Source organism: Indicator indicator, chromosome 8 (assembly GCF_027791375.1).
Source record: "Indicator indicator isolate 239-I01 chromosome 8, UM_Iind_1.1, whole genome shotgun sequence".
Classification (NCBI taxonomy): Eukaryota; Metazoa; Chordata; class Aves; order Piciformes; family Indicatoridae; genus Indicator; species Indicator indicator.
The window spans coordinates 6,476,039-6,547,816 of record NC_072017.1 but is presented as its reverse complement, the minus strand read 5'-3'; the positions used below and the strand labels follow the sequence as shown (position 1 = coordinate 6,547,816).

The 71,778-nt window shown below is 41.5% G+C and overlaps 1 protein-coding gene across 1 annotated transcript; it reads left to right on the top strand.

Annotated features, from left to right (window-relative positions):
* The first annotated feature begins 21,686 nt into the window (after positions 1–21,686).
* Positions 21,687–49,828, top strand: N4BP2 (NEDD4 binding protein 2). Its single transcript, XM_054383039.1, has 16 exons — positions 21,687–21,903; positions 23,750–24,980; positions 25,825–25,949; positions 27,768–27,856; positions 29,816–29,892; positions 33,949–34,104; positions 35,260–37,550; positions 40,526–40,611; positions 41,660–41,702; positions 42,718–42,962; positions 44,380–44,498; positions 45,807–45,945; positions 46,049–46,234; positions 46,996–47,164; positions 48,908–49,031; positions 49,783–49,828. The coding sequence occupies exons 1-16, from the start codon at positions 21,687–21,689 to the stop codon at positions 49,826–49,828; spliced, it is 5,343 nt and encodes a 1,780-aa protein (XP_054239014.1).
* The last annotated feature ends 21,950 nt before the right edge of the window (positions 49,829–71,778 follow it).

Sequence of the window (71,778 nt, the reverse complement as noted above, 5' to 3'; positions counted from 1 at the left end):
CTAACTTTGTTTAATACACTGGATGTTTGCATCCATGCAGGTCACCAGCCAACAGGACAGCACACTGACAACATGGTGATCCAGCAGCAGAGAATACTGAGTATCAGTGGAAGAAGATTTTCCTAAATTCAGGATATGTAGCAGCAGGGAAAGTAACTAAGATTGTTTGAGCTGGTTCTTAAACGGGTATTTAACAAAGCAGACACACAATGACTTGGTGTCTAAAGAAAGGACAGAATATCAGGTCTTGAGTAGACAAAGCCAGAAGCAGGCTAGACAAGGCAAGAGCAAATACAGAAATGACAAAAATGTAGTCTTAACAGACATGAGTGCTTGGTAATATGCAAGCTGTGTTCACAGTAGCCAGGTTTGTAAACAAATATTCTCTATAATGGAATATAAATAAGTCCTTAATGGTAGGGTGCTGAAGGTGAGGATATTAAATGCCAGCAGAGGGATTACTGTTTGCAAAGCAGACTCATACCTATCCACTTAAAATTTCACCAACATCTAATACCACTATTTATATCCTAACTGAATTTGGCAAGGCAGCCCATGTGTACTCTATGTCATATACTATAACCACACTGTATTGAGCACATTAAACACTTGCTTTCTTAAGTATGTTTCTCTTTTTATCTTCCAGACACTGCATACTTAACACCTTATCATTTATATTTTCAAGGAAGTGGATGCTGAAGTCGTAAACTTCCTTTATCAGAGACCATTAAAAAGGCACACAAAGACCTTTAGCCAGCATGTGAACATTTTTAAGTCACTAGATGTACTCAGTTTTTGCTTATGCAATGCCACTGATCAATATTTAATCAATATTTGAAAAATTTTCTTCAAGATCTTCTCAGCAGCCACCTCTAATCCTGAACATGGGGAAGAAAACAAATGAACCATTTTTTTGCATCCATTTTCAGTATCATTTAGCTTGAGACTGCCTGAATGCACTCTGTTAGGCTGGTATCCTTGCTTCGTAACAGTTATGTTCTCTCACACAGCTTTGTAGTAAAAACAATTTATAAGAAAAAATACATTGACAAGTCTGTCAGATTCTGAATATAGGAGGAGAGAACAGAACAATGATACCGGGGGGAAAAAAACTTTTATCTAGCAATAAATCTTTAAATCCCCTAAGGAAACAGCTTCATATAGGAAGAAATAACACTAAAGAAAGTACAGAAATGCTGGCATAATCCGTTAATAAATAAATAATAATAATTTTTAAAACCCCAAACAAACCAGAAGAGCTGAATTTCAGCTAATTTGCTGTAATATTTAGTCTGTCTTACCAAATCTTTATTTTGCTGCTTGTCTCTGTGGTCTTCCCTAAAAGGTTTGTCCCTTGTCCTGTTGCCAGGTATGAGAAACAGAAACAGAAGAGGTATGAATGAACAGGAGAAATGGGAGGAGCAAAGATGAACACACGTGGTGGACGGTTTGCAGCTGGCTGAGCTTTAGGGAGTTTCATGTGAGCAAACTAAAAATGCAGAGATAGAAGGTGAAATAAATAGCACTGAGTGAATTGCAAGGATATTTAAAATATCATTATCAGTAAGTACAATTTTGCCAAATTCAGGCTGAAGCCAAATTCTGAGAACAGTATGGTTAAATGTTCTGTTATATATCTTAAAATTAGTGACACCTACAGTTCATATTTAATATAAAAGCTCCTTTTGAGTGAGGTTTTGGCTTTGCATATTTGGAAGCTACAAAAATAATCTTTTATGAAAGTAGCTGAGCGAACCTGCAAGAAGATTTTTTTTTAAATAGAATATACTATTAAAAATCATAGTTCAAAAGGAGATTATTGTGGATTTCCTTTGCACCTTGTTTATATATGAAGGGGAGTTCCAGGTCAACTAGAGAGCTACATTAAAATATATTGGCAACTTCTGTTTGTGTGCTGTCCTGTTGGCTGTTTTGATGCTGCCATGGTTAGTAAAGACTTCTTGCTGAACATGGGGAAGAACATAGATGTTCTGGATGGTTGGACTTGATTATATTAAAGGTCTTTTCCAACCAAAACTATGATTTTATGATTCTGTGTGACAGTGGCTGCAGTCACATTTGGGAGAGATACAACCTGCTGTCCAGAGAGGGGTGAACCAAAGTGAAAGTGTTGACTTTGGTAAATGAAACAATCTTAAATTATGGAACTATTTAAACAACACAGAAAGGGATTTACTTGTATGTGCCTTTGATCACTGCTGAATTTCAAAAGTAGATGTATAACCAGCAACAGTTAGGAGAGTCTCAAAACATTTGCCTTTAAGAGTCATCAGAGTCACAAAATGCATAGTGCTGCTGAGGAAAATAATTACCAACTTGTATGGATGAGGGGGAAATTGGCAATTTGCTCTTCTGCTGAGTAGTTAACCTTTTCACTTTCCTCACTGCAGTACTGTGTAGTGTATCTAGTTTATTTTTTGTACGTGAAAAATAGGCAAGCTTGTCACAAACACTGATGGAAAGATAAAACTCTTCCTTGGTTTTGAGGCACATATTGTTCTAATCATCACCACTGCGCAGAAGAAATCATCTCAGAAATTGAAGAATTACATGGAAAATACAAACTCATATTCCAATGTTCTTTTAAATGAGCATGTTATTTCTTCCAGATTTTGGGGTATGTAAACAGAAGAATAATTGAAAGAGTTCAGTGTTTGATCACCTACTTACAGAAAGCTTAAACCTGTTTTTATGCTGGTTGTATCTGCTGTTTTATTTTGGTTTATTTTTAATAAGTTGTCTAATGCAGCTGGGCCCACATCCAAGTGACACTATTTCTCCTCCATCCTGAATTGTGTATGTGAGCTATATCTGGTTACAGATACCAATCTGAGTATCATCAGCTAGAGCAGGGGGGAGTGGAGCTTGTCTTAAGACCTGACTCCCTCATTGTCTGGACTTGGAATTGGCTTGAATTTGGCAGGTCTAAGACCTAATCCCTCACATAAATTGGAAGCTGTAGACCATCCTGTCACAAGGAGTGACTGTTATTTTATGTCTATGAAACTGTAAGGTGGACGTTAGCTGCCAGCAGCTTTCTAAATTTGAGTTTCTTTTGTTGCTGTGGTTATTCACTGGGAAAGAATGTGGCCCCATTTCCACTGACAGGGGGTGTGAAATGTTAAAAAGTAGAAGTTATAGGTGGATTTTAAAGGGACCAAAAAAAGGAAAAAAAGAAAAACAACCAAACCAACCAATCAACCAAAAAAAATCCCCCCAAGATCCCCCCCCAACAACAAAAAAAGAATTTACAGGAAAGCAAAAGACAGCCTTGCTCCATATTCAGCAATGACCAAATAGCCATGGAGTTTGTTTCCTATCTAAATAATTTGGTTTCATCATGTGACAGTTACAAATAAGGACATACTGAACAAAGGATTTCCTTAAAACACAAAAAGTAGTCTATATATCTGTTTTTAAATGCACATCACTCCCTGCTCTCTTTCCCCATCTCTTCAGCTTCTTGTTTCAGCATAAGACATGCAACATGCAAGTTATTCAAGTTTAGAAACTAGTCAATGAATTTGAATTCATAAATGAGTGCTACTGGGTTTAGAGCATAACAAGTCTCCCAATTTATTTTTATAGCAGTTGGAGTAATTTAAAGATGTTCAGGACAGGTGAAGCACGAGGGTAGCTGGAGCTTGCCAGCTTCTGTATAGCAAATGGTGAGCAAGGAAAATCAACACTACAGAGGATATCTGCAAGATACGTGTAGAATTTTGAAGCCTTTGAGTTGTGGTATCAGAAAATTTTGTACAATACAGAGGTCTGAGTAGGAAACAAGGCCTCTGTGAAACTTGGAGGAAAAATAAAATGGATCTTTGTGTATTTTTTAAGTCTTATATTAACTGAAAGTTAGTCACTGTGACGTAAACTTGTGATTGGCAAGCTCTTAACTTCTGGTAAATTAATTGTATAGACAGTGGACTAGAGTCTGTCTTGACAGGTAAAAGCATTTGTTTATTCAAGTGACATTCATCTGAAACTTGCCTAAAATTCAGGCATGTACTTAACCCGAGATTTACCAAGAAATTCCATTCTGCAGCAAGGCCCAATATTTTTAACTGCTAAACATTTCTCAATTGGAGCAAACAATAGACATCCAAAAAAATCCAGTAAAATGAAAATCCTGGGGTTTATTTAGAAACACTGAAAGGTTTTAATGATTTTTTTTTCCCAGTGTTGTAGTGAGGTGAATTGGACTGATAACCTTTAACATCACAAACCCCATAAAATATTAAAATCTATAAACTGAAAGAAGCCAACATTTTAGATTATGACAGGCTGAGAGAGTTAGGATTGTCCAGCCTGGAGAAGGCTTTGTAGGGACCTTCTAGCAGCCTTCCAGTATGTGAAGGAGGGCTTCCAGGAGAACTAGAGAGGGACTTTTGACAAAGGCATGGAGTGACAGGGTCAGGGGTAATAGCTTCCAATTAGAAGAAGCTTGATTTAGATTAGACACTAGGAAGAAATTTTTCCCCTGTGAGGATGGTGAGGCACTGCAACAGGCTGCCCAGAAAAGTTGTGGAAGCTCCAAGACTGGAAAGGTTGAAAGCCAGGTTGTCTGGTGCCTTGAGCAACCTGGTCTAGTAGGAGGTAGAACTAGATGATCTTGAAGGTTCATTTCAATCCAAACCAGTCCATGAGTATACATAGTTAAAGAAAACAGTAACTGATAGCTTTAAAATCTTTTCTCTGTGATGTTAAATTGATTTTTTTCAATAAATGATTTAGTTTAATTTGTTTAATTTTGGATCTCAGCATGACTTTGTCCCATTAAATAAACCTGGAAATTAATATATTTGAGGAAATGCATCTGTTTTACTCTAAGGAAAAGAGTTACTTTAGATGATACAGGATACCTTTATGTGATTAAAGTAAGGTTTGTAGGTTTTACATGCTGTTGTAATGAAGGTAAACAGGTGGGGACATAAGATGATTTAGACCCTCTAATACATTTACTATGACTCTTTTCCAAGTAAAATAAACCAACTTCTTTCCTTTTCTGTCTCTGCCCCATTTTTGCCTTAGTGAAGACAAAGTCCAGCACAGAATGATTCATATTTCGTATCTATCCCTTAGGAGTCTGGTTAAGTCTTAAAACACTTGTCTTTCTGGTCAAGATATCCCACAAGCTCAGGTGCCCAAGAAAATAAAAGTGCTGAAGTCCTACTGGAAATTCTCAAATTATATTAGTTCTGTCTTAAACCTAGAAAATTGTAGCCAGTTCAAAATCAGTTAAATTTCTTCTGCAGCTGTGGCTGTCCTCTCAACAACTGCCTGAAGAAAGTTACCTTACAGATTGGAAACCTGGAGATTTTTCTCTCCTGAGGCAGTTTTGTTCTTACAGCTATGGCTTTCCCAGTGAATGGAGGTCATTAATGACAGCGTTTCTTGGAAACCTTCTCTATACAATTGTTTTGTAAAAACCATTAAGTAAACTTCCACATCCTGGTCAAACTCCAGTTCAGATAAGAGCACCCTGCCTGCAGAGTTCCTACAATTCCAGCTGAGCAGTACATTGATACCTGGTAAGCTGTGGAATAGTTAAACAGTGGTTGCCTTTTGTTGGAGAAGTGTTCTCAGCTAAGGGATGTATGAAGTAGATCCCCATACTTCGTTTGGCTCCCCCCCCCCCAACAGATTTTGGGGATGGTTAAAACAGTTACAGAAGTGGCACTCTTGTGTGTTTGTTTTGGTTTGGTTTTTTTCTTGGTAAGCTTGGTCTAACTACTGCAGTGCCATAAATGAAATCTGACTTTTAAAATAATACAAACACACAGTTTACCACTAACCTTGTTCTTAAACCAACTCTTAAATCATTAAACCATCTTGCTTAAACCATGTCTCTTAAACCACCACTGATCTCTAAGCAGCCTGATATTAAATCTCCTGTGGGATAGGATCAAAGCAGTTTTTAAAAATAAAGGCAGTGATACTCAACAGATGAAAACAGGACAGTTACAATGAAAGTCAGCATATTACATTTTCTCACGTGCCAAGGAGGGATATTAAGCATTGTTTGTTTTTCCTTCCTGCAGCTTAAAAGGATCAGGATGGATTTGTGATATCCATGAAATTTGACACATCAGACTGACAACAACAGTATGGCAGAGAACAGCCACAACAGGAATTGGATTCACCACAAATCAAAGAGTGAGCTTATTCCAAATTCAGAAGGTCCTTGTAGCAGTGAGGCTTCTGTCAGCTATATGAGCATGACCTTGTTCTTTGCCTGCAGAGAAGATACGTTTCAGTATAATTCTTTACTTCTTGGACTGCAGCATTTATTGTTACCATCTCTCTGCATGTGCTCTCCACAACCCCAAGCATCTTTGTAGTACATATATTCTGGCACTGTTTAGTATATCTGTTCTGCAGTATATCAGGAGTGTATCATTAAGTGCAGGTACTTTAAATGAAGAAAATAATATTGTGCTGCTTTAGAATGCCTTTAAATCAGAATGACAAAATTTACAACTATTAATGTTCAGCAGTAACCTTATAAACTGGTATTTTACTGATGGATAGGTCAATCAAAGTATTTATTTGTTAAGTAACTTCTCAGTTCATTAGTGCTAATCCTGGAGTTAATTAGTTGGATGTGCTCACCTAGAAACATGATCCTATTGAAACCAGCAGAATTTTTGCTATTGTCTTAGTGGGGCAAAAATTGCCCCATGATCTAGATTTTTTTCGGCTTCTCAATAATATTTTTCCCCATTTATAATAATGCTGAAGTAGAACACTGTAGAAAGAGAATGAAGACATTGCTTTAATACCATAGTACAGTTTTGATGTGTTAATTTTAATAGATGTACTAAAAAATTACTCTTTTGAATGAAAAAACTTACATGTGAATTAACTAACATTACTGCAGAGATACTGACCTCTTTCTACAGTTAATCATGGAATCAATAGATATATGGAAAAGAAAATCAATGTACTCCCAAGTATAGAAACCAGATGTGGAATTCCTTTATGGAGATAAAACACCACAATTCCCTATGCATTTGATTTAAATCTGGAGAGGGTGGGAGGAAAAGAGACAGTTATGTGATTTATTCTGCAAATATTTATTTTCATAAGGCTTCTTTCCCTCCTTTCTTTTTATTTATTTTTTTACTTAAGGAATTAAATTTCTATTTTGGAAATCAAATTCTGGCTGAGGAAGGAGTTATCTTTTGTAGGAATACAAACTCCAAGATCATGGACAAAGTAATTTTAACTGGAGACACAGACTTTCCAAGAAGCCAAGTTAAACATCTTAAATCAGCATTAAGGTAAATCCACTAAAAAAAGAAAAAGACAGGGTGGGGGTGGGTGGGAAGCTAACACTTTTTATTTCCCCCAATGGTAAATGAAACCTAAGGCTGGGAACAGAATGTAGAAGGCTCCTTAGGAAAAGTTACACCATGGAGAGACTGAATCAACCTCTATGAAAATGTTTTCTGCAGGAACTAGTTGGGGGCTCTTTTAATCTCTCCTCTCAGAAGTATGGAAAAACCCATGATAACTTGAGGCTTTGACTCTATGTATTAATGGTCTGAACTAAAACGCAGAATAGTGATAAAAGCTATACCTTACGTTCCTGGAAAGAGAAGTTATTTCAGATTTACTGGAGGCAAGCATGAAGGTTTAAAGCACCTTAACTTCTCAGGTGCTTTCCCACAGTATTTATTATTGCATATTCAACACATTACTGTAAATACAAATAAAACATTTAATCTGGCAAAGTTAAAAACTTCTTTCTTGCCTCACCTGAATGGTCATCAAACAAAAAATTTAGTGCAGATGGTTCTTGCCAATCCAAGTGTAATCTAATCTTTTTTAACTATGGACCCTGAAAGATAAAGGGATAGAGTGTACCCTCAGCTAGTCTGCTGATGATACCAAGCTGGAAGGATTAGCTGGCATACCAGAAGGTTGTGCTGCCATTCAGAGAGATCTGGACAGACTGGAGAGTTGTGCAGAGAAGAACCCAATGAAATTCAACAAGGACACCTACACCTGGGCAAGAATAACCCCATACACCAGTACAATTTAGGGGTTGACCTGCTGGACAGGAGCTCCATGGAGAAGAGCCTTGGAGCCATGGTGGACAGTAAGAGCAATGAGAGAGCAATGTGTCCTTGTAGCCAAGGTGCATTAAGAAGAATGTGACCATCAGGTGAAGTTGTCCTGCCCCTCTACTCTGCCCTAGTGAGGCCTCATAGGAAGTATTGTATCCATTCTGGGCTCCTCAGTTCAAGACAGACAGGAAACTACTGAAGAGAGTCCAATGGAGGGCTACGAGGATGATGAGGGGACTGGACCATCTCTCTTATGAGAAAAGGCTGAGAGACCTGGGGCTGTTTAGTCTGGAAAAGAGAAGGCTGAGAGGGAATCTGATCAATGTTTACAAATACCTTAAGGGTGCACATCAAGGAGATGGGGCCCAGTGACAGGGTGAGGGGCAACAGCTACAAACTGGAACACAGGAAGTTCCACCTCGAAATGAGGAAATACTTCTTTCCTGTGAGGGTGACAGAGCACTGGAACAGGCTGCCCTGAGAGGTTGTAGAGTCTGCATCTCTGGAGACTTTCAAAACCCATCTGGATGCATTCCTGTGTGACCTGCCCTAGGTGATCCTGCTTTGGCAGGGAAGTTGGACTAGATGAGCTCCAGAGGTCCCTTCCAACCCCTATCATTCTATGGTTCTGTGAAAGACAATTTGAGCATAGAAGAAAGGAAGGCACAATTTGCTGAGAAGACTTAAGCTGTGTATAATCAGAAATATTGAAAGGAATGGACATTTCCTTGGTTTTATGGCCCAGCTCTGTTAATAATACAAATTTAATGTGAGTTATAACATAAGCAAGAACACAGTAAAGTATTTTTACTTTGAGAATGCAGCATTGTAGAAACTGAAACGGAAAATCTGTTGTTAAAGCTTTCAGTGAAGGGCAGACTAAACACTTGAGCCAACAGCACAGATTATATGCTGTATGTTCAACACACTCCAAGTAAAAACAAGCCAGCTGTAGTCATAAGAAGAGACAAAGCAATGAAAATAAACCCCAACACAATAGCAGATATTAGGTGATCATTGTATTTTGGTTGAGAAAGTTTTGAGAAAAATGGGGGGAAGAAAAAAGAAGACACACACTTGAAAGCACTATTATTACAGTGATTCTAATTATCTAGATACCCAAATCCCTCCTGTTTAAAGTGTTAGCTCTGGTAGTGACAGATCTGCCAGTACCCAAATTAGTCTGGCATTTTCATGGTGTCAAATACTGGAATATGTAGAACTGGCAAAGAATAACAGTTTCATGCATTGAGAGCCAGCAGCAACACCCCACTAGCAATTCAGCTTAATGGAGTCTATCAGACTTAGTGTACTGGAAACCTCTCTCTCTTCCTCTTTTTTGGCAACCTTAAAAGTATAAAGACAGAGTCATTAGACTGGAATTTGCATGACCTATTTTTCCAAACGTATGATTAAGACACTACCAGCATCACACCCTTAAAGGAAAACGATTTTCTCTGACACTTGTCCAGACATTGAACACATGAAGTAAGACAACAGTTCCTGGCACATGCCATGGAACCCTTGCTTGACACCACATGCATGCACAAATTCTGATCAAGGCTTTTCCCCCAGATTTTTGAACACGTACAGTAAGACCCATCTGGATGCATTCCTGTGCGACTTGTGCTAGATTCTATGGTCCTGCTCTGGCAGGGGGCTTGGACTTGATGACCTCTGGAGGTCCCTTCCAACCCCTAACATCCTGTCATTCTGGGAATAATTATTTATTTTCCTTTTGTGAGCCCTGACAAAAAACATTTTATTTTGTTTTGTTTTTTCCACTTACCCTCATATCCTGTGGATGAGTATTTATATACAGTATGTATATGCTTTACCTATTGCATTAGAAATGTAAATGTTTGTCTGTGTTTATTTAAAGACTGCACACCATATAAGGACAAGGTAAGCACTGGGATAGCAAAAGTGACAGGCCAACTAGCAAATGCCTAAATCAGTTTAATTCCTGAAACATTAAAGGCTTTGAATACTGATTTTGAAACGTCTAACATATTTTTTTTTCATTGTGAAATACATACAATCCTTTATATAAAACCTATTTGCCTTTCCGTTGCTGTGCTACCAAATAGGCCACACTCTGGGGCTGAGATCCTGCAAGCTCTTGAAAATTGCTCTGAGCACCCTTTTGCTTCAGTTTTCCCAAGACAACTACTGTGACCTAGGCATGCACAATTAGTTCACCTTCAAACCAGCTATTACTTTGGCACTTCCTTAGTCTTTATTGGCACTAAACCCAAAGTTACATCTCACATGCAAACAGGCTAGTGCTGGTGGCAGAAGGTGAGCCTCCCTGCCTCAGAAAGCAGCGGCAGCGGGAGTAACTGAGAGCGACTGAGACACTAAAGTGGCAGTGACTTCTTGGTCTTTCTTGCAAAACGCCTAAGATCAGGGGCTAAATAAGCAGGCCACTTCTCGTTTGCCTCTTTGAAAAACGAAAGAGAAATGAGGCTTAGGGGTGCCACCTCGGCCTTGAACGGAGTGAATCACAATGTGAGAAATTTGGGGCTGGGAGATCTTATTCCCCTCACAGGAGGAGATTGTTCTCGCCGCCTTTCACCAGCTTCTTTTTCCTAGAAAGATCACAGTGGGACACCTCCAGCCAAAGTCCTCCTAAGGCATTGTGCCTTGATGGGATGCAGTCGAATACAGATGGCAGGGAGTAGCTCAAGACAATAGAGCACGGGAAAGCACCCATCTCCCTCTGGCAATCAGATAAACATGCCGGAAGGGGAGACTCTGCCTGTTATCTTCCTTGGGCAGGCAAGAGTTCACAAGGATACCTACTGCTACGTAATAAAGTCCTGTTCTTAGAAATAAGCTTCAGCAGGAACTTTCCAGTTATAGCTTAACACTCATTTTTGACTGTGAAATTTCTCATAAAACTTCTATAATATCATAGAAAAGTTTCTCAGTATAACCTGACATTGAGTGTTGGTTTCGGTGCTTTTCGTGGTTTCTTTTTTTGCTTATTTGTTGAGGTTTTCGTTGTTTGAGTGGGTTTTGTTTGTTTTGAGAGGGAAATTATTTAAGAGTTTTGTCCTTTGTGTTGCTAAAATTCAAAACTCTTGTTCAGGTTCCCTTCACGGTGGCTTCACAGGTCTAATCTGAGCTGCTTATCATCATCTCGGTCTCTCAAGGAGCCTCTCTCTCCATCTTTCCAGAATCCTCCATTGTCCATCTCCATCAAACGGCTCCTCTATTCTCCTGTTGCTGTTTATAACCTCCACTGCAATCACTGATGCCAGGTCCCACTAGACTCTCCTAAGCGTCCGTAGGAAAACTTCAACACTTCATCTCCTACCTGCTGCTTACATGCCATTTCTCCTCCAGCAGGAGCCCGCAGATCGTCTGCGTCATTCTGCAGCTTTCTCTTCTGCTGCGACCTTAGAAATTACTCAGTAAAATAGGGCAGCGGCACCACGAAGAACGCGTTTATCGTTTTTGTTACAAATGTCAGACCTGTCACTACACGGCTAACAGATTTAGAGTCCTCTCGACATGCAGCCAGCAACAAGCCCTCTGCAGGCAAGGTCTGTCTTTTCACATTGGCTTTCCCACGCCGCTAGAGCAGTCACCCTTACCGAAGGTGAACACGTGAAGCTGCATCGACGGCCAAATGTAATCGGTAACCACTGGAGTGGGTGGCGAGGGCCGCCACCCCTCGGGGAAGAGAGCTACACTCAGCTGCCCCATAGCCCCAGCTGGCAGGAGACAGCACCCCACGAACATCCCAGTTTAGTTTCCTTTTCCTTCTGTAATAGCCACGTCCCGCCTGCCCCAGTCTCCCGGAGCACTTGAGGCCGGGAGTGGCCGCTGCCCCCGCCCACCGCAGGCCCGGCCTCCGAGGAGGCCCCTCAGGAGGCGGCGGCAACTGTGGCCGGAGGTCGGGGCGGTATTGGAGTGCCTGGGCGGACAGCGGTAGGAGGGGGGCGCAACAGAGCCTCCTCCCGGGCTGTTCTTCCCCGGCCGAACGGAGAGCGGCAGTGTGTCCCCGCGGCGCGTGCTCCACCGGAGCCGCCCCCTCTCCCCGTCCGCCGCTGAGCAGCTTCCCCAGTCCCTGCGTCCGCCGCCGGCGGTAAGCGAGCGAGCCGGGCGACGGGAGGTAAAGGCCGGCGGGGTCTAGCGCGAAGCGGCGGGACAAGGGAGGAGCCTTGCCCTCCCCCTGCTCCCGATAGGGTGTGGAATTCGTCTTGTTCGCCATTTCAGGGGCGGGGAGGCGGACGGCTCCCGTCGGCGGGCATGCGAGGGCTCCCCCCTCGCCGCATCCCTCCGGGCCCGGTGGCACTGGAGAGGAGTTGCCTGCGGGTGGGAGGGGAGGCAAGTGGGGCGGGCGCTGTGCGGCAGGCCCGCCCGTCACCCAGCCAGCCAGCCAGTCAGTCGGGGGCTCGGCTATGGGCCACAAGCCCCGCTGCAGCTGCCGTGTGCAGGGAAGGGGTTGTGGAGACGTTGTCGCTAGCAGCGGGCAGGCCCCTTAGCCGCCCGGCTGAGGCCGCTGCTCGGGCCTGCCCTGCGCCGCCCTAGCTGCCTTCTTGTGCGCCTCCTGCCTGGAGCTGCGGCGGGGTCGCCACTCCCCGTCGTTGTGGCGAACAGTACGGTCACTCCTCAGCGGGAGATGCCGGCTGCCTGTTCTCCGGTGGCTCTTCTTTGCCAGTCACCGTATAAACACGCTCTGCGGCCGGCGAGGTGGCCGGACTTCCTCTCAAAAACACCGACTCCTGCTCCCGCAGCCTCGGGAAGGGCCTGGGCTCCGGCCTGCCTTGTTCTGCCGGCTGCTATGGCCTGTGTGGCGGCTGCGGCCGCTGGGACGGTCCAGGGCTGGCGAGCGGGGAAACGCTTCACGCGTTCGTCCCGAGCAAACCATATTCAGTACCCCGGAACTTCATCTCCCAAAAGAACATAGCCCCGCAAGATACATTCAGCCCGTGCGAAAGAAAATAAAGAGATTTTTAGTACTTCTATGGGTTGGTTGTTACGAACAGTCAAGAAGTGCTGAAGCGTGTTTAATGTGTTTGTGTTCTTCCTGGTGTAGTATTCCCATGTGCTTTGGAGGTGGTCTGCAGTTTGAAGCTTTGGAGGAGCATGACTTGTTTATTTTTCGTAAATGGCTAAGAGCAGCTTAAATCAGGTTAAAGGCTTTTATGTAGCGTCTTGACAAAATTTAGTATGCATCTCAAGTCTTTCAGTAAGACTTTGAAGGGAAAATATGAGAATAATTCATAGAAAACTTAAGGAGAAAAGCCTCCAAAAGTTTTTTTTGCATTTCAGGTAAAGCAGATGAACAGAGAAGATAATCAGGTTACTCTTCCATTTCGCCTTCACTGGAATAAAGGCTTTAGTTTGCCTGTCATTGGATGAGATTGGAGAGCCAAAGGTTGAGGTGAAAATCTGAAGCAAATTACAGAAAGGCAGAAAAGTGTAGTATACTTCTGTAATTATGAGAGTTTTAGCCCTGATTCATTCAGCTACAGTTGCCATGACTAGGGCAGGGCTTGCTTGTGTCATGTGTTTGGAGCACTTTGAAGTTACAGTAGTTTGTGTTTTTGTAGATTATGTGAAGTGCTTCGGAAGGAAATGTAACAGTGTCAAAAAGCATATCTTAAAAAGTCCTTTCATTTCTTCTTTATAGGCTTTTTCCTGTTGTGTTTTGGTTTTGCTTTTAACTGTGGAGTTGCCCTGTACGTTTTGTAGTCTTGTGTATTTCTTTTCTTTTTGAAGAACTCTCCCTCTGTTGTATTGAAAGCATTTCAAATGGTAGCAAGGTTTTTTAGTATTACCAGTGTGAATGTACAGTTGCACCTGACACAAATGTTAGTTAGAAGTCATCTGTGATACACTTGGAGCTGTTTCACTCCATGGTGTATGCCATGACCTTGCCTATTTTTCAAAAGTGAGTTATGTTGCCTTAAATGAATGTATAAATATGTTATAATAAGGGCTTTGGGAGATTGTAGCTCTGAGGTGTTGTGTGGTCTCTTTGCTTGTACTCCTACCTGTTTACTGATCTGTAGTCTATGCTAAATGGACTATTCTAATAGTCTATGATAAATAGGCTGAAATAGTCTAATTATTATTTTGCATAGTTCTGCATGTGAATTTACTTCCTGAACTTAGTTCCTGAAGTAGTAATCTTTGAGTTTTAGGAAGTGGCTGCCTTTGGTTTTCTTACAGAGGCTCTACCATTTCAAAATTGTTGGTTCCACTGTCTCTCAGAATTAGCTAACACTGTGTATTGATACTTTCTTCTTAGTCCAACTGTGGTTATAGAAGAGGTTAAGGTTTCCAGCTGTTTCTTCTCAAGGCTGCACAGGGGATTTTTGATCTGCTGGTGGGTTGACTTATGTAACTGATGTGTGTTCCATCTCAAAAACTGTTAGCTCAAACCACTATTTAAAACTATTTAAATGGACCTGGCTGACGTTTTTTAGAGTCAAACAGGATAACCTCCTGTGAACTGCTTTCTGAAGATAAACGACAAGTATAAGTCTCTTTCAAGTAAGTAATGACAGCCATTGGTGTTGACCATACTGAGATCAGGGATGATGTCATCTATCTGTAGTTTATATTAACCTCAAAATATTTTGAATCTTATTAATAGCTGTGTAATGTGTGTGTGTGCTTTGTCCAGTTGGCTTAGGAACTTCAGCAGTGAAAGTGTATTTGAATATATGGAATAGATATAATTGCTGTGATAGGTCTGTGTGATGGTTTGAAACTGTCTTTTTTATTTTTCCTTGCAAAGTTCAGAACAGAGAAAGTGAAAGAGTGTAAATAAGTCACTATTGGGTGTAAGAAAGCAAAATAACGATTGTTCTAAACACTTCCATTGGATAGATAGAAATGTTTAAGAACTATTACCCAAAACAAAGTAGGCACTCTGCACATTCTGTGTTCTGCAGTGGGGGCAGTTGCTGGGCTGTCTGGCTGCTGTTTTCTTCTTCTCTTCTGGCTGAAGATAACACACACTGACGTTGGCAGCTAAGTTAACAACTTTCTGCTTTAACTAACTCTGCTTTCTGTCCAAGAGGGGTCTGGGGGGGGAAGCTCCTGGGAGAGGGAGGCCCCTTTGGGAAGGGTCCCCTTTGGGAGGAAGCAAAAGGAGATCGGTTGTGCTTTTCTGTTGATTGTATATATTTGTAAATGTTGTGAATTTTGTATATTTGTACCTATTCATTGCATTTCATCATAGATTTTAGACTCTGCTTGTAAATACAGCTTTTCATTTGCTTCCAGACTGGGCTAGCCTCGTTATTGTCGGTGGGGGGGGAATTTCAGCTCACACCGACACAGTCTGTGTAATGTATTTTCCAGCCTAAAGCCTTATATATGTTTTTTTTTTTTATTTTTACCAAGAAAATACTCAGAACATTTACATGAATAAGCTCTTGTCATTCCTCTCATCCTTTCTTTCCGTGATTTTGTTTCTTGTTTTCTTTTCTATGTTGTAATAGTATGATGCAGTGTGAATCAGTGTGAGTTGCTCAAGTCTATTAATGTGTCGCTATACTGTGAATGATCCTGCTTGTGAAGTTCTGGAGTAGCTCTCGTGTTGCTGTTGTATGTGGACCACCACCAAAGTTCACAAACTGCTTTTTGTCTTTTTCCAACTTGCTTCCTGATGTGGCTGCTACTGTTCTGAGGTCACTATTTAAGTTGAAAAGTCTGGCTTATGTTCCAGCACACCTTGCACTCTGATGTTCCAGCAGTCTTAATCTTCTCATCATTCTGTTCTGCAAGTGCTTTCTGGAAACCTGAATCTTCATTTTGTTTTTGTATTTGAGCCCATGCTGAAGTTTCAGAATTTCATGTGCTTCAACTTTTGCATTCTTCTTGGTCTCTTTTCCCTACTAAACAAGTGATGGGACAAGAGGAAATGGCCTCAAGTTGCCCCAGGGAAGGTTCAGTTTGGATTTTAGAAGAAGCTTCTTCACTGAAAGGGTTCTCAAACACTACTGGCTGCCCAGGGAGGTGGTTGAATCCCCATCCCTGGAAGTGTTTCAAAGCTGCAGTGATGTAGTGCTGAGGGGCATGGTTCAGCACCAGACTGGGGAGAGTTAGGTAATGGTTGGACTCAATGATACTAAAGATCTTTTCAACCAGAAATATTCTATGAAACTATGTGATGGTGAGTTTGACAGCTTTTGTCACCTGCCAAACACCCGTTTGCCGCCACCTGCCACTGCGTGTTGATTTCTTCTCTTGACATGGCATGTGGAGAAGTCTTTTGCATCCTTCTTAGCAGGACTCTGCTCTTCCTGAGAGTTTTTACTTTTTGAACATCTATTTGGGATGAGTTTGTGCTGTTTTGTGCTTTCAAACAGGGTGTGTAGCTGATGGGCAAAGTATTTGTTTCATACTCAAAACAAGATGTATTTTTTGCAGCTGCCTCAAAGAATCTCTCTCTGGTCCAGGCCATGCACAAGGCTTAAAAATGACAGAAGTGGAATCCCCCCCCTGCTCCCCTGCTCTAGCAGAGCAGATTTCATAAAGCAAGTGTATTGAGGCACTGTATGTTTTGCACTTTGACAGAATTTGACATGAAAAAGAGGATCTTTGTTAAAACTGTTGAAATAGCCAAAGCCCTTGGAGCAACCAGTGGGAATAACACTGAGTGGGAGAAGGAAAAGTGCAGGAAAGATGCTTGAAGTGTTTTTTTAAAACCACTTTTCTCTAGCTGGGCATAGATTTTCACATTAAATAACAAACTGCTTAGCTAGCCTCTTCTGTTGCTGAATGCTGGCAGAACTGGAAGAATGCAAAAGGCTCCTAAGCTGCCTCCTTTGCTACTCCTGTTGAGTATTATTGAGAAAAATCTGCTGGAAGCCATTTCTTTTTTTTTCTTCCCTTTTTTGAGAGAGGGGACCTGAACATTGTCCAAAAAGAAAAGCTTCCTGTGTTAGAAATTCAACTAGAGAGTACAACAATTGAACCTTAATTTTATCCAAATGGAAGCTTTTTTTCTTATGTGTTTATATTTAAATACTTGTTTTGCTTCATTTATGAGACTTCAAAATGCAAGTGAACAGACGTGGGAATAGCCTTTCTATTTTACTGCATGTGTTAATAGAGCCTGATTCAAAAACCAGAAATCTAAGTAGTGGAAATAATGTAGCATTACAGTGTTATCAGGTACCCTTCAGCCTTTTCCTTCTGTTGTAGGCTGACTTTATATTCAAAGATGAAATGTTCTGTAAAATTACTAAATGGTTTTTCAGCCTTTCCTGGTGTGGTTTTTATGAAGTGGGATGAACAGGCAGGCTCTGCCTGCAACCTGTCCTTGACTTTCTAAATTTGGATTCTCATCATCAAGTTCATCATTAACTTATGTGAAGTGCTCTCTAAGTTTTTTTTAATGCTCTGGAATGGATTTAGATGCAAAATGGGAGACAAGTTTCTGCACCTCTTGTGAAGACTCCTATAAAGTAATTGAGCCATCAACCTGCCATGCTAGGAGTGTTACGGAATAGTTGGTCCAATTTTTTTACCTGATTTAGGTGTGTATGCTCATAGTTGTGGAAGGTTTTGTTTGGTTAGTTGAGGGATTGTTGTTGTTGTTGTTTCTTTAATTATTTTGGCTTGACTGAAAAGACACTGGTATCAGACAAGCCAGCTCTAGGCTAATGTATACATTAGGATTAAGTCAGGCTTTGAGCAGACCTAACATCTTTGTTGTGTACACAGTGGATTAGGAGTTTGCAGCCTCTTTGATAAACAGAGATGCAGTTCTTTAGCATCAGCAGGGCATTGCAGATCAGTGGTGTAAGTAACATATTTTGATTTTGATGGACCAGGTTTTCTTTGCCCAATTCCTCACATGATGGAACAAATCTTCTCTTGACCAGTATGGATACATAGACCTCTTCAAGATGGTTAAGAACTACAGTGAAGAACCAAGTGGAATGACAAGTGAGGAAACTTATTTTTATTCCTAAGTATTTCTACTGCCATTGTTGTTATTTCTTCACCTGATGCAAGTCATTTTTTTCAGGTGAAAAATCAGGAGCTGAAATCAAATAGGCATTATCCTTAGGAAAACTTAACGTGTGAGCTCAACGCGGCATGTTGGGTACTTTGTTGATAAAACATTAGTTATGCTTAACCTACTAAAAGTAGTGATGTGTTTCGCTCAGTGTTAGAAGCTTGCTTAGAGGTGTGCGATTTGAGAGCAAAATGTCAATTCTAATTTGTGTTCTCATCATTCCTTTGTCAGGGGGGAGCATCTGCTACTGCTGACATCTGATCTATGTGGTTGAAAATATGGTTTCCTGACAGAGGAGTGCATGGTATTTTTTAACAGCAGATCTTTATTAAATGTGCCATCAGTGGTGGTTTTGGAAAGATGAGAAGGGACCCACTGCAGGGCAACTCAGTGAAGCTCAAAAATGTAAGTTCTGTGCCATGGCTGTTTTATTTGAATTACAAATGCAGATACTTTTTGTGTGTGTTCATGGTATTTGGATTACACTGGAGAGAGATGCTTATTGTCAGATGTGTATATCTGAAGAACTGAGTGAGGAGGTGCTTGTGGATTTTGTTTTGCTTTGTTTTTAAAGATGAAGTTACGACTGCCACAGGAGTATTGTTTCTGATCAGTGCGGAAATGAAACAGCTGTTTGCTCTAATTGGATGCATGTTGAACAGTGGTACCCAGAACTGGGGAGCGAACCTCTGAGTGTATCGCAGCCTCTGGCTAATTGTTTAGAATTGCACAGAATCACAGCCCTGCTCTTCTAAATCATTATGTTATTACAACTCCATTTTCGTCTTGGGTAGGGGTAAAAAAGCCCCCATCTACAGCAGCCTACAGACTGATGCATATTACCATATCCAGAACCAATGGCTGTAAGTGACCTGCAAGTCTGGCTATTGGGTTATGAAAAATTATTTCCTCTTTCATAGTAAAGTCATTTTCAAGAAGTGTAATTGACTGTCTGAAAAGACAAGTCCCTAGAAAAAAATCCTCTGTAAAGTTCAGGGCATGCTCTTAAAAGTAAGTGAAAATTATTCCTTTCAGTTGGTTGTCTTAGTGTTCTCTTATGTCCTACAGAGCAGTGTGCTTTGTGTGCAGGCATCTGTTTTTATATGCTTTCATTGTGCTTGGTACTAGCAACAGAAGATACTGCCCAGGAGTATGTCCAGAAATGCAACAAATGCGCTCTTGCAGCCAGGAAAGCTAATTGCATCCTGGGCTGCCTCAAAAGAAGCGTGGTCAGCAGGTCAAGAGAGGTGATTCTGCCCCTCTACTCTGCTCTGGTGAGACCTCTGGAGTACTACGTCCAGCTCTCACTCCTCCAACACAAGGGATGTGGACGTGCTTGAGCAGGTCCAAAGGATGGCCATTAAGATGGTCAGAGGACTGGGGCACTTCTGTGAAGACAGGCTGAAAGAATTGGGGCTGTTCAGCCTGGAGAAGAAAAGGCTCTGGGGAGACCTTAAAGCTGCATTTCAGTATCTGAAGGGGACCTACAGGAAGGTTGGAGAAGGACTGTTTAGAAGGGCTTGTAGTGATAGGATAAGGGGCAATGGTTTGAAACTAGAGCAGGGGAGATTTAGGTTGGACATAAAGAGGAAGTTCTTTACAATGAGAGAGGTAAAATACTGGAACAGGTTGCCCAGGAATGTGCTTGAGGCCCTGTCGCTGGATGGGGATTGGTCTCTTCTGCCTAGTAACAGGTGAACAAGAACAAGAGGAAATGACCTCAAGTTGTGCCAGGGAGGTTTAGGTTGGATAATAGAAGAAATGTCTTGACTGAAAAGGTTCTCATAACACTGGAATAGGCTCCCCAGGGAGGTGTTCAAATCCCCAGCCCTGGAGGTGTTTGAAAGATGCCTAGATGTGGTGCAGAGGGACATGGTTTAGCACCAGCCTTGGCAGAGTTGGATCATGGTTGGACTCAATGATCTTAAAGGACTTTTCCAACCAAAGCAATTTTATTCTGAGTCATTCATCACCAGCAAAATAATCTTTCAATAGAAACAAGTATTTTATGGCCTGCTCAGTAACTGGTATCACTAAATAGTGACTCATTGCTGCAATTAACTTCAGATTCTGAGACTTACCAAGGCTTGCTTGTCTTCCGAATAATTGTTTGTAAAAACTATAAATTAATTTATTATGAGCATCACTTGAGCAGAACACAACCTTGATGTTCTTTGAAAGAAAAAAAAGAGACCACACCATGCTCTGTGCTTCTACTTCAATTAGCAACCACTTTCTCTTTCTACAGAGGATGAATGCAGGAATTAACAGTTAGTGCTGATGCCATAAAGTTCGAAGGCTTTATGACAGAAATGGGGGAGTGAACAAAAGTATCTTCTTGCTTTATGGCTTATAAATCTGTAAAAATATTTTTGACAATTAAAAAAGCCCACATGGACTGAGGTTAGAAAGCACTTCTGGTTGTCGTCTGGTTCAGCCCACCTGCTCAAGCAGGGTTACCTAAAGCAGTTTGCTCAGGGCTGGTTTTAGTCAGATTTTGAGAATTTGCATTGTTGGAGATTCTACAACCTCTGTGGGTGACTGTGCCACTGCTTGAGCACTGAAGAACCCAAACTTCTTACTTTTGAAAGAGAGGGGGAAAGTAATGAAGGACTTTTGGAGGGTTTGAAGATGTTTGTTCTATTATCTATGTGCTTTCAAAAGAGGAGCAACATTTCTGAATTTTAACAGAATACAAGTGTTCCATGATGTTAACTGGTCATCACTAGGTGTTACCAGAGGAATACTGGCTAAATAATACAGAATATGGGTAAAAAAATTGGTGGGATGGCCAGGCCTGAAGATGGTGGTGAACAGAGTTAAATCCAGTTGGTGGCTGGTCGAGAGCCAGTTGTCTTCTCACGCTCTACAGCTCCCTGAAAGGAGGTTGGAGTCCGGTGGGTGTTGGTCTTTTCTCTCTAGTAACAAGTGATAGGACAAGAGGAAACAGCCTCAAGTTGCATCAGGGGAGGCTTACATTGGAGATTAGAAGACACTTCTTGACTGAAAGAATTCTCAAACTCTGGAATAGGTTCCCCAAGGAGGTGGTTGAATCCCCATCCCTGGAGGTGTTTCAAAGATGCAAAGATGTGGTGCTGAGGGACATGATTTAGCATCAGTCTTGGTAGAGTTAGGTAGTGCTTGGAGTCATTCATCTTAAGTCTTCCAAGGCAAAGTGATTCTGTGATTCTATGATCTGTGAACTGTCTGCGTTACTTTCCCTCCTTGTCTGGATTTTTCTTTTGAACACCATTTTATTTCTTCTGTCAGACGCAGATTCAGTGTCTGGTTAGCTGGAAAACAAGACTACTATTTGTCTTTCAGCCATTTGAAATGAAAAAAGGCAGCCTTCTAGAAGTGTCTTTCCTGGATGCTTATGTGTTTTTTTGATCTTTCCAGCTATCTGCAGAGGAGACATGGAAATGTGACTGTGTGCTTTATTAAAATGTCTCTGTTCTCTTTTTTTTTTTCCCAGGTCTGCAGTTTCTGGTTTGTGTATCCCATTTCTGAGAGGGCTTTTGTGAGTCCTGAGATTGGTGCTTTCAGCCTCATGTGAACAAACTAATACAAAAAGCTGATTTTTAGGAAATAAAATGCCACGAAAAAGGAAAACTGGTGGGAGTCCTTCTCGGAGGAATGACAATCCTGACGGAACTGCTGTTGCTGCATCCCAAGGGGACCCACACCGCTCAGCGTTACAAGCAGCCTACAGTGTCAATAAGGAGGAGCTCTTCAACAGCATGTCAGAGATGTTTTCTGACCTAGATCCCAGTGTGGTGTACATGGTTCTGTCTGAATGTGATTTTAAAGGTAAATAATGTAGGGTTGACCTTACAGTTTCTTTCCATACTCAGCTCTTAACTACGGTGACTCCAGAAAAGTTGGTGTGGGTGTTGCAAGCATATTTGTGAGTTTAGCTTTTAATGAGTAGGTGAGTCATAATATTTTGAAATTTTATAGCTCTTTCCATGCAAGATTCTCCAAGTTTGACAAAGTTCTCTGAGGATGGTAATTTGCAGTAGCAGTGTGCTCCATAAATGGAGGTGCAGCTTAAGTGGCTTGTTCTGTGATACAGAGCAGGTGGTGGTAGAGTTGTGAGGAGAATCTGTTTTTCCCAATTGCTTTCTGTGCCATATCTCCTAGATATATCAGGTGAGGGATTTTATGTTCTAGATCATCATTTTTTAAGACAGTGGTGCACTGTGTGTGGTCCTGCCAGTGTTTGGTGTACCTTCAGTACTTGAATTGAGCTTCTGGCTTCTGTTTTACTTTGTTTTGCACTGTCATCTTGTCATCTCCACTGAGGATTACTTTATGAGGGATAAATTCAGTTTGTCATGTTGAATTCTCTGAAGCCTCACTTGGACTGGCTTTCTTCCCCTATATTCTACCAAGCTACATACCTACCTTCTCCTGGCAGACTGTTTTCATGTCTGTGCCCAGTCCTTACTATGCTTTTGACGTTCTGTATACAAATTCTACTGCTTATAATAGAAGTAATGGATCAGGCGCTGGATAGCGACATCTGAGGAGTTAACTTGGCAGGGAAGTAAGTCATACACAGAGTATTTTAATCAATTAATGTGATCAGATATGATTAGTGGAGATTTTTCTAAGAATATTTGCCAAGAAGGCAGAATTTGGCACTTTTTTGTATGTATGGAAGCTAGGTAGCCATCAAAAGGACTGCTTTTATTGGCATTTTTACATTGCTTAAATTATATAGAGTTTATAAATTAGTATCTCTCACACACTTGCTGTTATGATTGTTCTTTTTAAAATGGAAATGGATGGAATTAGTGATTCATGCTTGGAACTCTTACAAAGATTTAGCTTTATCCAAATGACAGTGATCAAGAAGCTCATTGGTGAGTTCAGTAAACAGGCCAAGTTCATGGTTGTGTTTTACTGTTAGCAGTAGTTTAAAAGTGTAAAGATGAATCTTTTCTTACAAGTAATAATAAGTTGCTCTCCTATAGCAGAGAAGTTAGAAGATTAAGGAAGATTTTATATAGTGTGCACAGATTCAGGCTTTTTTTTGTTACACTGTCTTTCAGGAAAACAGAAGCTTGGCTTTAGGGCTCAGTGATAACTTGTGTGAGGTTTTCATTTTGCTCATGTTGATCACAGGCAACCTATACTCTGTTTAGTAGCTTTACAAAGAGCTAGGGCAGATACTGGATTTTTCAGGCAGTATTAGGTATGAAATTTCAGTTGAGCCTGGCCATAATGAACATATTTTACTTACTTACCTCTTCAGTGTCCAGTAGTGCTTTTCAGTTCATTTTATAAGATTTTGCCTCTGTGAGATAAGGTTGTATCATATATAACTAATAAGAGATATAGGTTAGAAATAAATAGCCCTTTAGAAATAAATACCTATTTAAACACTCGCTTCTTATATTTTTCCAGTTAAACTTTATATTTTTTAGGCATTTTGCCACATATCTGTGTTGAGTTCTGCTGCTACCTATAATGAGAAAAACAGATCAAGGGAGTTGCAGTAGAAGTGTTAAAAGATGAACTGGTGAACTGTCTTTTGGTTGATTCTTCAGTTTTGATAAATACTCCTTCAAGATAAAATAAAAAAAGGCATTCACATCAGCTTGTATTCATTTAGCTGACCATGCTTTGTTCTCTTTATCTTACTCAACAGTAGAAAATTCTATGGATTATCTGCTAGAGCTGTCCACCCATGCCAAAGGAGCAGCATCTTCCAAAACTTTGAGTTTTGATTCAGTAGCATCATCAATAGCTTTCGTTAATCAGCAAAGATTTGTTGCAAATGAAAGAATGGGGGAAAGTGCTGCAAACCAAAGCAATTCTGAAGAAGGAAAAGAAAAGGTCCTGTCACCTGATGAGCAGCTGACTGAGGAACTGGATTCCTTAATAGAAGATGCCTTTCAGAGATGCAGCTTGAGTGATGAATTGCTTAATTCTGCAAATGACCAAATAGTACACGAGCAGTCTGTGGAACACCATGGCTTTAATGAATTTCCTGAGTGGGAAATAGCTGATTCAGGTTGCAATGTCCTATGTTTCCCACAGCAAACACAGACAAATAATGAAGTTTTGGAAAACAACTGTTCTCAGCTGCCAGTGAGTCAGCTGAACATCCAGAAAAGCTCACCATCTGCATCAGGTTCTTCTGCACAGGTACTGGTGGAAGATACTGATGTCTCAGAAACACATGCTCAGCATGATGTAGCTTCAGAAGTCTATGAACAATTGAATGGAGAAGTAGCATGTGGAAATTCTGATCAGACACAAGATACTGTTTTGGATCAAAAAAATGTGATTGCTGCTCCTAGTGAGTCCTCCCAAAGACCTCTGGAGCATGGAGTAGCTGTCACTGGAAATCCTAATTCAAGGTGCCTGCAACAGCATCAAGAAGTAGTGACTGCCTTCAGCAACCAGAGCACTTCTCTTCCAGAGGCATATGTTTCTCTCAAAACATCCAGTTTCATAACACCAAAACCTGCAGATTTTCAACAAACTCAGCAGAGTTATAACTTAAATTCTTCTGTGCCATCATGTCAACCTCAACAACACTGGAATCTCATGGCTCCCGTGTTTTATCCTTCTACTGAAAGTCCCACCTTTGTAACTCCTGTGGCTGTCGGTCCAGGGCAGTGGAGGAGACCTGTTTCAGGCTGTAGGACTTTGGAAAAAGGACTTTATTTTTCCTCTCCAGTGGTTTCAAATGCCTGGGATAGCAACCCTTCTCAGAAGGTATGGGGAAATCAAGATAGAAACTCAAAACTGAACCTCTCGCAAGCACAGCAGCCACCTGTTTGTCACATGATGAGAAAAAAGATGCACCTTATAGGTCAAGTACTTGTTCTTCTCAGAGGTGTTCCAGGATCAGGAAAATCATATTTGGCAAGGTAGAACATCTATATTGTGAGCTTCTAAAAGAAATTGCTTAATTGTGTACAGGATTCAGTGCAGGCACTGGCAATGTTCTGACATTTGTAAATAGATATGCTTATATCCTAATGAACAGCTAGATGATACATGCAGCATGATGAATAATAATTGCATAGAGCTGAGCTGCTTATAGCTCTGTGACCTCTTGTGGAAATTGAAATAGGAGGAGTTAGCTTGTAACTTCTGTTGCTGGCTAAAGGAGTTTATATCATCAGAGGATCACTGCAGTGGTACTAGCTCTGCTGTGTTCTTACAGTCCCTGTTCAATTCATGTGTTTCCTTCCAGTAACATGGATGGAAATATGCCAGCTCTCTATAGGCAAAAATTCCCTTCCACTGTTTGAATTCTTCTGTGTAAGTAGCACATGTGGAACTTCTAGGGTTGAATTCTTGGTTTCTTTTCTAACTCTCCAAAATCCTAGATTGAGCTCAGATTCCTGGCAGCTGAAGTATTTGATGCAGTTACAGACTCTATGTGTATTTGTCGAAGTACATCACTAGATGTAGATGGAAAAATACCTCCCTTGTTACTTTGAAATGAGACTTGTAGGGAGCCTCTGTCAGCTCTTTTCCTTAGATATCCTCAGCTTTTGGAAAAGGAAAGAAATTATTGTAGGTCATCTTTGCCTGGAGGTTGGTTTTTTAATTTGTATTTTTTCTTAATCCTTACCTAAATTTGCTGCTTCCATTTCATATAATCTTGGTTTTGTGCAAGAGGCAGAATACTTTTATGTATGGTAGCAGATACCAGGGCTGGGCAGGAGAAGGGGGAAAAGCTATTTACTTCTTGATCTTTCACAGGACTTTGCTTGAGGATAACCCAGATGGAATCATTCTTAGTACTGATGATTACTTTTGTAAAAATGGGCAATACCATTATGATCCGGATTGCTTAGGGGAAGCACATGACTGGAACAGGAAACGAGGTGAGAAATAAATAAGGGATTAGGTTGCATGTTTACAGTTCAAGGCTTGGGTGGTGCTTAAAAAGCTGCCTGTCTTGTAATGCCAGTGTCACAGGGCAAGCATCCCATCAGAGAAGCATTTTTCAATCTGTGTGTGGAAAAATAACATGAGCACAAACTTAGAAGTCACCTGTCTATTGTGTGCTTTGCAGATAAAAATGCCAGTGTCATTGTCAAAAGGTTGTTTTGTGCTCAGCTCTCATTGTGGTGTGTATTTTGGGTTGTGTCCCATTTCTGGAGTTGTGATCTCTACCATCTCCCAGAAATATTTACTCTGAGATAAGCCTTTATGTATGCATTACTTATATATGTAAGTAATGAGGATGTTGATACAATCAACGCACAGATATTTTCCTCCTCTTGATTACTTTTTTCTCTTGAGCACTAAGTTGTTGGAAAATGTAAAATGAAATTCTATGAGCAAGCCAGAATAAATGATTGTTTTTCCTTTCCGTAATCACTATTTTTTGATGGTGTCTTTCACTAAATTCACCATGGAACAATTTTTTTTTAAGCTTTTATTTCACAGAATCGCAGAATGGTAGGAGTTGGAAGGGACCTTGAAAGACCATCCAGTCTAACCCCCCTGCCAGAGCAGGATCACCTAGAGCAGGTCACACAGGAACGTGTACAGTCAGGTTTTGAATGTCCTCAGAGAAGGAGACTCCACACCCTCTCTGTGCAGCCTGTTCCAGTATTTTTGTCACCCTCACAGTGAAAAAATTTGCCTTATGTTCATATGGAACATGCAGTGCTCCAGCTTGCACCCATTGTCCCTTGTACTGTCATTGGACATCACTGAGAAGAGCCTGGCTCTGTCTTCCTGACACTTGCCCTTCACATATTTATAAACATTAAATTAATGAGGTCACTTCTCAGCCTCCTTCTCCAATCTAAAGAGCCCCATCTCCCTCAGCCTTTCCTCATGAGGGAGATGTTCCACTCCCTTCATCATCTGCAGTTCCCAGAGGTCCTTCTTGAATTGAGGGGCCCAGAACTGGACATACTCTACCAGATGTGGCCTCACCAGGCAGAGTAGAGAGGGAGGAGAACCTCCCTTGACCTACTCACCACACCCCTTTTCATACACCAAGCTTGCCACTGGCCCTCTTGGCCACAAGGGCACACTGCTGGCTCATGGTCATTTGCTAAATTTGAACCATCTCTACTGTCAGATTTCTAACCAGTGGAGAAATGAGTTAATAAGAAATGTGTGGTTCAGCAATAACTTCGATTATTCAAACAGGTTGTAACACAGCTAAAGAAACATGATGGTGTGACTCTAAAGGTAGTGACTCTAAACATGCCATTATTGTGTATTTAAATTACAATAATTCTTGTGATTTTTCATATTTTATGCAGTTCACAGAGTGGACTAATCTTAAGACTGTTATAAAGGCAAGAATTTTGTATGCAACAGAGAAGTCCACTTTAAGGTGATCATGTAGGTTTTTTATTTTAGTTTAATTTACTGATTCATTGGTCATCTTGGTGCATTTTCCATCTGCATTTCCATTTCTTGATTATCACACATATGTTAATTCAAAATAATAACACCATATCTCAGTAGCTTTACATGCAAGGGGGGGGGAATTTCTAAAATAGAGAGCCTTGAAACAGATCAAGCTGTGGCAAGGGTTCTTTGCACTGTGGTGTTAATCATTAAGGATTATCTACTTTTATAAAATACCACCAATTCAGAGAATTAGAATAAATGTTGCGTGCCCACCTTAATGAAATTAACTCCATCACGTTCTTTTGTACGTGTGTTTCTTTCAGCCAAAGAAGCGTTTGAAATGAGAATCTCTCCTATAATAATAGACAACACAAACATACAAGCATGGGAGATGAAGCCTTATGTTACTTTGGTCAGTATTACGTTGATGATCAATGTGAAAAGGGATTATTGACCAGCATGGCAACAGCAGATGTTTTAAAAGGAGATTGTCTTTCTCAGGCTAGTTGTTACTGCGTGAAAGTCTGGAGTCAAGAAAAAATTGTTATGTGGAATCATATTACTCAGTGTCATCTCTGTGTGCATCTGAGTATTGACCTGGCCTGGCTTCTGAGTGACAAAGCCAAGTGCCTTGCACTGGAGAGCAAAAATAAACATTGTTGAGGAAACGGAGGTGTCACCAAGGTCAGAAAGGACTACCTTCCATTTCACTACCGTCTTCACAAGGAAGAAAAGAAGGGTTATAGTTGTAGGTGCCTCTCTTCTTAGGGGAGCAGAGGGTCTTCCTTCTCTTGGGAAAGTCTGCTACCTTCCTGGGGCTTGGGTTAAGGACATCACCAGGAAACTTCTTAGCTTGCTATGTCCTTTATATTTTTAGTGCTCTTCTATGTGGGTGGAGATGAAGCCACAACTTATAGATCAAGAGCAATCAAAAGACTTCAGAGCCATGGGATGGTTGGTGAGGGAGACTAGAGCACAGGTTATTTTTTCCTCTCTCCTTCCAGTAGCAGACAGTGACATTGGAAGAAATAGACAGACTTGGTCTATTAATACATAGCTCTGTCTAGTGTCACCACCACAGTTTTGGGTTTTTTTCGACAATGGGATGGCTTGCACAGCAGTGAACTTGCTGGCATTAGGTGCGATTCACCTTCTTCCGAGGAGGAAGAGGGTCTACCCAGGATCTTGCAGTGCTCAGTGACAGAGCTTTAAACTAGCCTTGAAGACAGATGAGAGGCCATGGTTAGAAGGACAGGGTGCTAATATTAGAGCAATCAGCTTGTTTCTCTGAGGTGTGCTGGGGACAGGTCTGAAGGACAGGATCTAGGGGCTCCTGAGGTAATAGCCAAGAGTGAAACAATGGTGAAATAGCTATCAGAAGAATTAAGGATGGTCCTTTTAAGAAGGTGATAGGGCTAACAACCCAGCTAAGAAGGTGACATGGGCAACAACCCAGCTGATTCTGATTAACAGAAATATATTGGAAGAAATATTCTAAAGTGGATCTGGGATTTCTCCTACCAAAGCACATCAGAGTGTGTAGTGTGTAGAACTGACAGCTTTTGAGCAGATACTCGACATATGCTGCATGTAGTGATGGATTAGTCAACAGTCGGACTTAGCACAGATGATTTTTGTTAATATTTTTTAAATTATTATCATCCTTGCATTTAATGACAATTGTCAGCTTAATGGTTCTTTCATAAATGTAGTTCTTGATTTTGTTGTGTGCTGAAATAAACATACAACACAAATTCTTCCAAGCAGTACAGGGTTTGGCAAGATGCTAAGAATGTTTTTTTTTTTTTCTGCAAACAAGGAGAGGGAGAAATAGCACAGTACTCACAGTGTTTCTTCTGATTAGATTTTGGGCTCCTTTTCTGGCATGATGAAACTTGACCATATAAGGACCATTTACTTGCAGCCCACTCAAGCTTCTGTATGGCAGAAGGCTGTCCACAATAGCTGTGGTACTGTAACTAATTGCTGCCTCACATCTGCTCAGCTCTGAATGTAAGCAGTGAGCTTTTCTCTGTCTTGGAGAGGCTGTGTAGACATGTGCATGCTTCACATGGAAGGAGGTGATCTTCTGTAGTCTTGATTCAGAGTTAAAACATTTAAAGGCATGATATAAAAGTGATTTTACTTTTTTTTCTGTGATCATGGCACACATTTAATTTTGCAGCAAGAGATGTGTATGTGTGTGTATATATATGTCTTTAAACATCATAATTTGTGAAGTGGATGACTGAACAAAAGTATGTTATTCCAAATGTGTAACTGATTTTGAAAAGTACAAAAACCAATTTTAAAGAAGCTACTTGTGTGCTGCTTCACAGAAATAAGTGATGTGTTTTCTTCTTTTATTCAGGCTCAGCAGTTCAAATACGAAGTCATGTTCCGAGAACCAGACACTTGGTGGAAGTTTAAACCAAAAGAACTTGAAAGGTAAGAATGGAGAAGAAGAGAAGGCTCTGAGAAGACCTTATTGTGAGCCTTCCAGTATCTGAAGGGGGCCTACAAGAAAGCTGGGGAGTAACTTTTTAGGGTGTCAGGTAGTGATAGACTAGGGGAAATGGAACAAAAATAGAAATGGGTAGATTCAAATTGGATGTTAGGAGGAAATTCTTCCCCATGAGGGTGGTGAGACACTGGAACAGGTTTCCCAGGGAGGTGGTGGAAGCCTCATCCCTGGAGGTTTTTAAGGCCAGGCTGGATGTGGCTCTGAGCAACCTGATGTAGTGTGAGGTATCCCTCCCATGGCAGGGGAGTTGGAACTAGATGATCCTTGAGGTCCCTTCCAACCCTAACAAGTCTATGAAAAGTAAATTTCATACTAGATTGCAGCTTTTTCACAGTCTATAAACTATGATTCTTAAAAAGGTGGTGCTTAACAGAGTGGCTGGTGAAGTAGCAAGATACCAGTAAAGATTTTTGCAGTAAGTAGCTTTTCAACATTTTTATCTACAGTATTAACTTTTGGGAGACTTCATTGTGAGATTGTTTTTTTTCTATCACTTTATTCTAATTAGATACAAAATATATTATCAGTGATAGATACTGTCTTATGTTTTTATGATTGCAATTCTTTTGCCTTTGAGGTACAGCAACACCTCTCCTTTGGGTTGCAAAAAGGGTGTCAGGTTGTGGTTGGATTTACATCCAGCAGATCTATTGCTTTCCTTGAAAAAATTTCTGCTGTTGCTGTTCAAGGTGATCAGCACCTTATGGCCTATAGAGATTAACCAATGTGCCTCACCACTGTTGTTTACTTTAGAATCAGAGAGTCACAGAATGTTAGGGTTTGGAAGGGACTTCAGAGATAAATTGAGTCCAACCCCCTTCCAAAGCAGGATCACCTAAAGCAGATCACACCAGAACGCATCTAGTTGGGTTTTGAAAGTCTCCAGAGGAGACTCCACAACCTCTCTGGGCAGCCTGTTCCAGTACTCTGTCACCATGACGTTAAAGAAGTGTGTCCTCATGTTGAGATGGAACCTCCTGTGTTCAAGGAACCTGTTGTTCCTTGACCTATCACTGTGCACCACCAAAAAGAGACTGGCACCATCATCTAATTTATCAGATCATCTCAGATATTTATAGATGTTAAGATCCCCTCTCAGCCTTTTGTTCTCCAGACTAAACAGTCCCAGGTCTCTCAGCCTTTCTTCATAGGAAAGATGTTCAAGTCTCCCAGTCATCTTCATAGCTCTCTCTGACTCTCTTCAGCAGGTCCCTCTCTCTTTTGAATTGGGAAGCCCAAAACAGGATATAGTATTCCAGATGTGGTCTCACCAGAGGAGAGTAGTGGGGGAGGAGAACCTCCCTAGACCTGCTGGACACAATATTCTTAATGCACCACAGGATACTTACTGGCCCTCTTGGTGACAAGGGCATACTTCTGTCCCGTGGATAACTTGCTGTCCTTCTACAGAGTCATAGAACCATTATTCACAGCCAAAATAGGCAAGATGTAAGCAGGATGTAAGTGAACAGGTGGTGGATGAAAAGCTGGACGTAAGCCAGCACTGTGCACTTGCAGCTCAGAAGGCCAACTGAATCCTGGGCTGCATCAAAAGCAGTGTGGCCAGCAGGTCAAGTGAGGGGATTCTGCCACTCTGTTTTAGTGAGACCCCACCTGGAGTCCCATGTCCAGCTCTGCAGTCCTCAGAATAAGAAAGACGTGGACCTGTTGAAGCAGGTCCAGAAGGTAGCCACAAAAATCATTCCTTCCAACCCAAAGCATTCTGATTCTGTGAATAATAAGGTAGGTAGAAAATCAGCTTAATACCAGGTTCAAAGGCTAGGATAAATGATTCAAAGGTCATGAGTAGCCTGATGCCCCTCCAAGATGAATATGAGGGCCACTACTATTTAATGCCCTTTCTATGACTTGGATGTTGACACAGAATGCACTCTCAGCAGATTTGCAGATGATACTGAACTGAGCAAGAGTAGTTTGTTCAGCCTTAAGAAATGTTTAGGAAGGATCATACTGTCTTCAGCTACCTTTTGAGACGTTACAGAGAAGATTAAAAAGATCTCTTCTGACAACTGTGCCAGGGAGAGGACAAAACAAACATAAACAAGTTGGAACTTGTTTTGATTACATAAAAGAAAAAAACCCAAAACTTACTTTGAGGGTGGTCAGGTGCTCAGGAAGTTTTCCCAAAGAGTTTGTAGGCTTTCAAAATTGGACAAGACAAATCTCTGGGCAACTTGATCTAATTCTACGTCCTCTGAGTAGGAAGTTGGACTGTGTGATCTGTTTCAACATAAGTTATCTTGTGATGTTGTAATATATGTTGTCATCTCCATTTGCATGCTTAGCTTAAGGTTGGGCACTTTTCAAGTGAGGTAAAGAAGGTTATTTTCTTTCCTAAAGTAGAACTTAAACATTTTCTCCTCCACCTTCAATTTGCATTTTGCCATCCCTGACGGAATTCGCTTGTTCTAGGAACTGCTGCAGAGCACATTCCTTGGTGGTGTTTAACAGAGGCAGTGAGAATTCCTAGCCAAATGTTGTCCCAAGATAGTGGGTGAAAAGGTTTTCCTCAAGGAATTCTTAGAAGAAAGACTGATTTTAGAAATCTTTGATACCCAGTTTGATATCCTGCATCACTGCCAGGATCTGATGTGGTGTGTTTCTGATACTTGCTTGAAGAAGATGCATTATCAGTCCCTGGGGTACTATGTCCAGTTCTGGAGCCCCTATTACAAGAAGGATCTGGATGTGCTGGAACGTGTCCAGAGAAAGGCTATGAGGATGATCAGAGGGCTGGAGCACCTCTCCTGTGAGAACAGATTGAGAAAGTTGGGGCTGTTAAGTCTGGAGAAGAGAAGGCTCTGAGGTGACCTTCTTGTGGCCTTCCAGTATGTGATGGTTTGAAACTGTATTTTTAATTTTTTCCTTGCAAAGTTCAGAATAGAGAAAGTGAAAGAGTGTAAATAAGTCACTATGGGGTGTAAGAAAGCAAAATACTGATTGTTCTAAACACTTCCATTGGATAGATAGAAATGTTTAAGAACTATTACCCAAAACAAAGTGGGCACTCTGCACATTCTGCGTTCGGCAGTGGGGGCAGTTGCTGGGCTGTCTGGCTGCTGTTTTCTTCTCTCTTCTGGCTGAAGATAACACACACTGACACTGGCAGCTAAGTTAACAACTTTCTGCTTAACTAACTCTGCTTCTCTGTCCAGGAGGGGTCTGGGGGGAAGCTCCTGGGAGAGGGAGGCCCCTTTAGGAGGGTCCCCTTGGGGGGAAGCAAAGGGAGCTTGGTTGTGCTTTTCTGTTGATTGTATATATTTGTAAATGTTGTGAATTTTGTATATTTGTACACATTCATTGCATTTCTCTGCCTGTAAATACAGCCTTCACTTGCTTCCAGACTGGGCTAGCCTGGTTATTGTCGGTGGGGGGGAATTTCAGCTCACACCGACACACAGTATCTGAAGGGGGCTACAAGAAAGCTGGGGAGGGACTTCTTAGGGTGTCAGATAATGATAGGACTAGGGGGAATGGAACAAAACCAGAAATGGGTAGATTCAGATTGAATGTTAGGAAGAAATTCTTCCCCATGAGGGTGGTGAGACACTGGTGGTGGAAGCCTCATCCCTGGAGGTTTTTAAGGCCAGGCTGGATGTGGCTTTCAGTAACCTGATGTAGTGTGAGGTGTCCCTGCCCATGGCAGGGGAGTTGAAATTTGATGTTCCTTGAGGTCCCTTACCACCCTAACAATTGTATGATTCTAAAACATCCTATTGCAGAACAGGGCCACCAGGTGGGGTGGAGAAGTCAAGTAGAGCAGTGATTTGTCTGAGCTATACCCTGTTTGGAGTGCCTTAGTGCACTTACACAGTGCTGCTTTGTACCTTTCACATCACCACCCTGAACTCTGATTAGTTTTGCTTTTTAATTAAGTTATCTCTTGTTGTAATACACAAATCTGAAATGTTGCTTTTTCAGGGTTTGTTTGTTTGTTTGTTTCCTTTTTTATTTGCTAGGCGAAACATCCATGGTGTATCTAAAGAAAAGATCAAACGAATGTTGGAGCGCTATGAACGCTGCCTTTCTGTTAGTTCAATACTGAATTCTTCAGTTCCAGACAAATCAGAAGCTGCTGGCTGCAATGAAGATCCTGCTCAGGAGGAAAGCCATAGGTTAGATGCTTTTACTTGCTTTGTAGTCTCAAATTAAAAAGGCTGAAAATTCAGAGTTCATAGCAAGAGAACCCAGATATTGCTGCTGAACAGTGAATGCCTTAAAAACGTTAGGTAAATACTGAAAAGAAATACATCATATAAGTTTCTTAAATTTGAAGAATTTCAGGACTTTTAGAAATGAGCAATCAAGGGATCTAGTCAACTTATTTGATGCTTTTGGGATCCTCCCAGTATTGCTGTGTGTTTCTTTTCAATAAACCAATCTTGATTTGCTTTCTCTTACCTTAGAAATGTGCTGTTGGATGTATGTTGTAGGTACAAAACAATCTATAAAATGCTTTTCAGAAGACTAGTGTCCAAAATATGAGCAAATTACTATTTCTGAGTCTGTGTGTTGGTGTTAGATGATGTCTTTGTAGAAGATGAATGCTTTGTGCAGTTGCAATGAGATATCTGCTTGCATTTGGGTGTATTTAATTTAGGCTTGTCTGTATTGGCTGTATACATGACTGTTTTGTACTGACTAATCTGAATAATGCTCTATATGCATTATAATAATGCATAGGAAATAATTTTATTGTAGTTCTTAATAATTTGTGGGGTTTTCATGCTTGATATATTTGAAATGAAGTGAGCACTGGTAATGAAATGAATGTGTATGGTTGATTGTGAGCAATGGTACAAGAAGAAATGGCACATCCTCTCCTAGTTAACTTCTGGACTGTCTTTAGCATTGAGCCATCAGGAGAGAGCAACAATCAATAAACAAAAGCACATTTACCAGGTTTGCTGAGCTGAAAGAGGAAATATCTGGCAGCAGAGTGCTCCCATGCAGAATGCTGGGAACAAGGGAAAACAAACTCCTGAGGAAGTATTCTTAGCCCCATGCTGAAGTGAAAAAGGGATACTTACAAAGGAAAGTTCTTCTTTGCTTAGCTCCTTTCTTTAAAAGGAGTGTTGAGGTTAGGGCTAAATCATCTTAAATTTGCTTTCCTCTCACTGGAGTTCTCCCAGATGGGTGATTAGTATCCTAAAAGGTGATTTCTGGTCTGTAATTTGAAAATATTAAATAGCCAAGCTAAAATTAAAAATGTGGACAAGTACTTAAAGTTTGAAATTGGTTTTTATCTTTCATTCCAATTTATATTCCAGAAAGAGAGAGGCACATTCTGATGTAAAAGAAGAAAATCCTTCTGCTTCTGATGTGGAGCCTCTTGAATTAGCTGATGATAAAACTTTTCCCAGTACTTCTCTAACATTAGAAAGTAACTGTGATCCTGAACATTTTCAGAAAGAGGAAAAAGAACTGGAAAATAACTCTGTGGAACATAGTTCTGAGAACAGCACTGTTCAAGGTAGCTTGGATTCTTACAGTGTAGAAAAAGAGCTGCCCTTGAAGGAGAAAGAAGAAAAGGGAGAAATAACAGAAAAAACCACTGAAACAGAAATGGATGAGGTTGATGTGACTACCACTGAAGAGGCTGTGTCCCTGCATAGAGGAGGAATTGAGGAACAGAGTGATAATATTCTCAGAGTTCAAACTGAAATTGAACTGTCTGGTGAACTTTGTATGGAATCAAGCAGTTCAGCTTCAGACACATCAGGAAAACCAGAACTACTGAACTTCCTGGGTGACTGGCCAGTAGAGCAAACAATGGGACAAAGAGTCAAAAGAGCTAGAAGGCTAGAAAAATCTCGGAACAGCGATAAGGAAGGTAAAACTCCCACTCAGCAGCATCCTGAGTTAGGTGAAGTGCAAGTGGGCCTGACTGAGACCTGTATTGTTGGAAAAGGACATGAGGAAGAAAATCTACCCTCTAGCTGTTCCTCTGCAAATGCAAATAAAGCTATGTCAGAACTGCAAATGATAGAACATTGGCCTGTGTCAGACTCATTAGAACAGAGACAGCAAAAGTCAAGGAGAATGAGAAAGACAAGTGCAAGTCAGTCTGATGAAGGAAAAAATGGTGAAGGTGACATTGGTAGAAATACTCTTGAGACTGTAGATGTGCTTCATGGGACACCTGAGATGACTGCAGAGCCAGCCAATACAGAAAGTTTGCATATCATAACACATATGCCCCAACCTGAAACAGTAGCCAGTGAAACAGTAGGAGAGAAGAAAACCCAGCAAAATAAGAGAATGAGGAAACATCACAAGTTAGCCCTCACTTTTGCAAACAATTTGTCCTATCCCAAAGAAGAGGAACACTTGTCTGTGCTTAACTCAGCAGAAGACAAACAGGACATGAGTTCATGCAGACAAAAAAATAGCTGTTCACAGACTGAATCACAGGACTTTGCTCTCCTCTGGAGACTGGAAAAGAAAATGCTTTTTCCTGAGACTACCAAAGTATTGCATGGCAGACTAGATGGCTTCAAACCCAAAGATGTAGGTAATGCCTCAGATTCTCAGGAAAAAATACCCTATCGAGTTACGTATGATAAAAGCACATTTGTGGAAGAAAATGAGCTTATCAATATTGATGAGTCTGAAAAGCTCAATATGCTCTGTAAGCTCTTCGAGTCCGTTTCATTTGAAGCTCTGAAAGATCTGTATGAAAGGTGTAACAAAGACATAGACTGGGCCACAGGTCTGCTGTTAGACTCTGATGAGAAGTTATGCAAAGATGTTGATATTGAATACTTTCAATTAAAAGAAGCTGAGCCAGTAGGTGCAAACCTTGATTTCAAGACAAGCACAAACTGTGTTGAGAATCTCAAAGACCACAAGCAAGCACTGCAAATAATTGGGGCTGGTGATGTCTCTGAGCCTTCTGAAGACAAGGACTCATCAATCAGCCTTGCAGAAAGTAGGGCTACCAAGGCAACTGTGATGGATGCTCATGTGTCTGAGTGGTTGACTGCTGCCTCCTTGAATGAATCAGCAGAACCACTGATTTCTGGAGATACAGGCCCTATTGCTGATGCAGGCAGCTCAGCAGCTGGTATCAACGAGCTATCTGTTCCAGGGAACCAGAGGATAGAGTCTGAGAGCCCTGTTGAAGAAACTGTAAATCAGCCATCAGTCTCACAACTTGATGCAGGTTTCTGTATACCCATGACTTTCCCTCACAGTCCAAACACAACTTCTGCTGATTTGAAACATGAATTAAACAATGAAAGTGATCATAACCCTTCAGAAAGCAGTGCAGGGGATCCCACAGTGACTGCTTCCTTGCTAGGAATGGATCATACATCTTTGGTTGGTCCTGGGAGTGATAAAGAACTGGAGATGCCTAAAGACATGCAAGGGAATTCTGGGGAGATACGTGGAAAAGAAGAAATTGGAGCTCAAAGCTGGGGTGAAGCTAAAGCCAAAATACAAACCCCTAAACCAGCATCACATGCAGCCTTCAGTATAGATTGCCTAGAACTAACATTGCCTCCTGAACTGGCACTGCAGCTGAAAGAAATATTTGGGCCTGTTGGTGTTGATGCAGGTATGGGCATAATTATCTCCACATTTTTATTAAAAACCTCAATTTGGGTAAGAAAACATTTCTTCCTTTGTCTGTGCTTTCTGCCCTTCATGCTTGATTTTTAGGGAACAGATTCACACAGTTCCTCATGATGCTTTTGTTTCCTTCTGCCTTTGTCTTTTTGTACATGCACATACTTTAAAATCATAAGAAAATATATTGGCTTATTTGCATTTTGAGCAACAGGCCTTTGAGCTTATATTTAAACTCTGAAGGGATATTGAAATGATGAGGAAGATGCAAATTGTGACTGGTTAGGAAGAAAGAAAGCTTTAGGCATTAGTTAAATTGGGGAAGGAAGAGATGAATGGTTTAGGGAGATGATAAAGTGCAGCTATGCTTAAAAGATGAAAACAGACTAGTCTGCTGAGAGACTGCGATAAAGGAAGCTTTTAGCATCTTGAACATGCATCATGAAAGTTAAAGACTGGTAGAAAAATGGAAAAGCACAAGGAATATATAGCTTGCTTGGGTTCTATGAGGGTTTTTTCTTGGGGTTTTTTTTTCCCCTTTTCCTTTTTAATTCCTTTTTCTCCTTTTCTATTCCTTTTATTTTCCTTTTCTATTCCTTTTTTTTCTTTTCTATTCCTTTTTTTCCCTTTTCTATTCCTTTTTTTTCCCTTTTCTATTCCTTTTTTTCCCTTTTCTATTCCTTTTTTTCCCTTTTCTATTCCTTTTTTTTCCCTTTTCTATTCCTTTTTTTTCCCTTTTCTATTCCTTTTTTTTCCCTTTTCTATTCCTTTTTTTCCCTTTTCTATTCCTTTTTTTTCCCCTTTTCTATTCCTTTCTTTTCCCTTTTCTATTCCTTTTTTTTCCCCTTTTCTATTCCTTTTTTTCCCCCTTTTCTATTCCTTTTTTTCCCCTTTTCTATTCCTTTTTTTCCCTTTTCTATTCCTTTTTTTCCCTTTTCTATTCCTTTTTTTCCCCTTTTCTATTCCTTTTTTCCCCTTTTCTATTCCTTTTTTTTCCCCTTTTCTATTCCTTTTTTTTCCCCTTTTCTATTCCTTTTTTCCCCCCTTTTCTATTCCTTTTTTCCCCCCTTTTCTATTCCTTTTTCCCCCCCCTTTTCTATTCCTTTTTTCCCCCCCTTTTCTATTCCTTTTTTCCCCCCCTTTTCTATTCCTTTTTCTCCCCCCTTTTCTATTCCTTTTTCCCCCCCCCTTTTCTATTCCTTTTTCCCCCCCCCCTTTTCTATTCCTTTTTCCCCCCCCCTTTTCTATTCCTTTTTCCCCCCCCCCTTTTCTATTCCTTTTTCCCCCCCCCCTTTTCTATTCCTGTTCTCCCCCCTTTTCTATTCCTTTTTTCCCCCCTTTTCTATTCCTTTTGTCCCCCCTTTTCTATTCCTTTTTTTTTATCTTTTTTTCTCCTAAAGATCACAGAATTGTCAGCATTGGAAGGGACCCCAAGGACTGTCTAGTTCCAACCCCCCTACCATGGGCAGGGACACCTCACACTATATCAGGTTGCCCAGAGCCACATCCAGCCTGGCCTTAAAAACCTCCAGGGATGGGACTTCCACCACCTTCCTGGGCAATCTGTCCAGTGTCTCACCACCTTTATGGTGAAGAGCTTCTTCCCAATGTCTAATCTAACTCCCCCCTCCTCTAGCTTGGATCCATTCCCCCCCAGTCCTTTCACTACCTGACACTCTAAAAAGTCCCTCCCCAGCTTTCTTGTAGGCCTCTTGAGATACTGGAAGGCCACAATAAGGTCTCCTTCTCCAAAATGAACAGCCCCAACTCTCTCAGCCTGTCCTTATAGGAGAGGAGCTCCAGCCCTCTGCTCGTTCTGGTGGCCCTTCTCTGGACACCTTTCAGCATGTCCAGATCTTCCTTGCACTAGGGGCTCCGGAACTGGACGCAGCACCGCAGGTGGGGTCTCACCAGAGCGGTCTAGAGGGGGAGAATCACCTCTCTCAACCTGCTGGCTGTGCTTCTCCTGATGCAGCCCAGGATATGAATTGGCTTTCTGGTGGCTCATGTTGAGCTTCTCATCTACCAGTACCACCAAGGCCTTTTTTTCAGGGCTGCTCTCGAGCCAGTCATTGCCCAGCCTGTATCAGTGCATGGGATTGCCCTGAGCCAGATGCAGGACCTTGATGTGATGCTCAGGATGTCTGATTTATTGGTGTGTTTGACCTCTTTGCTTTCCTATGCCTACCTCTTCCAAAATACAATTAGAAAAAGTTTATTTTTGACAGAAAAAAATGTTTTATTGTGTCTGCAATATGCCTTTTTATTTGGGATATATGTACTTGCCTTTTTGGTTGTGAAAGAGTAAGAACCAATATCAGAAAGCTCTTTTGGGGAAAAGATGTATCATTATGATCCCAAGATAATTTCTGATATTTCCATTAGAGTTAGAGGGGATACTTGGAGTTTGCTTGTCTGAGTTTATGTGTTTGAAAAGAGTGATGTGACTGCTGTTGGGCAGTGATATTTTGTGTTACATAAAAGCAGTTGCACATAGTAATAAAATAGGGGAAAATCATAGTTTCTTGGATGAGGCTGTAGCTGCAAAATTAGCAATGGCTTTGTAAAAGAAAGTTCTGCAAGAAACCGGGAAAAAGGAGGGAAAATGGAGTTGTTCAAGTAGTCGTATTTCAAAAAGATACAATTAATGTTTTATCAGGGGTTTTGAACACAAGATAATGAATTCTGTGTGGAATGCTTTCTTCTTCAAAATTTTTTTCTTCCTTTTTCTTTTTTCAAAATTTTTTAAAAATTCTTTTGTTTTTATCTCCTTCTCTCCCTCTTCTCTTCCTCCTTTCGTTTTTTCCTCTTCAACTTGACAGTTCGAGAGTATTTTTCAGGCATGACAGTTTGTGCAGAATCTCCCAAATTCAAATCACTAAATCTAGACTACTGTACTTTAATAGCTTAGGTAAGTTTTTATGCAATGGTTTAACAAATCTATTTCTTTCTTTCTTTCCTAAGGATCACTAACTATTGAAGATTGTGTGGTTCACATTGATCTGAATTTGGCAAAAATGATTCATGAAAAATGGAAGGAATCTATTCTGGTTAGTAGATTTCTTGGTTATGATATGGCATGGCTTGCTTGTGCTTCGAGAGACCCTTTTGCCTCGTGTTGATGTAAGATACAATTATCTTTGTAAGAACAGTGGTAAAATACAATAGTAGCTTGTAAAATATGTCAGAATTATCAGAGCTATTGGAAGACAAGTTTTTGAAGGATGAAGACATAGAATCATAGAATGGTCCAGGACGGAAGCGACCTCCAAAGGTCATCTCATCCAGTCCAACCTCCCTGCAGTCAGCAGGGACATCCCCAATTGGATCAGGCTGCCCAGGGCCTCGTTGAGCCTCACCTTGAATATCTCCAGGGAAGGGGCCTCAACCACCTCCCCAGGCAACCTGTTCCAGTGTTCTACCACCCTCACAGTAGTGACCTTCTTCCTGATACCCAATCTAAATCTTCCCTTCTCTAGTTTGAAGCCATTGCCCCTCATCCCGTCACTGCAGGCCCTTGTAAACAGGCTCTCCCCATCCTTCCCGTAGGAGCCCTTCCAGGTACTGGAAGGCTGCTAGCATAGCATGTCATGAGTGCCCTATCATGAGACCAAAATCCATAAAAAAGGAGGATCATAATGCACAATTTTACTGTGAGATTAATAAAAAATTTCTCTGGGCAAAAGTCAAAACTGGCTTTTTGGCATGTAAGAAGAGTTCTTGTATGAATACTATGTATATGAAACTTCTGCATGCACATTAATTGAGAGGAGTTCTCCAACCTCCATTTCTTCATAGCCTTACAAAACTTGGAGTATTTGGGGGAGGGGGAGGCAAAATTTTTGTTTTGTTTATTTAATCAGGGTTATGAAATCTTAGCAGTGGGGCGTGTAGCTTGTGTTTTGGGGGAGATTGCTCTGTCTTTTAAATTTCTTAATTATTTTTCTTAAATATATTTCTTTTCAAATCTCCAATCTTTGAGAAATACTGCAAGACATTATTTGGAAGCTGATCTACTTAGAAGCTAAGGCTTGTAAAGTTTAGTTGCAAAATTTATAGCTTGCTTCTAACACTCACGGGTTTACTGTTTTTATTTAGAAGCGCCAGAGGAGAGATGAATCATGTAAGTCATCTGCAGAAGGTATGTTATGTATTTCTCTTAAATGCAAAAAAAAACATTTAATTCTCATTATAAAAATATATTTAATTATTTCAGACTTCAGGAAGGTTGCAAATACTCTCTCTCTGACAGATGATGGATTCAGTTATTATGCTAAGCCTTTGTTGTTGTTCTTGGTTCCATTTGCTGTTACTTTATGGTGGTGTGTGAGGGGCACTATTGCCAGGTAGATGCAAGCAAAAAGCCTATCGTTCTGTGTGCTTCAGAGAACTTAAAGAGAAGGTCTAGCTGGATCAGAGAGTGGTTTGGTAGAGTTTCTGTAGTCTCTTTGGCAAGAAAAAGTGTGGCCAGAGAACTACTAGCAGAGGAAGATTTCTGCAGGTGAGGGAGGAAGGTCAGGAATGCAGCTTTCACACATTTTTGTCCTAATCAGGTGAATTCATTGTGTCAGGAAGATGTATGTCCTTGTTCAGAAAATGTTAAATATCTCTGGCAATCCAGTTATCATTCAGTTCCAAGAATAAATGTCCCTCTAGAGCAGAAACCACACTAGTCTTGCATGAGGCCTTGGGTGAAGATTTGAATTGCGATGTGGGTGCAAACTCTCAGTGTGAATGAACAAGGAGTGCTATTAGCATTAACTTGTAGGAATGAAACAAGATTGTTAAGCATCTGCCCTTAATTTCTAGAGGAAAGGTAAACAACCATGTTAGCAGAGTCAATTCTCTTTAAAAAGCAAAGAAATATCCCCACTTAAAGTATGTGCGAGGTAGTTTAAAGCTGTAAGATAAGTCTTGGCACTTGAAAATTTGGTGAGGGAGTCTGATGGTTTTGCTTGTGTTTTATAAACCAGATAAAGATAATCAGGCAGTCTGTGGAAAGTAGAAAGGAGGAAAGTGAAAACAATGTGTTGATTTCTGTTTTAGGCTTGTTAACATTGCAACAGAAACCATCTAGGTTGAAAAAAATATTTTGGCTTTGCTTGTATAAATAAACTAATAATTGTTTTGTCACCTTATTTTTATTACTTTTGAAGGTCCTGCTGTGATTCAGCAAATAGATACAGATGACTCAGAAATGCTGTTATCTCAGAAAGCAGACAGTAAAATACAGAAGCAAAACGTGGGCTGGGTTTCAGGCTCATCTAATGACATGCAGACTGAAAAACCAGCAACATCACATGTTTTTCCTTTTATGGACCACTGGAATGCGCAGATTCAGAAAGTTTCTCTGAGACAAATAATTTCTGAAGAAATAGCTATGCAGGAGAAACAGGACCTGGTATGGATAGCACCATTTTTTAATGCAGTTTAACTTTGTTACTATTTAATGAAACAGAATGTCTTACCTGGTGACTCATCTTTGTGCCACTGATTACAGCCTGAATTTGTGAGACAAATGCATGCCAATTAGTGGTGTTGATTAGTCTCATCCAGGAGTTTGCTTGTGGTAGATGTTCTTGATTTCTAAGATATAAATCTCATGTTAAAATGTCACGTTTTGATTGTTTTACAAACAGATGATGGTGCGTTTCGCTATACAGGTTAGCATTTTGTGTTTGGTTGAAGTGGCTTTTGATTGCTCACTTAAAACCGAAGGTTGATGTGAATACCCACACTTTTTACTGTGAAAACAATATCAAAATAGCCATAAATTAGCTCCATGCCTCCTTTGTTTAAAAGTGAATTGAATTGACTTTAATATTTTCTGTAAGGAGAACCCACAACATTCCTACCAGATAAGACGTTAAAAGAAGTACTTGAGGCTAATCTCAAATAGGTTTCTCTACCCACTTGTCATCAAACAGTAATTTTCAAGACGACTTGTATCAATTCTGTGTCTTCCACACAGTGCCCATACCCTGTCTGGTTGGCATCTGCATCATGCTGCCCTCTACTGCTCAGCACTCGTTCAGAGCAGGAATTTTTCTTTCTAATTGTCTCTAATGAGTAGCTGTCCTAAAAAAGAGGAGCTTTGCTTCTACTGGCAAGGAAGAACTGGATGGATTAGCCTGTACTTTGAAAGAACGGCTTGTGGATTCTTTCTCTGAACTGCATGCATGTGGCTGACTGATAACAACAACTGATGTCCACAGCTTTATTTTCAGTTTGGATTCATGGAGCTTGGCTTTGTTTTGACCGCTTTTTGGTTTTTAAAATTTGAGTATTAGAAAGATCAAACCGATTAATTCTGGTCTATAATTATGTTCCTTCTCAGCGTGACTTCACAGATATGAATATTTATTGCAGTACAGCTTCAGATACACTAAAACACAATTTCTTACGCTTTTTAATAATAAAATGTTTCAATCCCAGGCCCTCAATATAGAGAGGTGGACTTTGCACAAGCTTAGCATTGGACTAGATAGACTAGCAGGGAATGCATTCCAGAACTTAAATTCCTCCTAAAAAATTTTCTTTTTTTTTAATCCAAGTTGAGGGAGCTCCAGCTGAGTCACTTCAATTGACTGCAGAGTACTGCAGTGGTGTGTAATAGAATTCACCTGTCCCTACTGCATTCTCATCACATCAGTGTGGCAGGCTGATACTGGCATGTTGTCATGGCTGTGGGTGCACACCTATTAAGCAGATATGTTTTCAAATCTTAACAAGCAACAGTAAAGTTGAATTTGCTCCACTGTTGCTGTATTTTGGCCTAATCAAGACCTTGAAATACTTTTCCTTTGTGTTCTATGTAGAATCGTGTGCCTTCTCTGGCTAGAAAAGACTGTGCTGCTAAACTAAAGGAGAAGCAGCTTTTTGAGATGTTTCCAACTATTAATCAAAGTTTCTTGATGGATATCTTCAAGGACAACAAGTAAGAAATGTTTAAAGTTCTGTGTAAAAACCGTAACTCTGCGTGCGCACAGTTTTTATCATAAATACTTAGAGTTAAGATGCTGCTACAGATCCAAAGCACTCCACCTTTTGTAGATCTAAGTAAAGGCAAAACTAGCTGCTCTTAAAAGCCCAAACATAAAAAACCCTCTGTGTGGAGACTTGTCTTTTTGTGAGTAGACAGTTTCACTGGGAGAAGAATGTCTCTCACTGTTGACCTCTGACTGACTGTCAGTCAGTGGAACTGTGGATTTGCTCTATAGCTGAGGTTTAAATCAAGTGAATGATTTGGTGAAGGTGGTAATAGCGGTTTCACAGAAAATGGCATCTGCTCAAGAGGAGAACTGCCATCACCTGATGTTAGCTGTGGGTACTTTCCTGGTTACTACAGCAGCTCTGGAAGAATCAGCCATCTCTTCAACTCTTCCTGCTGATAGTCTGTTTTCTGCATTTATATTTTTGGGGTATGTGGCTACCTTTGTAAGTAGTCCAAGTTTGTCCAAGTTCCTAAGAATGGAAACTTTTTAAGGGAGAAACTTCTTTTTTTCATCCTTGGACAACTGAGTGTATGTCTCTACATATGGATTTGTATACCTTCTTGTCAGCCTTTCTGCTAGTCCAGGTTGTTACCAAAACTTTTCCTTATGGGATGTTTAAAATACATCCTTGATCCATCTCTGTAGATCAGACATTTCACCATCTTTGTTATTCACCTTCTAAACTGTCTTCATAGAGTCGCTTTTCTGAAATTCTATCTTTAGTTTTGATCAGTCTTCTTCTTGTCTGCTTACTGAACAGCAAAAAGAATAAAGAAGAGGGTTTCTTAGAAATCTCATGGCATCTGATGTCCTATTCTTATTTCATTAAATAACAAAGCTTGACTGGAAATACAAGGATTTTCCTGCATAATGGTTTCAGAAAACTGAGCTGATATTAAAAGAGTTTATACTGTCTAACCCTGACCAGAGAAGATAAAAGATAAAGTAGCTTATCCAGCCCCCCAAAGCAGTATTTACTTCTAAACTAATGCAGCTTACTTAAGCATTTTGTTATCCTTTTAATACTGAAGTGCCCCTCAGTTGTGTTTCAGTCAACCAAGACTGCATGTGTGTTGATGCAGTACAGTGAGTCTACAAGGCTTGTTGTAATAAGATGGAAAATTCATTCCAGTGCTTTATTTCCATTGGCATCTCTTTCTGTACCAATATCAAGGTGTGTAATACACTAAAATAACTGGAACAACTGTTAGTGTATTTGTAAAGTCACAGATTTTACTTATCCTTTACAGCTATTCCTTAGAACAAACTGAACAATTTCTGAACTGTGTTCTGGAGGCAGATCCTGTAAAAACAGTTATAGCACAAGAAAGTGTTCAGCAAAATGAAATTGGTTCTTCTTACAGTGCTGCAAGGAGCCGGGAGAAGAAGGTATTTTTATTTTTTCCGATAGTAGTTACAAACATATCCAAAGCTAAGTTAATGGAAACAACCTACAGTGCATACTTAGCTTCAACGTTGCAAACTCTTACAGGCAAAAAAAAGCAAGGAAGAGGATGATCCTTTGAGTGAAGTATTCCAAGATTTTGAGTATCCACAGTATGAAGATTTAAGAGCAGAAGCTTTTTGTCACCAGCGAAAGAGACAGGAGTGTTTGAAAAAGGCTGGGGAAGCCTATCGCATGGGTATGAAGCCTGTGGCAGCATTTTATGCACATCAGGTAAATGTGAATATTATGCTTTTGGCCTGAATTAAGAGAGGAACTTAAATACTGAATCTAAGTGACCAAAGAAAAACGTTGCCCCTACTGGAGTTGATACATTTGCTCAATTGGTCTTCTCTGTGTGAATGTTATGGTGAGAATCACCTTACAAGTAAAATCCCTTTCACCAGTCATAAAAGGTGATATTAGGAGGCATAATAAGCAACCATTAACAAATAATTAATGAAAATAAAATGATAATAAAAAGGAAGTAGTAATGTTTGCTTTTGGCTTGTCTGATTTCTAGAGAATGCATTTGGAAGAATTAACCTCAGCTATAGGACTAAGCAGGTTTTTCCTGGGCTTTGGGGCAGTTTCTCTGATACGGTTTCATAAAATTTTTAGCAAAACACTTGCAGAAGGTAAAATTGTCTTGTTAGGAAACTAAATGTGGAAATCAGCTGTAACTTTTTAGCTTATGTAAAGACCTCATGGTTTTATGCCTTTTCTGCCTTTTTTTCCCCTTTTTTATAAGGCTTTTGTTGTAATTTCTTCTTTGTGCCAGTTTGGAGTAGTTTCTTGAGAACAGATTTCATGAAATAGTCTTGTGAGAAGGTCTCACTGAGCTGCTTCCGCAAGTTCTGTTGTGATTGTAAATTTTACTGCTTCAAGCTGTGAGCTAAAAGCCCCCTGCCAGTGCTGTTGTTTTGAACCCAAGGAGCACTGTGGAGCTGAGATCCTGTCTCGGTGTGTAACAGTTGCTGTGCTTATGAATAAAGGGTCACCTTCACGAGCAGAAGATGAAAGAAGCCAACCATGCTGCTGCTGTGCAAATCTTTGAGAAAGTAAATACTGCCTTGCTGCCTATGAATGTGTTGGATCTGCATGGTCTCCATGTGGATGAAGCTGTGAATCAGTTGTCCAGAGTGCTGCAGGAAAAAAATGAAGGTAGGAAGGAATAAAGTAATCATTCCTGCCCCCTAAATGTTATTCCCCTCATTTTCTACTAAGGAATCATCATATATGGCAGTATCAGGGGGAATGAAGGGTATTTAGTAACACTTGAGAACAACTGCCTTGTGTATTGCTTTATTTTCAGAGGTCTTTTTGCTCTGTCTTGCATTCCTGCCCTGTGCTTCTTTTTAAATCTGTTTTCTTCTGGTTTATCCTTTACTTTGTTTGTTTGTTTGCTTGTTTGTTTGTTTGTTGAAGACTTGATCTGTCCTTCCTGGCATAATCAAGAATGGTAATAATGCAGATATTTTTTTCACTTTTGCATTGCTTAGTCAGAACCATGTTGCTTTTTTATCTGTAAAGAAAAATCATGTGGGAGTTCTAACCACAGTGATTATCCTGTCTTCAATTTTTTAGATGAGAATCTGCGTTGTGAGTTATCTTCCAATATCTTCCATATCGATTTGTCAGTAGGATCTTGAGAGCAGAAGAGTGCTGTTTCCATAAATGTCATTTTGTGTAATTTTGCTTCAGGGCTTTTGTTTTTTTCTCCCAGTGGAGTGTTCAAGTACTTCATAAGTGTTCTGCTATAAAAAGATAGATTTCAATATTAGTTTACCTTATAAATTTAAGTACACTGGGAATGCTCTTAAGAGATATTTCTTACTCTTACAAGATATTTCTCACACAATTTACCACTGCACAAACCTCATTTTTGAACACTTGCTACACATACTAGAAATGAAGTGTTCAGTGGGGCCTTCAATAATTTTTTCTTTCAATATACATCAGAGGCAATTAAATTACATTATCATTCCTAAAATGACATTTGTATCCTTTAAGCTGTAACCTAATGCTGTTTAGAGCTAAATTTCCTGTAATATTGATTGGAGGGCTCTGTTCAGTCCATTCACCTAAATCTAGGGGAAAAAAGTTTATTTCAGTGTGCGTACATGAGAAAATGATCAATACCAGGCACTTAGTCCTGGCAGAATTAAAAACTAATTTAAAACCCAAACAGAGTTAAGCAAGACAGAGAAAGAAATGTGAACTGATAACCTTGAACTGACAAAGCTTAACTTATCAGAATCCTGTTGAATTTTTTACTTTTTTCCTTTTTTTTAAACTCTTCATCAGTTTAGGTTGTGGTAATATCTGGGAGAAGAGTAATTTCTGTTGTCAGGGCTAGATACCCTAATAAAGCTCATGTGATACGACCTCTTGATTCAACACAGCACAAGTTTGCCCAAATAACCGTGACTTAAATGTCAAAAAGCTGTGTGCATTTATACTTTCCTCCTTCTTCCTTTTATACAATAAAATATTGTTTCTTGATTCACATTAAGCTAAAACATGAAACAGTAATGAGAAGCATCAATTAAAAATCAACTAAATTACACCCCCATCTTTTAATTTTGCAACATTAATTTACATCACAGAATGTAAATTCCAAGTGAAGATTAGATAATGGGGCAGTAAAGCTGCAGTGAAATGAGAAAGATTTTGTGTTGATCACAACATGCATGTGTCAAGCAATCTAGATTCAAAAAGCCTGACTTTTTTTTCAGGATTGAGAGGCAAAATGGTTCCTTTTCTGTAAAAGGTGCAGAGCCAGCACAGGAAAGCAAAGTTCTAAGTCGCTAGTGAGAGTTCTCAGGAGAATCAGTGGCAAAGTTGCACTGCATGTCAGGTCTCTGCTGAGAGCAATGTTAACCATTGCCATTCCTGCTGTTACAGAGTACCAGCAGGCTGGTGGTAAACCCTATCTGTGTGTCATCACGGGAAGAGGAAGCCATAGTCAGGGAGGAGTTGCTCGCATCAGACCAGCAGCTATCAGATACCTCACAAGCCACAACTTCAGGTGAGTTTAGATTTTTGTTACTGATACTTTTTTTTTTTCCTTAACCCACATTTAACTGAAGTTAGTTTTAGAATACTGTTGAACTGCTAAACAGACAAAGGCAGGTCTGCTGTTTGACAGCACAAACCATCCTTTATGTCAGATCCTTTACTTAGAAATAGATGAGAGCACTATGAATTAAACTTACCTATCAGTTTGATTACGTATTTCTATTCAGGGTTGCTAAACTTAGTGTAAAAAGTTTTTAATCAGGCTTTTTCTTGGTCTCCAGTACCTGCTTTAGCTCTCAGCTGCTTATGTGGGAGAGCAATTGACCAAGTCTGGGCTGGCATCAGTGTATTTGCTGCTTTTTCTTTACAGGAGTGTGTGAAGGTGAGACGCAGAAATAGCAAAGACCTTCCTGTCCCATTTCCTTCTTATTTTGAACAGAACAAAGGGAGAAAATCTATTTTGAAAGAAGAGGGAATGAAAAGGGAGCATCAAGAGAGTGGCAAAATGAATTATAGCCAAGAATGTTGGGCAGCTTTTAAAAACTTTCCTCTTAGTTCTTGCTGTTTCCAGCTCTTCACCTCTCCAGACCCTGTGAAATCGTCCTTCACTGTCCTGTGTGCAGAGGCCATGATGCTGATATCATGTCTCTCACATGCACGCATACTTGACTGAGAACTTTATCACTTTCCCTATGAGGGCTGAAGGAGATGGCATTGCACATGGCCTTCATGCTGAAGCTTCATCTTTTCTCATTTCACAGGTTCACAGAAATAAAGCCAGGCTGCCTGAAAGTCATGTTGAATTGAAGGTTGTCGAGAAGAGGACTATGGAAACTGATGTGTTGGATTACAGCTAAAAACTTTCTGAACAACTGCAATAGTATTTTGTAATCTGCTTTAAAGGACAGTCTTTTATTAGAAGTGGTCTCAATTTACAGCAAGTAGTTTTGTCAGTATATTTCCAGGAAATTTCTTATGTGAAGTGGATCCTTTTTTTGAGCTTGCTGAAAGACAGCACTGACAGAATTTCAAGCCTCAGAAATGCAGATTAAGAATTCTGCTGGGCAGTGTGTGATGTTCTAAAGGGAAGTTAAGGTACCATGTTAAAATACAACTGTCTTCTCGGCACACCCAGTCTGTCTTTTGACCCTCACACGTTTAAATTGCTGTGGTTTCTGTGCTTTTAAAAGATAGTACTTTGTGAGAGGTTATTTTGTGATTCAGAGCTCTCTGCTAAACCCTTCAGAAGAGGTGGGAATTCAGCAACTCTTGATATTTCAAATACAGTTACAGCTGAGTGCTAAATATTTCCAGGTTTCTTCAAAATTTTGATGAAGCCTTTTTAGGGCTTAGTTCATGATGGGCTGACCAGTTCTGATGTCCTTATTCCATGCTACACTTCCCCTGATACTGGTGGAAGTTGCATAAAAAGGACTCTGCATTAAGACCAGCTGTGGTTTTGGTAATTCTGCAGACTCACTATGATCTATTAAAGGGAAAAATACAATGCTATAGTTCAGTCTGTACTTACACATAGATACTACTGTGATTTTGCAGGAAATGCCTTTATTTTTTCAACATCTACTGGGTTAAAAGTATTTCTTCTTTTATGGCTTTTTAAATGGAACAAATTGAGTGGTGTTTCATTTTACAGGTGTCTAATAGTGATGTGTCTTCATTCTGTGTGCATTAGATGTGATTTCCTTGTAGAAAATACGATTGTGAAACATTTTAAATGCATTTTTAACATGAAAGTGAATGTTAATACTACAGTAGTAACTGCCTAATTGGAAAATCTGGAATACAAAAGTGGTGTTGCATCGGCATGTAAAAATACCTGTGTGGGGGGAAAAAAAACACAACAACAACAAAACAAACAATCAAAACACAAACAAAGAACATACAAACTGGAAAAAAAAAAAAAACCCAAAGTGAAAACAACAACAGAGTCTCAAACAGATCTCCCCCAATTAAATACAGACATCTTTACTTTGGCAAGTGGTTCAAGTAAGCAACCAGAACATGTTTTTAATGGAAATATCTTCTAGAATGCATCTTTGACTCTTCTTAGGCATATGAATTTTTTACTATAAACCTTTTAATTTTTGCTGTAAGGATTTTTCAGAACAGATATAAGCTGTGTATTAGAAATAATATTAATAGGTTAAGCATTAATGGGAAGGTTTTTCATTTAAAACAATATTTTGCAGTAATTTTTATCCAGGAACTCCACAGACATAGAATTTGTGTATGAATCCATATGTGTGCATAAGTTTTTTCCATTTATGTGCATAAGTTATTAATATGCAAGGGAACTTCTGTGAGAAAAGCTGGGCACAGAAATAGGTTTGCACTTCAGAATGTGTATGTTGAAGTTGCTGACAAACTGAAAGACATGATAGCTCCTGAATACCCAGATTTACTGTAATATATGCAGCAAATATATACACAGTGGATGCAGTGTGTGATAGACTTCAAAATGAGTTTGCCATGCTTCCATGGATACAATAATCTTTTCATAGGGATTTGAAGTGGAAGAAATGCTTGACTAATAGTCAACCAAAGGGACTCTTTACTGGATTAATAGGCTGTCATAATAAGTTTTGTATTTTTTTGTGGGCACCTAGTTCATCTGAATTGTGTCTCTTACAGTTTTATTTCTCTTTGGGCTGCTCTGGTAACCAGTGGGGAATATAAGTAAGATATGTGCTCCCCAGTATCAGAGCAGTTTCTGCCAACCACAGATGCCCTGTGTGGTGAAGTCCATGCTCCATCCTCTGTGACAGTGCCTAAGATGTCACTTAGGCACTGGGACTCAAGACAGCAGTTCAGACTTTCAGTTGTCTAGGATTGCAGATGCTAGGATTGCCTCAATGGAGCCACGATCTTTCTTTTGGACTAAAGAACTTCTTGCTGCTCCTGGTCAGGTTTTCTTTAGTGCTATGGGTTATAATGAATGGAGGTGCTGCTCTCTAGGGCAGCTTCTTAAAGTGTAATCCCTGTTGGTTGGCCTGGGTGACTGAGTTGCCCAGCAAAGGTCTCAGTGGATGCTCAGAAGTGTTGCTGTTGAGCTGCTGAGTACCCAAGCCCTACAGTGATGTGCTTGTAAACAGGGAAGTGTCAACACTTCAGGTTGTTTTGGAAGGGGGCCTGATTCACTCAGCATATTCATGCCATTCCTGACATGGACAAAGACAGCTTAGATTTCAGTTCAAAAGACAAGCAGGGAAAGTTGTTGTCTTGCCCATCTGTTCATCATAATCTAGTTGTTGACAGGTTTACCCTGGAGATGGGAAACACAGCTCTTTAACTTCTTCTGGCGTAGCAAGGGGACAGCAATTGTGCTTGAGTCCCCCAGAAAATGCTCTAACCAGGGTGCTCAGGAGTGTTCTTGAAGTTACAGCTTCCTGAGCCTCTTTTAAAATGACCCCTGCAAACTAAAAATGCAAGATCAAGGGGACAAAACAGATTAAAGAACAAAAAGTACATAACCAGTCTTTGGCAGAGGGCTAGGACTCTTCAGAAAAGAAGCTGTTCCCACCGAGGTTCAGTGCCCCTCATTATTGTTTGTCTCAGTCCTATTTAGATAAATATATAGAAAAATGTATATAGAAAATGTTCAGGGCAAAAGCTCAGCTCCAGTCCTTACTGGGAGTTTGTTTACTGCAGTCTGTCAGTCAGCAGTACATAGCTTAAGAGCAGTCTGGTGTACTTCTCTCTCCACCTCTCTCCGTTGCTCCTTTGGCTGCGGGCTGAGGCTCATAAGGTACTCGGAATACCCTGTCTGCTTATCTGCTGATCACTTGCCTAGTATAAATCGTTTGATTAGAACCTGAACTTTGAGAAATGATTTAAAATCATAACACAGGCAGAACCAGTCTGACCTTTATTGAGGTTAGTCTTTCTATCAGCTTCAGCAGCTTGAGTTGAGACACTGTAGTTCTAGCTTTGAGGAACCACAGCTGCCTTCCGTAGGGGCTTAAGCTTAGGAGCTGTGCTGAGCTTGATACGAAATGGAGCAGAAGATTAATGCACTGAGACAGACTTTTATTAGTAAGGGTCTCCATGTCTCCAGCTTCTTGCCAAACTGTCCAGAAAAAAAACCCCAAACCTGGACTTCTTAGATTTCTTTTACTGTTTCTATAATAATGGAATTAATTACATCAAATATAATTGTTTCAAAGTGGTATTTCAGAGTAGGTTACCTTTTAGAGCTTCCAGATTTTCTGATGTCTTTTGCAGTTACATCAGTGAGGATTCTAAGGTATTGTGTAAATTCTGTACAATCTTTTAATTCAAATATTACTTAACCAGCATTGCCACCAGCACTCTGAAATAATGCGTGACTTAAGATACCTATTTTGTGTACCACTTTTTATTCTATTCAACAGCATGTGGTTGTGATGCCTGATAGCCTTTAATATGTGACTTGGGATTTCTTTCTAACAAAACACTTTTAACATTTATCCTAATTTTTAATTTAGGAAAAATACTTTCTTTTGAAGTACAAATGATCTTGTTAGCGTTGATGAGTTTCTTGACAGTAAAGCAAAAATAAAAAGGCCCAGAGATGCACTGAAGTTGTTCTCCTAAGTAATGTGTTTCAGAAACATATTTCAGTTGATTGTGAAAGTAGTAGGGCAAAAGTGATGTAAAAAAGAATGCTTTGAGATACCTTGATAATATTTTTAATGACTTTGACTTTTGCTTTTAATAGTACCTGGTACAGTTTTACCTAAACTTCACGTTTTTATAGGCCTACTGAGGGACACCTTAGGCAAAGTTCAACTGGAATTTTTTTTGGTGGCTGTTGGAAACCATTTGGGAATTTTGGGAATTCCCATTTATGCAGTGTCCAGATGCCCTAGTCATAACCTAGAAAGAACATCTGGAATATCACTGTTATGAATATGTACAGTGTCAGGGAAGATATTTACCTGTTTAGAAGAACATGTATTCTAGCAGGTTTTCCCTGAGAAGGTGAAATATAACCGATCTGCTATTCAATCTTGCCACAAAATAAGGTGGGTAGACTAGAGGATAATTTAATTGTTGATAATGGCAAGGAAGGATTGTCATAAAGATAATGTGAGAAATTATACATGGATTTTGCTACTGACATGTCTTCAAATGCAGATCACATTTCCAGAACAGTGTTGCCCTCTGCAGACCTGGGGAGATGCTGGAGTATGAGCAGTGTAGGAAAGAAGAGTTCTTTGGCTTACCACAATTCCCAGGTCTCATGTTCTCCTGAAAAAAAAACAGCATGCCAACCCCACCCAAAGCCCACCTGTGGATGCTATTTGAGCTACATGAACTCTGCAGAGGATTAAACAACTTCTATGTGAATATGCATGTGAAAAGACATAGTATTGCAGCTACCAGTTGTAAAAGGGGTTTGGACCAGTACTTTGGAAGATGTCAATGTCTATTTTTAAATGAAAATTTAAAACAATAGAAAATATTTTTTTTTAATTTGTATAAAGTTGTAATTTTGCTGCTAACTATAACTTTCATTTTTTACTGAAATAGTTTTTATAATTTGCATTTAGACTTTCTAATGTGAAAATGAATTTACAACATCTAGTTTAATAAAGGAATTTTTTTGCCACAAGTGTAGCCTTCTGTCGTTCCTTAGAAGACTGCATTTCAGCTCATATCAAATTTAGTCAAGTCTTGGAATTCTGCAGGAAGGCCACTTGCCTGGACTGCAAGATGCCATCTGTAAGGAGATGAAGCAACCATCTGCAGGTGTAAAAAGGAACAGATTTGTGGCCTCATGATTGCAAGTGGTGTGAGTGGGAGGCTGAATGCTCACGTTACTGAAAACGAGGGTCAGGGCTTCAGATTTGTTTTGGCCTGAGGTAGCTGAAGAGAAGCTGTTGAGGCCTAGCTTATTTTGTGGGAGAATGAAGACAGTGGTGGATGTCAAGGGAAGGGGCAGCGATGACTGCTATAAAGATGAGAGTTTGAGGGAGGGAAGTGTTCTGGATGGTCCTCATTTAGCAAGACCCTTCAGGCAGGGGCAGTGACAGGTGGGATCCTGAGGAAGCACAGTCATTGTGGATTCACAAGTAGGAAGCTTGGCTTTTCCCAGTCTTGCTCTATGCAGATCAAGCGCAGATACTTGTGTATCATATTCACAGATTTGTGACAACATACCTGAGAGCAAAGTACTGGCAAGAGTGCAGCCTGCTTTATTAACTCAGCTTGAAGACACCTTGTTTCAACCCAAGTTAAGTCCTGCAGTCATTCCTGTGACTTCAATGGTTGGACTCAATGATCTTAGTTCTTTTCCAACTAAAATAGTTCTGGGATTCTATGACTGCATTGCCTTAGAGCTTGGATAGACTGCAGAAACAAGCCAAGTTTGTTCACTGGCACAGCAAAGCCCTAACTAATAAGCTGTTAAAGAGAGCAGGGAAAACAGGTTTTGGGAACACATGAGAGCTTGGCAGATGCTGGCATAGATCTGATGTGACTGATTCTGCACCTCAGCTACCAGACCACAGGCCCAGTGTAACTGCTGGTTGGTTGCATGCTCCTCACCTACAGGACTACCTGCTCTGGCATCATGGTTCAGGTTCCAGTTTGGGGATTAGTTTCTCAGACTGGTGTGCTGGTATGTTTTAAAGTGGCAATACTGCTACTGGAGTTGCTTCTCTCTGGAAGCAGGACAGCAGTTCAACGTGGAGATGCAGCTTGGCTCCCACTCTTGCCTAAGCAGTCCATCCTGATTCACCAGCTGCTGTTTCAATCCATCTCCTTACTTCCTGTGTGCTGGGCTAGCTCTGAGCTCCCTCCTCTCTGCTTGCAAAGGGGAATTTTCTCTTTGACAGCACTCTGGGAGCATCTGGGAGTCCTTCTCTTATTTAAGTACAAGAAGCAGAATTTTTCTAGTCTGCCCTTTTTATGGAAATTATTTGAACTTTAAGACTGAAAATCGAAGTGTGTTAAAAGAAAAAATACTGCTTGAGGCAAACAGAACTTTTTCAACCCAGATCATTAAAGTATAATTAATTGTTGTGTCTGCTGGTGGAATGCATCAGGGAGCTTGACAATAGGTGGTGCCCTTGCTAATGGCATAGAGTGATGGTAGCAGCAGCTTTGACTGTGCCCTTAGCAGAGCTGTTTTTGCTCTGTGACTAACAGTAAAGGATGTTCTGATGCATCACGTGCTCTTCCTTTCTTCCTCAGGTGGAGAATGCTGTATTCAGAGTATTGTTTTGGTGCCTTTTCTTTTCTTCTTTACAGATGGGTGGGGTAGAGTTTGTTTTCAGAATATTCTTGCTGCTCTGTGCTAGAGATGGGCAAGACAAGTTCATTTTGCACTCAGATCTGATGATAACGTGGGGGTTCCTCCTTTAGCTTCCCTGTGATGGTTTTTATCAGTTAGCTGTCTGGATGCTTGGACAAATAAGTCAGTTCAGAGATTGACAGAAGAGAGAGTGTGCTTTTTGCTGAAGTCCTGTGCCACTGAGGGTGTTCTGGTAGCAGTCCTCTTGAAAACCCTCATGGGGAAGGAATGTCTTGATGTTGTTTGACTTTCTGTATCACGGGGCCTGGCTGGGCTGTTGGTGGCTGCTACTAGTTGTCATCATTAATTGTGTGGGATAAGTCAGGAGATAAGGTCTCCTACGTGGTATGGAGCTGGGTGGTGCTGTCTTTTGAAGATTAGCTCAGAGAGCCTTTCCCAAAACCAAGGATTGTGTTCATTCTGCATGAATGCATTCCTGTGTGATCTGCTCTAGGTGATCCTGCTCTGGCAGGGGGGATGGACTGCATGATCTTTCGAGGTCCCTTCCAGCCCCTAACATTCTGTGATTCTGTAAATTAGGAGCTTTGTCTTTCCGTGAGTTTGGTATTTAGCAGCTGTCTCTTGGTAAGGCAGGGCCTGTCTCACCAAAGTCATGGTGTTCCTTTTTCCTCTCCACCCTTTTGCCAGGTTCAGGAGTCTTTACCACCCCCCCAGGCCAGTCTGCCCTGTGTCCCTGAGTGCTGGAGAGCTTTTGGGAGACTGAGTCAGGTCTGCAGCCTTTCTCTCCCACACCTCAGTGGAAAATACATCAGGCAGATGATGAGGGAACCTACAGGGCATGGAGATACTCTAAGCTGTAAGAATCTTTTTGGCAAGATCTATGGAAGCATGTGAATGGGCATGTGGTGGGGGCATGTTCCCAGGTGCAGGCACAGGCCCTGAAACAGCTGTGGAGAAGATTGGTTATGGGATGTGGAGGTCAGCCAGTAGCAGTAGACTGCTGTGAAGAAGAAGAAAGACCTATTATAGCATGAGGAGCTCTACGCTGGAGGATGGATGGTGGCACAGTGTAGAGGCAAGCCAGTAAATTGAGAAGGTGATGAGTACCACAAGGGCTGCAAATCTGAAAGGGAAGGGTGTTGTGTGGGAGGTGGGCAGTGCAGAGGTGTCTGGGAGACCCTGAGGTGCTGCAGGACCATGTAGTAAGGTACCACACGTGAATGGGGCACGACCACTGGGGCAAACCTTTTCTCACAGCTTCAGCAAAGGCATGTTGGTATTTCCAAACCAGCCTCTCAAAGCAGATAGTTGCTGGGGTGCAGCATTCAGAGGTCTTCCTTGTTCAGGTTTTGTGCTTGCTTTTTGCTTTGTTTCTGTAGGTTTCATACGTTAAGGATGCTACAGATCTTTGTTTTGATGAAGACAAAAACCATGTTGCAGACTTTGGGCACGGGGGGAACTTGCAGTTTTGGTAGCTTTTTGGCAGACAAGTGTGGGGCTTTTGGCGTCCATTCCACCACAGACATTTAGGCTATTCCTGCCACTTCAGGATTTGAAAAAGGCAGCCATGTGTTCCTGGTGCCTCCAGAGGCACCCATGGCCTGAGACCCTTGTGCTGTCATACTGTGTGACCTTTAACTCAGGCTGCAAAACCAGTAGGGACTGAGAGGGGGAGCGCAGGATAAAAGCCACCATCTTGCTTTCCTCCCTGTTGGCCTAAGCTGTTTTGTGTCCTCTGTCATAGAATTGGGTCTAAAACTGGAATTATGGATCCTTGTGAATAGGGAACATTTTTTCATATTTTTCAGGGCATGACTTAGGGAGTGCTAAAATAATAGTAAAAATATGAAATGGTGATGCATTTCCTCAGTGTGACCAAGATGTGCTGTCAGTGACTTTGGGCATTCAAGTATGGTGGTTCTGCTGCTGTGATGATAACTGTTTCTACAAGCTTGGTAAGCAACTGTATGGGGCATTATTATTTTTGTGTTATCTTAAGAAACAGGACCCTCCTCTGTGGCTGGTCATACACACTGAACAGGAAAGCAAGCAATGGAAGTTCTCTGCCTGAGCCACAAAGTTAATCAGATTAGTCTGTAGATAGAGGAGTGGTAATCCTGTAACACTGGGCTGTGGGACCTTTGCACAATGATGTTTGCTCTGTCAGCTAAGTCAGAAAGCATTGGTTCAGGGTCCCACCAGTCAGGGTTAAAGCGATCTTCCTCACCTGTGTCCTTCTTGCCTTTCCAGATTATGTCCTTTTACTGTCTGTGGAATGCCATATAGAGTCATAGAATTGTTTCAGTTGGAAAAGATCTTTAAGGTCATCAAGTCCGACTATTCTCTAACTCTACCAAGTCTGGTGCTAAACCATGGCCCTCAGCAACACATCTCTGCAGCTTTGAAACACCTCCTGGGATGGGGATTCAACCACCTCCCTGGGGAGCCTGTTCCAGTGTTTGAGAATCCTTCCAGTCAAGAAGTTTCTTCTAATATGCAACCTATACCTCCTTGGTGTAACTTGAGGCCATTTCGCCCATATAGGCAAGCCATGGGTGAGTGGGAGCTTCAGCTTTTCAGCATTTATCAAGATAGCAATGTCATGTGGCTACCTTGATATACTGCAGAGAGAACAGAACGTCCCCAGATGTACCCTGGCTGGCAAGGGGTCTTCCCCCAGGGAGGGCTTTGGGAGCTCCTGGTTTGACCCTTCCCCTAGGGAAACATCTCCAGGTTCATGGATTAGAAAGGACAAACTGGTTGGTGAGGCAGGGAGCCTGAGATTGCATGGTGTGACTATCCCTGTTTCATTCTTCAAAACAGGAGAAAGCAGGAAAAGCAGAATGAAAACAGCTGTTACTTTCATCTTGCTGGTTTTCCGGAGGGAAACTCCAATGTCTTCTGAGTTTGCTGGCACGAGAGGTCTAGTTTGTGGTGGCATTTCTTTTCCTGACAAGAATAACGTACAGACTGCAGAGGTGATGAGGTGGGGCAGTGCTGTGGGGAGGGAAAAGCGCACAAGCGGAGTGGGGCTGGGGCAGGAGCAGCTTCTAGGAAGAAGGAAGCACCTGGTGCTGCTCACCACAGGCAGGTGCCCAGGGGAGCTATGTGCTTGGCGTGGCCATTGCTGGTGATTCCTCCAGGCACAGGAGCCGAGCGGCTGGGAAGGAAGGAAGGGGAGCCCCAGGCGGGCAGGTGGTGGGGCCTGACCTGGGGCCGAGTCACAGCAGGGCTGGTGAGAGAAGCTGCTTCCTCTGGCGTTTCCCTGCTCTGACAGAGCTCAGCAGAAGGAAAGGAGGAACCAGGGTTTCCTCAGCGCCTCCGGCTCGGTCAGTGTGTTCTCATCCCAGCTGCTCTGACCCTTGGGCAAGGTCAGTGGGTGAGGGTGAGAAGCTGAGCTGGCCGTGAAGCCGTGGAGTAGCTCCGGGTTGGGCGCCATCTCACAGAGAAATCCGCGGGAGCCTCCTCCACTGCGGTTACTTTTGCATTAAATCCAGATGGGGGGCAGAAGTGTGAATGTCCCTGGGGAGAGAGAAAAGGGAAAAAGTCAGACAGCTCACAGAAACTGATGTGGCCTGCATGCTCTGTGTGTGCGTGGAAAGGTTTGCTGGCAGGAGAGGGCTGTCCCTCAGAATCCTGCCAGCCCCTACCTGGGCTCTCATCTGCCTGCCCTGCAGCCCTGGCCACCACCTCCCTGCCACAGGCAGCCTGCTTGACCAGCCCTCTCCCCTCTCCCTCTCAGCTCTGGGGACTGCATGGCCACTCTGTTCTCCTTGGTGCTGCAGATATCTCTCAAGAGCTCCAGCAAAAAAAAAAAAACAAAACAAACCCAACAAACCAATAGTGGGCAAGTGCAGAAGAAATCTTGTTCCCTCAACAGGGCAAATGGGTCTTTTGGGAATTGCTACCTGATTTAGGGGAAGAAAACTGAATTTGTTCTCAGTAGTGTGACTGCTTTTAGACTGTCTCAGAATGTGAGACAGGGGAATTAAGTAACCCTCAGCACAGTCCCTAGGCATGCTTCCCCTTCGAGAAAGGGGAAGTGGGCTTTCGTATTGCCCTGGAGGAAAGCACTTCCCATACATTGTCCTGACCACCAATTCTGCACTGGCGTCATGGAAGGAATTTTGCTAGTAAGTTAGCACATCGATTTTTGCTTATCAGACACCAAGGAAAAAAACAGATGTGTAAATACTGGTTTTGTCACACAGCAGCTATTGATGACAGCCCAATCTCAAGAGGAATATGCCAGAGAAATAGCTAATCAGTAACTTGTATGCATCAGGAAAACATTATAAGAGTAGTAAGGAGTAGTTGTGTAGTTAAAATTGCAGAAGACTGTAGTCTCTGAGGTGGGGATATTTCTACGTGCTTTGTCTGCTCAAATGCATGTATGGAACAGAGCTATACCGGTCTTCAAAAGAGGCTGGATAAATGTAGATGTCCACATCCAAATGTTAGTGCCCAACCCAAGTTTGATTGTCATTTGCACAACTTGAGGTTCTCTGTTTTGTGCCCAAGAGCTTTGTGCTGCTCAGGTGTGCCCAGGTCTGAGTCACTCAGTGCCTTGTGCCCAAGTCAGCACTGTTTGAACCCAGAAACTAGGTGGCCCAGAGCAGAGGTAGCTGGGGGGCTCTCTGTGGCCACCTAAATCATAGATGAAGCCTGCCACTGAAGGCAGCTCCATTTCCATGTCACACCAGAGAGCAGATTTGCTTTTGCAGGGCAGATGGAGCTGCTCCTTGGTCAATTTCACCTGCTAGGTAGGCTGTTGGAGGCCAGGCTGTGTGGCTGTCCTGTGCTGCCCCTCTGCCCCTCATATGGCCCTGCCAGGTGAACCTGTGGGGCCCATGCCCACAACTGTGGACATCTGCAGCCGTGGCCCTGGGTCCCCACTAGCAGCACACCACCTCTCTGTGCCAGAGCTGTATCAGAGTAACGCTGCAGAAGGTGCTGTGTCCAGTCTATTTCAGAGACTTTAGTAATGCTCTCCACCGTGCTGCGAGGAAGCCTCCCTTGCTCTGAGGTATCTGTTCCTGAATTGGGAGTGCTTTCATCCCTATGGGTCTAGGCAACCTGCCTGATTTCCCCTGTACTGCTCAGGAACCTGAGGGAAAGCAACACATATCCCAGTTTTCCCAGTACACAGCTGGCAACTTGACCACATACATAAACTGCAAAGAGGCTGTAGCAAGGTGGGTGTGGGTCTCTTCTCCCTAGTTACAAGTGATAGAATGAGAGGAACTGGCCTCAAGTTGCGCCAGGGGAAGTTTACATTGGGTATTAGAAGACAGTTCTCAAACACTGGAATAAGCTCCCCAGGGTGGTGTTTGAGTCCCCATCCCTGGAGCTGTTTAAAAATTGCAGGGATATGGTGCTCAGGGCCATGGTTTAGCACCAGACTTGGTGGAGTTAGATCATGTTTGGACTTGATTATCTTAAAAGTCTTTTCCAACTGAAATGACTCTATGGTTCTGTGATTTTTTCCTGCCTCCCTTTGAAAATGTTAACAACAAAATATAGGCTTTTTAAAACCAAATAAGCACACTTCTTATGTGCTGTTTATATCTCTGGTGCAGTGCCTAGGCATAAGCATCAGTGAACTTTGTGTGAAGTAATTATCATTTGGATAGAAGTAAAACTTGTAGAGCTAAATACAATGAGTATCAAGAGTGTCATGGTTTACCTCCTGAGCATTACACGTCCCATACTATTTGAGGGAGACCAAAGTAAGAGCTGAGTGAATCTGAGAACATAAAAGAAATCAAGCAGAGAGCACAGGAATAGCTTCCTTCCTTAATCTCAAACCCCTTCCTAACACCTTCATCCTGCTGGTTTCTCCAGGTGAAACAGAAATCAGTGGATTAAGACTCAAATGTGACCTTTCACTGTTATCTGGCCCTAATGACAAAACCCTAGATAATGGTTAGTTTACATAATTGATCATAGCCCCTTAGATAATTGAGGTTTAAGTCTTTATTTTTTTGCTGCTGAATTACTTCTCAATGGAAACCAAAAAAATAAATTAGAACCCTCCACTCCACCCCCATAAATATTTTCCACAATCAAGTGTTTGCTTCTGAAAGCCCCAGATAATGACTCATACTGAGTTTAAAGAAAAGGAGAAGCAACATATTTTTTAATGCATTAACCATATTCTCTCACAGCCAGATGTTCCCCTTCACTGCACAGCATGAAGAGGTGAAAAGGAGCAGAAAAGTTGCAGTAAGAAAGACAAGAGAAACAACAAACAACAAAAGGCAAGGATCAAGAGAAATGTGTCAGGCTGCAATGTTAACCTGCAGTTGTTGTACAGGGAGTGTGCAGCTGAGGGTCTCTTCATGGAGTTCCAGGTCAGGAAATGAAGTCATGGAGCAAGTGCATGAACTATGTGCATCCCTAAGAAAGATCTCATTCTGTTATTTTAAAAAACACCAAAGAATGGAAGAAGCAAAAAATAAATCTGGCACTCAAACCGATTTTGGAAGGTACTGGGTCAAGATGCTCCAGGAAGCACAGTGGAGGGAAATGAGTGGAAATCAAGACATGTTAGAGCATGTTTCTTGCCCTGCAATCTTGATTTTTTTGCTGAGCTCGCTCAGTTCAGAAGTTGTTTGTGAAGTAGTTTACAGATGGATGCCCTCTGTATCCAAAATGCAAACTGCTTAGCCAGATGGCCTCACATCTGCATCATCTACAGCACAAACCAGAAAAGAATAGATGCATTTTAAGCAGCTGCTACTTGTGGCTAAAACAGGGGATGATCACCAGGGACAGTTCTAGCAATATAATTTGCAAATGGTATTTATTTCTCTACTTCTGACAAGCCCCAGTGTGCTGCTGGAAACGGTTTGGAACATTTGGGTGTCTGATTATCACCATTGCAATGGAAACTTACTGCCTGATTGCATGCATTGGTACTGGGAAACCCAAACCCAGTCAGAACCAGTAGGTAGATGCTTCTCACATAAACTGATGATGCCTCTTATCCTGAATTTTGTCTCAAACTGAAAAGAAGATTGAAGCATTTAAGAAGACAGTATTCAAAAAATGTCTTTTGTGAGCCACCCTCCCTTACCTTCCCCTAATAGCAGCCTTCCAGTACCTGAAGGGGACCTACAGGAAGGATGGAGAGAGACTCTTTACAAAGGTCTGCCGTGACAGGATGAGGGGCAATGGCTTCAAACTAGAGAAGGGCAGATATAGATTGAATATCAGGAAGAAGTTCTTTACTGTGAAGGTGGTGGAACACTGGAAGAGGTTGCCCAGGGAAGTGGTTGAGGCCTCTTCCCTGGAGATATTCAAGGTGAGGCTCAACAAGGCCCTGGGCAGCCTATTCTAGTTGGGGATGTCCCTGTTGACTGCAGGGAGGTTGGACTGGATGTCCTCTGGAGGTCCTTTCTGTCCTGGACCATTCTATGATTCATCCCTGTTGATAATTAATTGAATTAATTTCATTTCAGAGGGAAAAGGAACAAATCGATTCCCAGCCTAACTGTGCAGCCTAACTTCTGCAAGCTTCGTATCAGCAGTTATAGTTATAGTCTTTCAGCAGCTATCTGTGTTTTTGGCACAAATTGCATTCCATCTACACGTGAAGTACCTTTTTGCTTCATTTTTGCTTTAACTTGTGGTTTATTCTGTTAGTTTTTAATCCTTCTTGGAAGTGGTGTGGCTTTGTCTTGGAATGTTTTGTTCTGTCGTATTGCTAATGTGAACAAATTCGTTGGCTGTCTTCAGAGAGTTCCCATCCTGCCAGGATGCAAAATGCCTGGCTTTAGATCTGGATTGGGCAGCCTGTTCTGACTGCTTCATGAATAGAGATGATCTAAAATGGCTTCACTGAGCCCAAAATATTCTCTGAAGAGGACTTGAGTTCCGTTTCTCTGCCTCTGGGGCCAGTTGAAGCTGCTGGGGAGCTCATGCCTCTGACCCCCTGCACTGGTACCGAGGTCCCTCACTCTGGGGCAGCTCTCCAGCTGTGCCAGGGCTTTTGGACTGCTTTAGGAGTATGGAACACGAATGCCCTCCCTCAAGTCTGATTGCCTGGTCATCCACCACCTCTTCTCCTCACAGCTCCTGAAGTATTAGCCCATAAGTGTGGCACTTGAAATCCTGAATGTATCATCAGAGCTTTGTGGTAGAAAAGCTGAAAGTGATGAGAGTCTGACCAGCTCAAGCTGTCTGTGCTGGAAAAGGTGGGAGTCTCCATGCATGTGGTCTCTACCCCTGCTCAGCCTCCTTGTGCTGGCAGAGGAGAGACATGTATGCCAATAATATGATACTGGTCAACTCTTAACCAAAGCTACTGAGGAATCCTCACTGAATTACAAATCCCTAAAAACAAGCATTGAATCAGCCCAAAACTGCCTGCCTTGGGTTTGGGTTTAGCACAAGGTCGACTAAATATATATAGTCTCATTTTTTTGAAGGGGAGGTTTAGAATGGATATTAGGAAAAAATTCTTCACTGAAAGAGTGGTCAGGCATTGGAAGAGGCTGCCCAGGAAGGTAGTGGAGTCACTGTCCCTGGAGGTGGTCAAGAAATGCGTGGACATGGCACCTAGGGATGTGGTTTAATGGCCATGATGATGTTAGATTGATGGTTGGACTCAATGATCTTAGAGGTCTTTTCCAACTAAACCAATTCTGTGATTCTAAATTCCAGCTTGCACAAAAGTATCCCAAGTCATGCTACTGGAGTGTGATCAGAGTTAGTGCTGCTGGGCAGTGGATGATCTACTCCTTTTCTCCCAGCATGTGTAGGGTCTGCTGGGCTCTGCTATGCCCATAGCCACTGCAGCAGAGAGGAAGCAGCTGCAGGAGCAGCAGAGCACAAAGAGAGAGCTTTCCTCAGCCTAGTGGCTTTGCTCCCCTTCCCCCATCTTCAAGATTTTCACATCTGCTCACCAAAGAGAGTAAGACACACACACACACACACACTCATATGCCAACCCACTGCAAAACCCACACAGGCAGAGCTGAGGAGCTCTCACCAGGAAGCTGACTTACCCTAAACTACTCCGATGTTTCTTGTCACATTACCTCTTGGGCTGCTGTCACTGCTGCCTCCGGCTGAGCTAAACCCAGCTGCCAGGACTAATTTGGCCTGTATGGTCAGTGATCTCCGGTAACTTCTTGAGGTTCTGGATTGTTTGGTTTGTTTTCCTCTCAATGACATAATTGCCCTAATCTGCTGAGAAGGAATTCCATCTGAAAAATCCAAGAGCAGAGAACGCTACTCTTCGGTTTTTTTCTTCCCCTATCTCGTCTAGAACAGTTGACTTCCGTAACGTTTATTTCCAGCAGCCACTTTCAGCTTCCTGTGTCTGGTGAGTTCTTTGTATTTTATTATTTCCCCCCTGCGCCCCCCCCCCCCAAAAAAAAAGTCTTAATGAATCTTGATATTCTGAATCAAATCCAGCATCTTGGGTTTTACTTTTATAAATAAGCTTGTGAAAATGCTTTGCATTGTTGATTTTATATTTAATAACATCTGTTAGATACTCAGTATTGTGATAACCTGTTAAAGAGTCCTCTATTCCTGCCCCACGTTATGTAGCTTCTGGATTTCCCTTTGTTCCAGAGTTGGTTTCCACTTCAGCATAAAAGAGTCTTGAATAAAAACAGAAAAAGGGGCGTGATGGGCTGCGCCATGGCAGTATTCCCCACATTAACTGATGTAAGGAAAAAAAGAAAATGGGAATTACTCTAAGAGGGTGGGTCTGATTCTGATCCCCTCTGCTTTTGTATGAAGTATGTCAACCCAGGAGAGATGTTGTATGAAGTATGAACCCAGGGCATGTGTAAGCCTGCAGCACCTCGAAGGATGGCTTTCTTCGCTGTTTGTGGAGCACATCATGGCTATAAGAAAACTCTTCTGTTTCATCTTAAGTGTTCCCAAGCAAATTGAAGTGTGAGAATCTGAGAAATTCAGGTTCTTAGGACTGAAGTGAGGGTCAAAAGTATCTTTAATTTGCCAACATGTCATTCACTGGGTCTAGCGAGTGCCTCTGCCACCTTCTAAGATGGAAGGGCTTTGTTTGCCATCTAAATGGCTGCAGTGGTAACTCTTTGCTTTCATCTCACCCCTGTGGCTTCTTCTCCTCTGCTTTCTGAGCTGACCATGGCATGCTCATGATGTGGGATCCTCTTGGAGAGTAGCGTGTGTGTGTTGGTGCACAAGAAAGCTGCAGAGAGACTTTTTAGGGTGTCAGGTAATAATAGGACTAGGGGGAATGGAACAAAAATAGAAATGGGTAGATTCAGATTGGTTGTTAGGAAGAAATTCTTCCCCGTGAGGGTGGTGAGACACTGGAACAGGTTGCCCAGGAAGGTGGTAGAAGCCCCATCCCTGGAGGTTTTTAAGGCCAGGCTGGATGTGGCCCTGGGCAACCTGATCTAGTGTGAGCTGTCCCTGCCCATGGCAGGGGGATTGGAACTAGATGATCTTTGATGTCCCTTCCAACCCTAACAATTGTATGATTCTATGATCTGTGCACTCCCATTTCTAGATTCTGCTTTCAAAACCTACATCTCATGATGCTCTAATGGTGGTGGGATGGTCTTGTCATATTGCCAGCAAGAAGTAGTTAATCTAGAAGGTGAATGAGGAGGGAGTACATTGGGGGACACAGAAGCAGAAAGCATCCCTCTGACACTGATCCCCACAAAAATATGAATGTGGCTTTAAGATTTTCTGACTTCTTTCAGCTGTGTTTCCACCTGTGGATGGAGCGGGAGTGGAGCAGTGGTGTCTGGAGGAGGCCAGCTTTAAAACAGGATTTATCCTGAAGAAAATACTTGCAAAGAAAAAAGGTAGGAGAAATGAGATTAGTTAGTTGTTAGCAAGCCCATCTCAGCATTTATTTTTTGTATCAGTACATGCCTGTCTGCTGCTGCTGTCAGAGTAAGGTAGGATTATGCTCTGCTTTGTGCTGCTTTGTATTTCATGTTTCCAGACCCCGCCATTTGGCCAGTGGGTGTTTACAAATGTTCCAGTAGATGAGACCATACACTTATCCTCTGCTCACTTGTGCCTTGTGCCCTGTGACAAGACAAGGGACAGTGGATGTAAACTACAGCACAGGAAGTTCCTCCTCAACCTGAGGAAGAACTTCTTTACTCTAAGGCTCACAGAGCACTGGAACAGGCTCCCCAGAGAGGATGTGGAGTCTCCTTCTCTGGAGACTTTCAAGACCCATCTGGATGCACTCCTGTGTGACCTGTGCTAGATTCTGTGGTCCTGCTCTGGCAGGGAGTTTCTGAACATCTCCAGAGGTCCCTTCCAACCCGTAACATCCCGTGATCCTTATACATACTTTACTTTAGAATAGAGCTTAATCTCATTTTTCAGAGGCAAGTCTCACAGAATCAGAATCACAGCATGGTATGGGTTGGAAGGGACCTCTGCAGATCATCTCTTCCATCTTCCCTGCTAGAGCAGGATGACATAAATCACACAGGAACACATCCAGGTGGTCTGAAGAGGTATCATACAAGTGAAGTCAAACTTAGCAGAAAAAGTGGGTACAGGCTTGATGTGGATACCATGTTTGTTGGGCAGTAAGCACAGGGTGGAAAAGCCCCATATGCACTTGCTTCCTGCTACGCTGAGAGAGTAAGTCTTGCTGGGCCATAACACCATGTTTTATATTCACTAGATTAGGTGCTGCAAACCAGTAGAAAGAGTGTGTTTGTGGTTCATAGAGGAGCTGTGTTTTTATGAGCAATCTGTACTTGCTGTCTTAAGTTCCAGAGTGAAGAGTTACAATCTAAAAAAAATGGGGCTTGATTTTCATGTATGGCAAGACACAAATTCATAGTTCATTGGCAGGACAAAGTGGTTGTAAATTTCTGTTATTCAATCCCATTTTGAGGGACTTTTTCCCATGCCAAAGCAGTGTCAGCTGATCTTGGACGGGATGATCTTGGAGGTCTCTTCCAGCCAGATGTATTCTGTGATTCTGTGAGATGTTCTCACAGCAGAAGAGCACCAGGCATCACATGATGGCCTGCATCAGAGGACAGTCCTTCTATCTACACCAAGCACAGGAAAGCCATGAAGTGGAAGCTAAAATTACTTTTCGAGCCTGGTGTCCAGCTTTCCAGTGATATGTAGTCTCTAACTCAGCTGATCCATTTGGAGTGTGAATTTTGGGGATGGAATGAAAGCATTTTCCCTGATGCATTAAACCAGCAACGAGAGAGTGATGTTGAAGTGGTATCAGTTGTTCACAACTTGTGGTACCAGCGTTATCAGGGAAGCCATCTCTGGTACAGGGCAAGCCATACAAATCCTTAAAGATGTAAATGGATGCTTTGCAGTATACCCAGAGCACACAGGAAATGAGCAGAAACTGTGGTGACAGCCTTGGAGGCTGCATCTCAGACCTGCCTAGTAGAGAGCTGGGTCTGCACCAGCAGAAGCTCCTGATGAGCATTTCTTGGTGACATTTTCTGCTAGCCAGCTGGGGGAACACCCAGGCAGGGATATGAAACTTCTGTTTCCCGTCTTGCTTTTGCTGTGCAGTTCTAGATGCATAGGAGCAGCTGGGTTAGGAGCTTTAAATTGTCAGTGAAAATCCCTCCTCTCTCTAAAGAATGGTCTGCACAGGGCAGTGGTGGAGTCACCATTGCTGGAGGTATTTCAATGGCATGTGGACCTGGTGCTTAGGACATGATTTACTGGTGACCTTGCAGTGTTGGATCAACAGGGCACAGTCTCAAGATGTGCAGGGGGAAGTTTAGGCTTGATCTTAGAAAGAAGTTCTTCACAGAAAGAGAGATTGCCCATTGGAATGGGCTGCCCAGGGAGGTGGTGGGGTTGACCTTCCTGGAGGTGTTTAAGAAGAGACTGGATGAGGCACTTAGTGCCATGGTCTAGTTGATTAGTTAGGGTTGGGTGATTGGTTGGACTTCTTGGAGGTCTCTTCCAACCTGGTTGATTCTGTTAAGTTCAAAGGTTGGACTGGAAGATCTTGAAGGTCTCTTCCAACCAAAGATATTCTGTGACTCTGTGAAAGCAAACCACCCCATTTTCTTTGCCAGATGTCAGTGCAGTGAGTCTACAGTTATAGTCATGGAATCATAGAATTGTCAGGGTTGGAAGGGACCTCAGGGATCATCTAGATTATCATTAAGAATCAGTTGATGTTACCCAATGCACTGTTCAAGTAATTAATTGGATTTGACATTGACCATACAATTAAAACTGAGATTTTTTTAATATATATATATATATAACATTTTTGCATAAGGTTTGAAAAGAAATAAAAGAGGTGTCTGTGAAACTTGCCCTTTTTTTTTTTTTTTTTTCCCAAAGTCTTAATGTGACATTTCAGGCACCGTGCCACACCACTTAACATCATTTCCAAATTAGGTTCTCTGGTTTTGGCCAGCACTGTGTGGTTTTATTAAATCAGCAGTTTTGAAACGTTTTCATGCTATGAGCACAGCTTTCAGGGGAAAAATATCTTGGGAGAATCCCACTGTAGTGATCAAGGGAAGAAGATGGCAGCAGCTGTCTCAAGCCCACTATTAAAGCCTTTTGGCTTTAAAATATTGGACAGGATCACACCAATGCAACAAAGTGATGTAACAACAAAATTTGTGGGCCTGCTATTAGCTCTTCTCCACAAAACCAAATACAGTTTCATATGTGCTTAGCAGAATTTAGCTGTGCTTCGATTCTTATGTCCGTGAAGAATTGGAAAACCTTCCATAATCCACCAAACCCATCAGTCTGCTGTGGAAGGGGAGACACCTGAAGCCAGCAAAATCTCTGTAAGGTGACAGTAAGTGTGAGCATTAGAAGTTAGAGGTGCAAAACATTGGTGTGTGGAGTCTAAAACAAGCAGCTGCTGAAATAGCAGCGAGCAAAGGTCCCAGCAGTTGCATTCTGCTGGAGGCTGTGCTGGAGGTTTGCTGTGACTTTGGGCACAGCAGCTGGAGGGTGGCTGGGAGCATGGTCTGAACGCTTGCTGCATGTGTGTGTTCCTCACAGAGCAGGGCTGCAGCATGTTTCTTTTGCACAAGGAATTGCATTTGGTCTTTGGTTTCAGAAGCCAAGAAGTGTAAATTCCTGAGGGATGAGGGTAGGGCTCACAACATGCTTGTCTTTACCTAATGAAATATATGGACCTGCTGGGAACCACATCAGGGTTCTGCTATGGTTTGGGCATGTCCCCAGAGTGAGGCTTTGGTGAGGCTGTTGCACATGAAAGACCCAGCATGTACCAGAGGGGGACCAAGCACCTCTCCAGGCAGAAGCTGGCATGAAGGGCTGTGGCTACACACCATGCATGATGCCACTTGCCACACACGAGTGTAAGCATGGAGTACCAGACTCAATCATTGACACTTGCCCTTCTTGAGGCTGTAGGACCATCTGCTGATACCTCTTTTCCTCAGGAGTGACAGTGAGTTGCTTTTGAAGTGCCCTGGATTATGACAAATACAGATGCTCTCTTAACATACACCTGACACTGAGACCCCAGCGTAGTTAGGGTTCTGTTTTGGTCATCTCCTGTTCATATGATCATTGAAAGAATAGGAAACATCTCACTCTCACAAGAAAACCATTCTTTTCATTTTGATAGCATGCCAGTGGACACGATTTACATCTTGGTGCCTTTTTTTTTTTTTTCCATCCAAACACTGTGCTTAAAAACTGATCAAGTCTTTAGAATTCAAAGTTACTGAATTAATGGCATACTGAATTATCTATTAACTTCCTCTCATCATCTGTGTGCTTGTGTTTTTCTCATTAGAAAAATAAATTATCAAAGAGCTGTCTTGAAAATCCCTCATGTAATTTCTTTTGTTTCCATCCATTTAAATGCAAGGGGTTTAAATGAATATATCTTTCAGTGGAGTTTTAATTCTGGATGAAAAGCCGCTGGGTAAAATATCTCTGAGTTTGAATCAAGTCCCCCAAGATTCAAAAATAAAGCATGGGAAATGTTCTCATAATGTTCAAACGTAGCTCTCCTAAAATATCTCTCTTCTCATATGTATGATCATTTCCATGTAAAATATGTAAAAATCAAGGAAAACTTTCTCCCACTGAAAAAAAAGAGAAACTATGCGTCAAGATTTACCGTAGTGTGGGGATTTGCATCATCTTTAAACCAGCTGAACGCCAAAGAGATGTCAGCTTTTAGTATCTGAAATGGTTTCTCAAAATATTGAGCTGAAGAGTGAGTGGGAAGGATTTATATATTACTTTTCGTGTAAAATAGAGGCTTTTCTCCTCTTAACCTATTCCATATGACCTGGTGCTGTCTACTGTGTTCTATGTCTTACATAGAATTGACAAGAGATTAAGGTTATTCCAGAATCAGAGAAAAGTAAAAGAAGACAGGCCCTGAAATATCTATTCTCCTCTGGCATGTGGTTTGTGTAAGATAGAAATCAATGTAAAAGTTGAATTACCAGGTGCTTATTCCAGGAAAAAAAAAATAAATCTTGACAGCATGTTCATTTGAAATTGGGCTTTA

What these genes read in the sequence shown, in the direction of transcription:
- N4BP2 (XM_054383039.1), top strand. Translation starts at nt 21,687, where the DNA reads ATGCCACGAAAAAGGAAAACTGGTGGGAGTCCTTCTCGGAGGAATGAC. An exon ending in GCCTGTTGGTGTTGATGCAG is followed by an intron (nt 37,551 to 40,525) that starts GTATGGGCATAA and finishes TTCTTTCCTAAG; the next exon opens with GATCACTAACTATTGAAGAT. An exon ending in TGCAGGAGAAACAGGACCTG is followed by an intron (nt 42,963 to 44,379) that starts GTATGGATAGCA and finishes TGTTCTATGTAG; the next exon opens with AATCGTGTGCCTTCTCTGGC.